Raw genomic sequence first — 71,529 nt, 5'->3', positions numbered from 1 at the left:
TGTAGTTTGCCTGTCTATTTGGCCTGTTGTTTGGGCAAACAGATTTTCGGGATCACTTTCTGGCAGATTTTCTTCAGCAACCTGTTTTTGCAATTGTGCAGCCCTATCATCAGCCCTATCATTTTGAAGTTCTCTCCCGCTTCTCAACGTGATGGCACTAACATTTTGCTTTAGATTAATCTCTGTTTGAGAAGGTGATTCCCCTTGAGATTCTAGCTTACTCACGGAAGTAGCCATTTGACTCATTTGCTCTTGAAGGTTTTGCACCATATTTGCTAAAGATTTTACGATCTCTTCAAGGGGCACACTAGATTCCACAGGTGCTGCTTGGGCTGGATTTTGATATTGATTCATCCTAGCATAACTGAAGTTCGAGTGCTCCCTCCAACCTAGATTGTAGGTGTCAGAGTAGGGATCGTATCTCTGCTGTCCATTAAATCCTCCATTGGCGTTGACTTGCTATTCTTGATGAATTTGTTGAGTCTGACCTATAACTAAACTATGGATAACAGAAGTTAAATCAGAAATTTGTGAGGCTAAGGAAGATGTACCTACCCCATTAACTCTCCTTGGCATTTCTCTTTGATCTCTATATTGTTTTAAGGTTGCTGCCATGGTGGAGATTATGTCTCTTATGGCCTGAGGTGTCTCGTTCTCAATTGATCCTCCACACACTACATCAATTAATCTCTTTTCTGAAGGTAACAAGCCTTCATAGAAATATTCAACAAGGGATTTATCAGAAATGTCATGTTGAGGGCAGTTTGTGCACAATCGGTTGAATCTTTCTCAATATTCATATAGCTCTTCATAATCTTTTTGCTTGATGCAACTGATCTCTCTTCTGATGCCAATAATTTTTTAGGTTGGAAAGTATTCGCTCAAGAATGCTTTCACCATCCCAGCCCAAGAAGTGATGGATCTGGGTGGTAAATAGAACAACCATTCTTTGGCAAAATCATCAAGGGAAAAGGGAAAAGCTCTTAATTTAATATGCTCTTCGAAAAAACCTTGAGGCCTCATTGTTGAGCACACAATGTGAAATTCTTTAAGATGCTTGTGTGGATCTTCATTCTTCAAACCTTTGAATTTTAAAAGTAGGTGAATTAATCCGGTTTTAAGCTCAAAAGGTGCTGTCAAAAGTGGGTAAGTGATGCACCATAGTGCTTGATCATCCCCAGGTGTTGCTAGTTCGCAAAGAGTCCTTTCTTGTACCATTGGAACTCTTACCTCAACATTTTCAGCTTCAAATTTAGAAAGGACAGCAGTTGGTTCAAGAGCAGTAGCTGCTGCATTTTTTGTGGATGAATCTGTCACCTCTGCAGCAGATTCTGCAGTAAATTCAACATTTGGTTTAGCAGATTCTGCAGTTAGTTCTATTTCTTGGGACAGTAGGTTTGACATCAAATTCAACCTTGATTTCAATAGCAGGTGCACAAGATTATTCTGTTTCTTAGACAGCAGTCTTGACAGTAGGTGCAGAAGGTGATTGTTTAGTAGCATTGGTCTAAATGTGTTGTGCAGCAAATTGAATTATAGCTTCCAAGTTGGTGGCTGCTATTTTATGAAGACTGTTTTGAGGCTTGGTTCCTCGGATTGGCTTGTCTTGATGTGCGCTCAATTCTGGATCGTAGAGTAGATTTTCTTTACATCCAGCTCTGGTCATGAAAGAAAAATAAATTAGTTAAATCAGTTCCCCAGCAACGGCGCCAATTTTTGACTGTGCAGTTGTCGAAACCGGTAAAAAATAACCTTTTTGGTTATCAACTGTAACGACTCGGAAACCGGACTGCTACCGGTGCTAGGATCCAGATCGGCATAAGGCCGCCGGGACCCGTAGCAAGCCTAACATACATCCTGTATACCTATTAAATCCCATACATGATCAAACATATACATAAAAATTTTAAACTTTCTCTTTCATTCACCAAACTTAACTTGTGCATGCACGAACTCATAAACATAAAACCCTACACTGGAGCCCTCAACAAATACTCCAATGGGGTAACATATCATACTATAAGCTTGGTTTACATAAAACATCATTAAATCACTTCATTAAGAGACCATGTACCAAAAAGGGATTAACATACTCTAGGGCCAAGCACAATTCTATCCTCAATACAATTCTTTACATTACATTACATCACTATACTTTACATTACAATGTCTTTCTCATGTCCACAGCTAACTATTACATAAAACATAACTTTACTCTTGATGACTTCCTGATCTATCTTGTACCTGCAAACCTGGGGGATTAAAGGAATGGGGTGAGCTACTAGAGCTCAGTGAGCAGAATAGTAAAAACATTCAAAACATATGCTATCATGGAATGCATCACATCACAGACAAATCACATCAAGGATGGACTTGTCACCAATAGCCCTCTACACATTTCAATAGTGTCAGGGGCGTAGCATGGGCCTCACTGGTCTTTCTCTTACGTAACATAACATAACATACCAATGTGCTAGGGGCGTAGCATGGGCCTCACTAGTCTTTCTCTTACATAGCACTAGGGGTGTAGAATGGGCCTCACTGGTCATACATACCATACCATATCATATCATATCATATCATCATACGAGGGCTAATGGATCATTCAACACCCATCCACATCAACATCATATTATGCAATGCAACATATTCGTGAATTCTAATGCAAACAACCTAGTATATCTCATGGCATTCATGATGCGTGAATCATGCTAAAACTTTTATTATTTGCTTTGAAACATAAAGAGTCATTCTACTCACCTCAGGCTAGCTCTGACAAGACACTGAAGCAGCTATCTCACTGCTGGGGTCCTCGGTTCCTCGAGTCCGAACCTACACAGGTGGACTCAAATAAGGGACCAAACATACATGAACATGACTCTAAACTATTCCCCAAAAACCCCCTAAAACACCTTAAAACAATCATAGAAAACATGCAAAGGAAGGCTGAACAGGGCACTTTCGACGGCAGGTTCGGCAGCCGAAAGTCCCTCCAGAGCCGAAACTCAGCCACTTTCGGCGGTACCTTCGGCGGCCAAAAGTGGTTCCAGAGCCGAAACTCATGCATGTTCGGTGGCACCTTCGGCGGCCGAAACTCCCTTCCAGAGCCGAAAGTCCAACTTTCGGGGGCAGGGTTCGGCAGCCGAAAGCTTGCCTCCACAGGCAGGTTCGGCGGCCGAAAGTCCTTCGGCTGCCGAACCTAAGTTCTTCCAAATGGCAGAACTCAGACTCTTCATGCACATTTTTGCCTCCCAAACCATTCAAACATGCATTTAGCTATTCTACAACATGCATACACAAGCAATTAAGCATTTAGGGGTCTCAAACTATCCTAAACCCCAACACAAACACATAAGGCAACTCAACAACATACATTACCCATAAACTCAACATTTACCCTAACAACAACCAACTAACTTATACATGCATTTCTACCCCATAAACTTTCATAAAACTAGTTTAAAACATACAAGAAGGGTAGGATCTAAGCTTACCTCTTGAAGATCGAGAGGAGAAACGATCCTTAACTTGGAGGTAGGAGAAATCTAGCTCCTTGGGTCTCCAAGCTCTACAACTTGATCTTAGTTCCAAAAACTTCAAAAACCAAGTAAACACTTGTTAAAACTTGAAAGATTTGAGGAAAATCAGCAAAATCAACCATGGGAGGGCATGGACTCACCTCTGGCCGGAAATGGGGAAGAAACTCGCCCATTTTCGGCCATGGGGCTTCTTATAGGGACTAGCCAGGCCACCTTCGGAAGCCTAAAGTGCCTCCAAAACTCATGCAAGTTTGGCGGCCGAACCTGGATTTCCCTCCATGGTCTTTTTCATTCAAAACTCAATTTCTTTCTTACTTAAAACCATAAAATATATGAAAACATTTTATAAAAACATGGTTTTACCCTCCTAGAGGTTTCCGACATTCAAGATTCCACTGGACGGTAGGAATTCCGATACCGGAGTCTAGCCGGGTATTACATCAACAATTTTACAATTGTAGATAGTGGCAAAAGGATCGAATCCACAGGGAATTGATACTTACCTATTTTCCTTATCAAGACCAACTAAACAAACTGAAAGTAAAATAAAAGGGGGTTTTGAGATTGATGAATTAAACTAATATTGAAGGCAACAAAGTAAAGTAAATAATTAAAGTAAAGCAAATAATTAAAGTAAAGAGATTCAATAATGTGAAAGGCTTTAGTTGAAGAATTGGATCCACTTTAATTGTTGGGATTGATCATTGACACAAATATCCCTTTATTTGATTCAATAAATTAGTTATGGAGGTGGAAGACGCTTCTCACCACCATATCCCTCCTTAAGCATAAATCAATTAGAGAACGTCCTCTGATTAATTACTAATCAACAAGTTGCCAAGGAACGTCCTTGAGCCTTTGGCATCTAACAACTGTCAATTGCATTAAGAAATAGAGAGACCTAATTCTAGCTATCCAAACGTATGGTGATATTGCTTGATCATGCAATTTCCTTAGTTTTTACACCAAGAGTTACTTGTGTTTGAATAATTCAAGCAATTACGGACTTAAAACTATCCAAACTAACAAATTATTACTTTGCAATCAATAATCAATGGGCCCTATTGATCTAAACAACAAAGCAACAATGGAATTAAGCATGAAATTGCATAAATATTAATAAACAAAAAATAAAAAATATATGTTCAGATCTCCCAATCCATAAAACAACCAAAGTTTCACCTAATCTTCAACTAGAAAAAGAGGTTTCAGCCACTCATGACTGAAACAAAATAAAAAAATAAAAGAAAGAGAAGAGAAAGAGGAACCGGCGGCTTGAAGAAGAAGGAGGCGTGCGGCTTGCAATCTGAATGGGAGAGAAGAAGTTTCTTGATTGTTTGTGATCCTTTTATAGCTGAAAGTGTTGCCCTAGGTTTCCTTGATGAGGTGGAGCCTTCTTTTGAATTTTAAATTTTGAATGCTGAATTTTGAATTTTGAATGTTCTTTTTTGAATTTTGAATTTTGAATTCTTGGAAAACAAGTGCATCTTCTTGATATTTAGCTTCCTTAATAAGGGAAAACTTCTTGAAGATTTGAAATTTGAATTTCAAATAACTCTGTTGTCTGTACTTTCCTTATTTATCTTCACTTCATCTGCAACTTGGTTTGGGCAAACTATGATGGTTCTCCTTTATCCTCTTTTAGGCAGTTTTAAGAGCATTTTCACCAAATTATCTCTTTATACCGTTTTCTACAAAATAATATCAAAACCACAGAATTAGGCAGAAAATGTGTAAATTAACATTAATAACAATATGATAAATAGTCTAAATTTGGTCTGATCAAATTATTACTAAAAATTTATAATTTTAATTAAAATAATGTAATTTTAAATGAAATACTCTAATTATATAAAAGAAATATTTTTATAATCCATTAATTGAATTATGTAATTAATTAATTATAAATAAATACATTTTCATTAAAATTGGATAGTTTTAATCAAAACTACGTAGTTTTAATTACGTAGTTTTGTGTAACTAATAATAACCTAACTAATCATATAACTTAATAATATTAGTTTTAATCAAAACTAATATTATTATTTAATTAAACCTCCGCTGCGGCATCTCACCATTCACCTTTTGCTGTTGCCGCATGCCAGCATCGCACCATTCACCGTCGCCATCTAAGACCCATCACATCACTGGAGGACATCATTGAATCCATAGCTCCACCGCCGATCGTGCATTTCGACGACGCCCCTCCATTGCTGTGAGCCACGTCCCACCATTCTGACGATCGAGTCTAATGTATGTATAATTTATTATCTTTATTATTACAATTTGTATTTGATTTTTTTAATTTATGACCATTACTAGTAGTATCTGACTTTTTAATTTCCTACAACCTTAATATAATATATTAATCACAATAGAATAAAAATTTTTAACGAATAATCTCTATACTTTTACCCTGTTAGGATAGGAGCTCCTATAACAATAAAATAAGCAATGCTTTTAACAGATATGAAGTCAGGTTAGCCTTACTATCAGAACAGATATGAAGTTAGTCTCAAGACTCTTTTTTTTTTTTTTTACAAAAGATAACAAATCCATTAGAAAAATATTTTCTTAATACCCTATAGGAAGAGAGAGATTGAAATGCTCTATAGCAACTTTTCCTAAAATTGAAAATTTTGGGTAGGGTTTGTTTCTTTTTTTGGTCGTATTAATTATCCTGAACAAGGCTCACAGGCATGTGTTTTTTTTTTACATTATATATATTAAAGTATTTTATTTTGAAGATTCCTACTATCCTTCTATTAACTTGTTTGTATACTATTTGATAAAATTATTTCTATTAATTTGAATCATCTATATTTATTGTATGTTCATTAATTATGAATACATGATTGATATGATATATTGTTATAAAATGGACTTGTGTATTTAATAAAATTAACATGTAGTTTTTTTTAATAGAATGTCAAACGCAAATTCGAATGAATTAAGTACTCCTATTGATCAAGTGCCTTATGTTATTTTTCTTTTTACTCAAGATTCATCTACAAGCCCAGTCATGGATGATGCCACTATAAATGTTGATGAATCAAATCAAAATAAAGAAAAAGAGAATGAGGAAAATCCATTTTGTCCGAAAAAAAGGAAGCGGACTTCGAAAGTGTGGACTGAGTTTAAGAAAATTTCACTTTCTGATGGAACAGTGAAGGCAGAATGTATTCATTGCAAGCACCAACTCGGAGTGTGCAAAACTGGAGCTACAATACACTTACTTAGACATTTAAATAGTTGCCTAAGAAGGAAGGTGAATTTGAAAGGGCAATAACAAATCAACATCACAACAACCATAGTTGAGACATAAAGTGTGACTTCTGTGCAAAATTTTAAATATGACCATGCAAAAGTAAGAGAAGTCATTGCTCATATGATTCTTGTTCATGAGTTGTCATTCAGCTTTGTAGAGTATGAGGTCTTCAATTTGTTAATGAGAACTGCAACTCCATATTATCAGAAGGTTAGTCATGCAACTTCAAGAAAAGATTATTTTTCTACGTATGAAATTGAGAAAAAGAAAGTGAAAGCATTACTGAAGGACACTGACAAGGTTAGTGTGACCACGGATTTATGGAAGTCTGGATAGCACATTTCATACATGGTTATTACTGCCCATTTTGTGGACTCTGAATGGATGTTACAAAAACGTACTTTGAATTTTTTTGATGTCCCACCACCTCATACAGGTGTTGTTATATGTGATGTGCTACAAAAATGCTTAGTTGAATGGGGTATTGAAGATAAGGTATGGACTATTAGTGTTGATAATACCAGTTATAATGATGTTGTTGTTAGGATGTTGAAGGATAATCTTGCTTACAAGAATAGTCTTGCACTTAATAGTAAATTATTTCATGTGAGATGTTGTGCATATATTTTGAATTTATTGATACAAGATGGTTTGTCAGAGATTGCATGTATAATTAAAAATGTGCGTGAAAGTGTCAAATATCTTGTTGCTTATGAGTCTCACCGTTTAATTTTTAGTGAAATTGCAAAGCAATTGAAATTACCTTTCAAAAAGCTTCTTTTAGATTGTGGCACAAGGTGGAATGCAACTTATTTCATGCTATCAGCTGTTTTGGAGTTTAAAGATGTCTTCCCTCAATATTAGCAAAGAGATTCAAGTTATACAGATTTATCTAGTGAGGATGATTGACAAAAGGTTAAGGAAGTATGCTCTTTTCTTGAAGAATTTAATGAAGTTACCAATGTTATTTCAAGTACTGAATATCCAACTTCAAATTTATTTCTTTCTGAACTTTATTCAATAAAAAAATTATTAGATGAAGCACATGAAAATGAGAATAATTATATGAAAGCCATGGTTGATAAGATGAAATGTAAATTTGATAAGTATTGGGGTAATTGTAATTTGTTGATTTCTCTAGCAGCTATATTAGATCCAAGGAATAAGATGAAATTGATTAAATGGAGTTTTTCAGAAATATATTCTGAGTTTGATTCTAATGAGCATATTACAACTGTGATGGAGACATTGCGCATGCTTTATAATGAGTATGTAGATGCTCATAAAACAAAAAGTATTGGATCATAAATTAGTAGTGGTGAAACTCAAAAAGAAGGATCTAGTTGTACTATAAGTAGAAAAGGGAAAATCAGAGGAAGAGCACAATTTTATAACTATATTAGGAATGTTGATTGTGTGATTGAGCAAGCAAAGTCTGAATTAGATGTGTATTTGGAAGAAGGTATTCATATTTGTCAAGATGATTCTAACTTTGATGCCTTAGTGTAATACCCGGCTAGACTCCGGTGTTAGAATTCCAACTTTCCGACGGAATCCCCCGTTGAAATCCGGAATCTCGGATACCGGAACCTCTTAGAAGGGTAAAATATATTTTTACAAAATGTTTTTCATTATTTTTGTAACGATCCGAAATCGGACCGCTACCGGCACTAGGATCCAGATCGGCATAAGGCCGCCGGGACCCGTAACAAGCCTAACATACATCATGTATACCTGTTAAATCCCATACATGATCATACAGATACATAAAATTTTAAACTTTTTCTTTCATTTACCAAACTTAACCTGTGCATACACAAACTCATAAACATAAAACCCCACACTGGAGCCCTCATCAAATGCTCCAATGGGGTAACATATCATATATTAAGCTTGGCTTACATAAATATCAAAAAAACATTTCATTAAAAGATCATGTACCAAAAAGGGATTAACATACACTAGGGCCAAGCACAATTCTTGTAATACCCGGCTAGACTTCGGTATCGGAATTCCTACCGTCCGGTGGGATCTCGGGTGTCGGAGACCTCTAGAAGGGTAAAATCATGTTTTTATAAAATGTTTTAATGTATTTTATGGTTTTAATCAAGTAAGAAATGAGTTTTTGCATGAAAATAATCTTGGAGGAAGACCCAGGTTCGGCCGCCGAACCTCAAGTTCGGCCGCCGAACATGCATGCGCTTCGGGAGGGCTTTAGGCCCCCGAAAGCATAAGTGAGGGAAGTCCAGGTTCGGCCGCCGAACATGGCATGCAAGCGGAGGCACGTTCAGCTCCCGAATGTGGCCTGGCCAGCCACCTATAAAGGGGTCCCTTAGCCGAAAACGGGCGAGTTTTTCTCCCCATTTTCGGCCAAGGTGAACTCTCCGCCGTCCCTCACCGATCTTGAGTTTCTTCCTTCAAATCTTTCACGATTTTCACAAGTTTTCACTTTGTTTTGAAGATTTTCGAGTATAAAGCAAGTTTTGGAGCTTTGAGGTTCAAGAAACTCAATCTCTCCCATCTCCGAGCTAGGGTCGTTTTCCTCTCGATCTTCAAGAGGTAAGGGCCGATCTTGAGCTCACTTTATGTTTTAAACAAGTTTTAAGTTGATCTATGGGGTAGAAATGCATGTTTAGGTTTTGGTTGGTTTTATGGGTTATGTTAAGTTTTTGAACAATGTATGATGTTTGTGGTGGTTTGATGTGTTGTAGTTGGGGTTTTAGATAGTTTGAAGCCCCTAGGAGCTTGTATGCTTGAGTATGCATGTTGTAGATCAGGTTTATGCATGTTTGAAAGGTTTGGAAGGCGTTTGTGCATGTTGGAGTTGAGTTTCTGCCACTTTGGAGAAACTCAGGTTCGGCCGCCGAATGGACTTTTGGCCGCCGAACCCGCTTGTGGAGGTAGCCTTCGGCTGCCGAAGCCTGCCCCCGAAAGAGGACTTTCGTCTCTGGAGGGCAGTTTTGGCCGCCGAAAGTGCCGCCGAACATGCATGAGTTTCGTCTCTGTCTGGGAGTTTCGGCTGCCGAAAGTGCCGCCGAACCTGCCTGACTTTCGGCTCTGGAGGGATTTTCGGCCGCCAAACCTGCCGCCGAAAGTGCCCTGTTCAGCCTTCCTTTGCATGTCTTGTATGATTATTTTGAGGTGTTTTAGGGGGTTTTTGGGGATGTTTTAGAGTCATGTTCTAGTATGTTTGGTTCCTCATTTGAGTCCACCTGTGTAGGTTCGGACCCGAGGAACCGAGGACCCCAGCAGTGAGTCAGCTGCTTCAGTCATTGTCAGAGCTAGCTAAGGTGAGTAGAATAAACTTTTACGTTTTAAAGCGAATAAATTATAAAGTTTTGAGCATGTTCATGCATCATGAATGCCATGTGATGATTTAGGTTGTTTGCATTAGAATTCACGAATATGATGCATTGCATTTTATGATGTAGATGCGGATTGGTTATTGAATGATCCTTTAGTCCTCTTATGATATGATATGATGATGATACGGCATGATATGGTATGGAAGTCTGGTTGACCCATTCTACGTCCCGGCACTATGTAAGAGAAAGACCGGTTGACTCATTCTACGTCCCGGCACTTTGGAATGTAGAGGACTATTGGTGACAATACCATCCTTGATGTGATTAGTTGTGATGTGTTGCATTACATGAGAGCATGAGATTTTATTTGTTTTATTATTCTGCTCACTGGACTCTAGTAGCTCATCCCTTTCCCTAATCCCCCAGGGTTGCAGGTTCGGGCTAGACAGAGAAGTCAAGATGAATGAAGTCATGTGTATGTAATAGTTAGTATGTGGACATGATAAATTGTAAAATGATGTAAAAGTTATAAATAGATATGTCATATAATGTAGACTTTGAGATTGAGGTTTAGAAATTGTGCTTGACCGAGTTTGTATAGTAATCCCTTTTGTAATCATGATCTATGTTTTATGATGTTGATGTTCCACCAAGCAGGTGTATGATGAGATGCCCCATTGGAGCATTTGTTGAGAGCTCCAGTGTGGGGTTTATGTTTATGTTTATGTATATGTTTGTGGACATGCACAGGTTAAGCTTGGTAAAGGAAAAAGAAAAGTTCAAATTTTTATGTATGTTGTTGATCATGTATGAGATTAAACAGGTTTACAGGATGTATGTTAGGCTTGCTACGGGTCCCGGCGGCCTTATGCCAATCTGGATCCTAGCGCCGGTAGCGGTCCGATTTTCGGGTCGTTACAGAATGGTATCAGAGCCCTAGATTCATATGGTCGGACCTAGAGTGTCGGGCTCATAGATGTTATAGATGGTCAAGCACAATAGGAAAATCATGTCCACTAGGATAGGATAAAGAGTCCTGTCTTGAATGATGATGTGAAATGCCATGATTATATGCATGTGCATTAATGATATGTGATGTATGTGATGCAGGTTCATGTGTTTCCATATGAACCATGTGATGCTAATGTTTATGCGATGTGTGCTGTTTTTCAGAAAATAGGATGAGAGGAACTCGTCGATCTGCACGATTGACTGGAGTACCACCTGAGGATGAGGGCACGAGCACCCGTCCTCCTGCATTGCCTAGGGCAATGTCAAGTAGGTCCAGCAGAGAAAGAGCAGTAAGAGACCCTAGAAGGTCTTTGGATCTGGGTAGGAGCATATCAGTGAGGGGAACAGTTCAGGGAGGAATGTCAGTTGATATGGGGGATAAGATGGATGTGGATCAGAGGAGGGATGGCAGTCTGGGAGTTAGCATGTCGGAAGAGGGAATGGGAGAGTCCCAAGGAGGCACTCAGGCCTCGGGATTTGTTCAGCCACCTTACTGCCCACCCTTTTCTCAAAACCCCGGGTATTCGATGGGAGGCACATCGAATTACCATAGCTTTAACCCTTATCCCACACAGATGCCATACCCACCTTACTACCCACCATACCCACAGTACCCAATGTATCCACCCCCGCCCTACTATCCAAATCCAACAAACCCTATCTCAGGGGATGCTGCTCCTCCTCCTCCACCAGCAGAACCCCCAGTTCCAGAAACCCCAGTACCTAAGCCTAGCTCATCTGGTGGGAGCAAGGTCAAGAAGACCGACTACATGAAGCTAGGTGCTCCTCAGTATGAAAAAGGAGATGACCCGTTTGTGTATCTTGAAAGGGTCAAGGTGATCACAGATGAGATTGGGGCTGATGACAGCAGAGCCATTCAGATGGCTGGGTTCACGCTTAAGTGTAAGAAGGCCCGAGAGTGGTTTAAGAATTATGTGAACCCGAGGGTGGACAGCATGTCTTGGGAAGAGTTTGCAAACGAGTTTGCAAGATGGGCTTTCCCTGATAGTTCAAGGGAGCTGAAGATGATAGAGTTTGAACAGTTGAGGCAGACTGAATATATGAGTGTGAATGAGTTCACAGACAGATTCTTGAAGCTGTTGCCATTTGCAGGGCAAAATCTTGACTCAAACCAGAAGAAGTCAAGGAGGTATATCATGAAGCTTCATTCCAGGTATTCCTCCTTGATCCAGTCAGCAGATAGGGAGAGCTTCCATGCCATAGTGGATATGGCCCGGAAAATGGAGGCCAGTGCCATCATTCAGGGGACAGTTAAACAGTCAGTGGCACAGCCCTCTGGTTCTAAGACCCCAGGCTCTTCTTCTCTGAGTGCAGCAGCTTCAGGTAACAAAAGGTGGAGTAACACCACTAGGAAGCCGAAGAAGAACAAGTTCTGGAACAAGATCAAGTCCAGTCTGGGACTAGGAAGTGGCTCAAGCTCTGGTGCGGAAAATGCAGTTTGTGCAAGGTGTGGTAAGCCACACAAGGGAGTTTGCCGGGCTGGGACAACAGCCTGCTTTAGATGCGGGCAAGAGGGACACGTGGCTCGGGAGTGTCCTAGGACAGTACCTATGGCTCAGTCCCAGCAGACAGCTTCAGGCAGTGTAGCGCAGCCAGCAGCTCCAGCCACGACTCAGGCCAGTGGCAGAGGCAGAGGGAGAGGAGCAGCCTCTTCTTCAGCGGGTTTCAGAGGTGAAGGTCCATCAACTCCAGCACGGATCTTCACGATGACTCAGCAGGAGGCAGATGCATCTAACACCGTGGTGGCAGGTAACTTAGTCATTGGTTGTTCAGATGTGTATGCCTTGATGGACCCTGGTGCATCTCATTCTTTTATTGCTCCGAGAGCCGTAGAGAGGTTGGGTCTGATGATCTCTGGGTTAGAGTGTCCTCTCTGGGTCAGTGGACCCAAGTGTGATCCATCTGTGGCAGAGTCAGTCTGCCAGTGCAGTCCAGTTTTCGTTGAGGGGAGATGCCTTTCCGCCGACCTTGTGGTTCTAGACTTGACAGATTTTGACGTCATTCTAGGGATGGACTGGTTATCTACCCATGGTGCTACCTTGGACAGCAGGGACAAAGTAGTCAGGTTCAGAGGTCAGGATGGGTCAGAGGTTGTCTTCAGGGGAGACAGGAGGGGTACACCTAGAGGTCTGATATCAGCTCTTCAGGCTCGTAGGTTGCTTAGGAAGGGATGTCAGGGGTATTTGGCTCATGTGAGAGAGCTTAGCAGTCAGGTTAGAGAGCCTGCATCGGTGCCAGTGGTCAGAGAGTTCTTAGATGTTTTCCCAGATGAGCTGCCAGGTTTACCACCTGCTAGGGAGATAGAGTTCGAGATAGAATTAATGTCTGGAACCAGACCGATCTCTATCCCTCCCTACAGGATGGCTCCAGCTGAGTTGAAGGAATTGAAAGAGCAGTTGCAAGAGCTGGTAGAAAAGGGCTTCATCCGACTGAGTACCTCACCTTGGGGTGCTCCAGTGCTATTTGTGAGGAAGAAGGATGGATCCCTTAGACTTTGTATCGACTACAGACAGTTGAACAAAGTCACTACCAAGAATAGGTACCCATTGCCAAGGATCGACGATCTATTTGACCAGCTAACCGGAGCAAGTTGTTTCTCCAAAATAGATCTGAGATCGGGGTACCATCAGCTGAGGATAAGAGAGGAAGATGTGCCAAAGACAGTTTTCAGGACCAGATATGGGCATTTTGAGTTCCTTGTGATGCCGTTCGGGCTAACCAACGCCCCTGCAGCATTCATGGATCTCATGAACAGAGTGTTTAGCCAATACCTGGATCACTTTTTTATTGTCTTCATAGATGATATCTTAGTGTATTCCAAGAATGCAGAGGAGCATGCCCATCATCTGAGATTGGTTTTGCAGACCTTGAGGGAACATGGCTTGTATGCCAAGTTCTCCAAGTGCAAGTTCTGGCTGAGGAGCATTTCATTCTTGGGGCATGTTGTATCGGAAAATGGAATAGAGGTGGACCCCAAGAAGGTAGAAGTTGTGGCTAACTGGCCTAGACCCACTTCAGTAATGGAGATCAGGAGTTTCTTGGGTTTGGCAGGTTACTACAGGAGATTTGTCCAGGATTTATCCAAGATTGCAGCTCCTCTGACCAAGTTAACCAGGAAGAATCAGAAGTTTGTGTGGACTGACCAGTGCGAAGAGAGTTTTGAAGAGCTTAAGAAGAGGTTAATGTCAGCACCAGTGTTAGCTTTGCCAGCTAGCAATGAGGATTTCACAGTTTTCTGTGATGCATCCCGAGTGGAATTGGGTTGTGTGTTAATGCAGAATGAAAGGGTGATTGCTTATGCTTCTAGACAGCTGAAGAAGCATGAGTTGAATTACCCCAAACATGACCTGGAGATGGCAGCAGTAATCTTTTGTAACGCCCCGAAAATCCGGACCGCTACCGGCGCTAGGATCCGGGTCGACTTAAGGCCGCCGGGACCCGTAGCAAGCCTGACATATAACCTGTAAACCTGTATAATCCCATACATGATCAACAACATGCATAAAAATTAAAACTTTTCTTCATACATACTGTCATCAACTAACTCAACCTGTGCATACTCTGATCATATACATAACATAGTCCCTCTGTGGGATCTCATCAAGCCTTAAAGGCAAAACAACCTGTGTTGAGTTAGTTTACATAAACATCATAACATAAGATCATGTATATACAAAAGGGATTAACAATATATTATGGTCAAGCACAACTCTATCCTCAATGACTTCATTACATAACATCCTGAATATTTTTACATTTCGTCATAATACAATTGTCATGTCCACAAGCTAACTATTACATATATGACTTTTTCTTCTTGCCTTCTCTATCTATCCCGTACCTGCAAACCTGGGGGTTAGGGGAGAGGGGTGAGCTACAAAGCCCAGTGAGTAGAACTATAAAAAGAATATTTAAAACATGCTATCATGAAATGCGTCACTACACAATAAATCACACCACGGATGGACTGATTCAAAAATCCCTCAACTCCATGCCCGGCCCTATTATGGGCACCACAGGACTTCGTATTGCCCGGCCCTATCATGGGCACCACAGGACTTCGTACTCGGAGTTATTGCCCGGCCCTATTATGGGCACCACAAGTCTTCGTATTGCCCGGCCCTATTATGGGCACCACAGGTCTTCGTATATAGAAGGCTAATGAATCATCCTAATGTCCATCCACTATCATCTATCACAACAATACAATGCGGCATAGTCGTGAATTCTAATGCAAACAACCTATAATATGATCATGATGCATGAAGCATGATAAAAGCATTTCATTTCTTAATTTAAAAAGGTTAAGCTTAGTTCCACTCACCTCTGGCTGACTCTGACAAACTCTGTAGCAGCTGGCTCACTGCTGGGGTCCTTGGTTCCTCGGGTCCGAACCTACACAGGTGGACTCCAATGAGGGACCAAACATACATAAACATAACTCTAATATACTCCCCAAAAACCCCCTAAAACATCCTGAAAATATCACATAGAGATATGCATGAAGTGGCTGAACAGGGCACTTTCGGCGGCACCTTCGGCGGCCGAAAGTCCTGGACAGAGACGAAACTCGGGTAGGTTCGGCGGCACCTTCGGCGGCCGAAAGTCCCAAACAGAGACGAAAGTCTCTTTTCGGGGGCAACTTCGGCAGCCGAAAGGCCTGCCTCCCCAGCCATGTTCGGCGGCCGAAAGCACCTTCGGCTGCCGAACCTGGTTTCTGCCAAAGGGCAGAAACTTGGCTCCTTTGTGCATTCTCGCCTCCAAACTCACAAACCATGCATACCACTCAACCAAAACATGCATACAAGCTCCTAGGGGCCTCAAAACATCAAATACCCCAACTACAACACTTCAAACATACTCAAACATGCCACATTGTTCATAAATCACATAAAACCTAACATTTACTTAAAAACTCATACAACCCTATACATGCCATTCTACCCCATAAAACTTCATAAAACTTGTTTAAATCATACATTGAGCTTAAGATCGGCTCTTACCTCTTGAAAATCGAGGGTTGAGGAGATCTAAACTTGGAGATGGGAGAAATTCCAACTTTTGGTCTCCAAGCTCCAAAACTCGTTCTAAGCTCAAAGATCTTCAAAACCAAAGTTATAAACTTGTAAAGATCATGGAAAAAGGAAGGAAAAGCTCAAGATTGGGGAAGGATGGCGGAATGCTCACCTTGGCCGAAATGGGGAGAAAAAGCTCGCCCATTTTCGGCTAAGGGACCATTTTATAGGTGGCTGGCCAGGCCACGTTCGGGGGCCGAATGTGCCTCCGCATCCATGCAAATGTTCGGCGGCCGAACTTGACTTTCGGCGGCCGAAACTGGACTTCCCTAACTCATGCTTTCGGGGGCCTAACGTGCCTCCAAAACGCATGCATGTTCGGCGGCCGAACTTGACTTTCGGCGGCCGAACCTGGGTTTTCCTCCAAAGACTTTTCATGCAAAAACTCATTTAGTTTCATACTTAAAACATTAAAATTCCTGAAAACATTTTATAAAACATGTCTTTACCCTTCTAGAAGTCCCCGACATCCGATATTCCACCGGACGGTAGGAATTCCGACACCGGAGTCTAGCCGGGTATTACATCTTTGCACTCAAGATGTGGAGGCACTACCTCTATGGGGTTAAATGTGAGATCTTCACAGATCATAAGAGCCTGCAGTACATCCTGAGTCAAAGAGATTTGAACTTGAGACAGAGAAGATGGGTAGAGCTGCTGAGTGATTATGATTGCAAGATTCAGTACCATCCGGGTAAGGCGAATTTTATGGTAGACGCCCTAAGCCGGAAGTCACTAGGCAGTCTATCCCACATCACGGCTGAGAGGAGACCGGTGGTGAAGGAGTTTTACAAGCTCATTGATGAAGGTCTTCAGTTGGAGTTGTCTGGTACAGGTGCTTTAGTTGCCCAGATGAGAGTGGCACCCGTGTTTCTGGAGCAGGTGGCTCAGAAACAGCATGAGGACCCAGAGTTAGTGAAGATTGCCAGGACTGTTCAGTCAGGCAAGGATTGTGAGTTCAGATTCGACAACAAGGGGATCCTCCGCTATGGAAGCCGATTGTGTGTACCAGACGATAAAGGGCTAAAAGGAGACATTATGAGAGAGGCTCATAATGCAAGATACAGCGTTCACCCCGGAGCCACCAAGATGTATCAAGATCTGAAGAAAGTTTATTGGTGGCCAGCTATAAAGAGAGAAGTGGCACAGTTTGTGTCAGCCTGCGAAGTGTGTCAGAGGGTGAAGCTGGAACATCAGAAGCCGGCCGGAATACTTAACCCGCTACCTATTCCAGAGTGGAAATGGGAGAATATAGCTATGGACTTCGTAGTGGGGTTACCGGCGACGTCCAACAGATTGGACTCCATATGGGTGATTGTGGACAGACTCACCAAATATGCTCACTTCATCCCTGTCAGGAGTGGCTATTCTGTGGACAAGTTGGCGCAGGTGTATGTTGATGAGATCGTCAGGCTGCATGGGGTTCATGTTTCAATAGTGTCCAATAGAGGGCCCCAGTTCACCTCCAGGTTTTGGCGGAGTCTGCAGAATGCCATGGGTACCAGGTTGGATTTTAGCACTGCTTTCCATCCACAGACGGACGGACAATCAGAAAGGACCATCCAGACAATAGAGGATATGCTCAGAATGTGTGTGCTGGACTTTGGCGGTTCTTGGAGGCAGCATCTACCTTTGGTGGAGTTTGCCTACAATAACAGCCATCATGCTAGCATCGGGATGGCTCCATATGAAGCTTTGTATGGGAAGAAGTGCAGATCACCTGTTTGCTGGGAAGAGGTTGGAGAAAAGGCCTTGGCAGGGCCTGAGCTAGTAGAGATCACCAGCAGGATGGTACCCATAATCAGAGAAAGGATCAAGACTGCTGCAAGCAGAAAGAAGAGTTATGCAGACATCCGCAGAAGGCAAGTAGTGTTTCAGGAGGGGGATCTGGTATTGCTCAAGGTGTCTCCTATGAAAGGAGTGGTTCGCTTTGGGAAGAAAGGTAAACTAGCCCCACGATACATCGGACCCTTTGAAATCTTGCAAAAGATTGGGAATGTGTCGTACAAGCTGGATTTACCTGCTTCAATGGAGAGAATCCATCCGGTTTTCCATGTTTCCATGTTGAGGAGGTTTGTATCAGATCCGGGCAAGGTTCTTAGTGAGCCTGATGTGGAGATCCAAGAAGATCTCACTTATGTTGAGCAGCCAATACGAATCATAGACACCCAGATTAGGAAGCTGAGAAATAAGGAAATCCCGATGGTGAAAGTCCTGTGGAACCACCACAATATGGAAGAGTGCACCTGGGAGACACGGGAGTCCATGCTCCAGCAATATCCCCATCTTTTCTAAAGTAAGTTTTATGTGCTTTGTATGTATGTTATGTGTATGCCATGCTATGTGTTGTTTGGTGAACATTCGGGGATGAATGTTCTTAAGGGGGGGAGAATGTAATACTCGGCTAGACTTCGGTATCGGAATTCCTACCGTCTGGTGGGATCTCGGGTGTCGGAGACCTCTAGAAGGGTAAAATCATGTTTTTATAAAATGTTTTAATGTATTTTATGGTTTTAATCAAGTAAGAAATGAGTTTTTGCATGAAAATAATCTTGGAGGAAGACCCAGGTTCGGCCGCCGAACCTCAAGTTCGGCCGCCGAATATGCATGCGCTTCGGGAGGGCTTTAGGCCCCCGAAAGCATAAGTGAGGGAAGTCCAGGTTCGGCCGCCGAACCTTATGTTCGGCCGCCAAACATGGCATGCAAGCGAAGGCACGTTCGGCTCCCGAATGTGGCCTGGCCAGCCACCTATAAAGGGGTCCCTTAGCCGAAAACGGGCGAGTTTTTCTCCCCATTTTCGGCCAAGGTGAGCTCTCCGCTATCCCTCACCGATCTTGAGTTTCTTCCTTCAAATCTTTCATGATTTTCACAAGTTTTCACTTTGTTTTGAAGATTTTCGAGTATAAAGCAAGTTTTGGAGCTTTGAGGTTCAAGAAACTCAATCTCTCCCATCTCCGAGCTAGGGTCATTTTCCTCTCGATCTTCAAGAGGTAAGGGCCGATCTTGAGCTCACTTTATGTTTTAAACAAGTTTTAAGTTGATCTATGGGGTAGAAATGCATGTTTAGGTTTTGGTTGGTTTTATAAGTTATGTTAAGTTTTTGAACAATGTATGATGTTTGTGGTGGTTTGATGTGTTGTAGTTGGGGTTTTAGATAGTTTGAAGCCCCTAGGAGCTTGTATGCTTGAGTATGCATGTTGTAGATCAGGTTTATGCATGTTTGAAAGGTTTGGGAGGCGTTTGTGCATGTTGGAGTTGAGTTTCTGCCACTTTGGAGAAACTCAGGTTCGGCCACCGAATGGACTTTCGGCCGCCGAACCTGCTTGTGGAGGCAGCCTTCGGCTGCCGAAGCCTGCCCCCGAAAGAGGACTTTCGTCTCTGAAGGGCAGTTTCGGCCGCCGAACATGCATGAGTTTCGTCTCTGTCTGGGAGTTTCGGCCGCCGAAGGTGCCGTCGAACCTACCTGACTTTCGGCTCTGGAGGGATTTTCGGCAGCCAAACCTGCCGCCGAAAGTGCCCTGTTCAGCCTTCCTTTGCATGTTTTGTATGATTATTTTGAGGTGTTTTAGGGGGTTTTTGGGGGATGTTTTAGAGTCATGTTCTAGTATGTTTGGTTCCTCATTTGAGTCCACCTGTGTAGGTTCGGACCCGAGGAACCGAGGACCCCAGCAGTGAGTCAGCTGCTTCAGTCATTGTCAGAGCTAGCTGAGGTGAGTAGAATAAACTTTTACGTTTTAAAGCGAATAAATTATAAAGTTTTGAGCATGTTCATGCATCATGAATGCCATGTGATGATTTAGGTTGTTTGCATTAGAATTCACGAATATGATGCATTGCATTTTATGATGTAGATACGGATTGGTTATTGAATGATCCTTTAGTCCTCTTATGATATGATATGATGATGATACGACATGATATGGTATGGAAGTCCGGTTGACCCATTCTACGTCCCGGCACTATGTAAGAGAAAGACCGGTTGACCCATTCTACGTCCCGGCATCTTGGAATGTTATGTTATGATATGTTTAAGAGAAAGACCGGTTGACTCATTCTACGTCCCGGCACTTTGGAATGTAGAGGACTATTGGTGACAATACCATCCTTGATGTGATTAGTTGTGATGTGTTGCATTATATGAGAGCATGAGATTTTATTTGTTTTATTATTCTGCTCACTGGGCTCTAGTAGCTCACCCCTTTCCCTAATCCCCCAGGGTTGCAGGTTCGGGCTAGACAGAGAAGTCAAGATGAATGAAGTCATGTGTATGTAATAGTTAGTATGTGGACATGATAAATTGTAAAATGATGTAAAAGTTATAAATAGATATGTCATATAATGTAGACTTTGAGATTGAGGTTTAGAAATTGTGCTTGACCGAGTTTGTATAGTAATCCCTTTTGCAATCATGATCTATGTTTTATGATGTTGATGTTCCACCAAGCTGGTGTATGATGAGATGCCCCATTGGAGCATTTGTTGAGAGCTCCAGTGTGGGGTTTATGTTTATGTTTATGTATATGTTTGTGGGCATGCACAGGTTAAGCTTGGTAAAGGAAAAAGAAAAGTTCAAATTTTTATGCATGTTGTTGATCATGTATGGGATTAAACAGGTTTACAGGATGTATGTTAGGCTTGCTACGGGTCCCGGCGGCCTTATGCCGATCTGGATCCTAGCGCCGGTAGCGGTCCGATTTTCAGGTCGTTACAATTCTATTCTCAATACAATTCTTTACATTACATCACATTATAATATTTTACAATACATGTCCACATCTAACTATTACATAAAACATGACTCCTTTACTCTTGTTGACTTCCTGACCTATCCCGTACCTGCAAACCTGGGGGTTAAGGGAATGGGGTGAGCTACTAGAGCCCAGTGAGCAGAATAGTAAAAACATTATATTAAAATTCATGGTTTCATGAAATGCATCACATCACAAACAAATCACATCAAGGATGGCTTGTCACCAATAGCTCTCTACACATTCCAATAGTGCCAGGGGCGTAGCATGGGCCTCACTGGTCTTTCTCTTACCTAACATAACATAACATTTCAATATGCCAGGGGCGTAGCATGGGCCTCACTGGTCTTTCTCTTACCTCGTACCAAGGGCGTAGAATGGGCCTCACTGGTCTTACATACCATACCATATCATATCATATCATGTCATCATACGAGGGCTAATGGATCATTCAACACCCATCCACATCAACATTATATTATGCAATGCAACATATTCGTGAATTCTAGTGCAAACAACCTAATATATCACATGGCATTCGTGATGCATGAACATGCTCTAAATTTATTTGCTTTGAAATGTAAAGATCCTTTCTACTCACCTCAGGCTAGCTCTGAAAAGACACTGAAGCAGCTATCTCACTGCTGGGGTCCTCGGTTCCTCGGGTCCGAACCTACACAGGTGGACTCAAATGAGGGACCAAACATACATGAACATGACTCTAAACTATTCCCCAAAAACCCCCTAAAACACCTTAAAACAATCATAGAAAACATGCAAAGGAAGGCTGAACAGGGCACCTTCGGCGGCCGAACCCTCCTCCAGATCTGAAAGTCATGCACTTTCGGCGGCACCTTCGGCGGCCGAAAGTTCTCTCCAGATCCGAAACTCGTGCATGTTCGGCGGCACCTTCGGCGGCCGAAACTCTCCTCCAGAGTCGAAAGTCCAACTTTTGGGGGCAGGGTTCGGCAGCCAAAGGCTTGCCTCCATAGGCAGGTTTGGCGGCCGAAAGTCCTTCGGCTGCCGAACCTGAGTTCTTCCAAGGGGTAGAACTCAGCCTCCTCATGCACATTTTGCCTCCCAAACCATTCAAACATGCTTTTAGCTATTCTACAACATGCATACACAAGCAAACAAGCATATAGGGGTCTCAAACTATCCTAAACCCCAACACAAACACATATAGCAACTCAAACAACATACATTACCCATAACTCAACATTAACCCTAACATTAGGCATATACTCTAAAACATGCATCAACCCTCTTAAAACCCCTCAAAACTTTCACAAAACATACAAGAAAGGTAGGATCCGAGCTTACCTCGTGAAGATCGAGAGGGGAGGCGATCCCTAACTTGGAGATGGGAGAAATCAAGCTCCTTGGATCTCTAAGTTCCAAAACTCCGTTTTTAACTCAAAAATCTTCAAAACAAGATGAAGGCTTGTCAAAACTTAAAAGATTTAAAGAAAATCATTGAAACTAACCGTGGGAGGGCATGGACTCACCGTTGGCCGAAAATAGGGGAGAAAGCTCGCCCATTTTCGGCTATGGGGCCTTTTATAGGTGGCTGGCCAGGCCACCTTTGGAAGCCGAAGGTGACTCCAAAACTCATGCATGTTCGGCGGCCGAACATGAGGTTCGGCGGCCGAACATGAGGTTCGGCGGCCGAACCTTGATTTCCCTCTATGGTCTTTTTCATTCAAAACTCAATTTCTTTCTTACTTAAAACCATAAAATACATGAAAACATTTTATAAAAACAGGTTTTTACCCTTCTAGAGGTTTTCGACATCCGAAATTCCACCGGATGGTAGGAATTTCGATACCGGAGTCTAGCCGGGTATTACAATTTTATTGTTTGGTTTTGAGTTAAAGTTTTAAAAAAAATGAAAGAAAAATATTTTTGAGGGATAAGCCCAGGTTCGACTGCCGAACATAGCGCCGCTGTGGGAGCTCTCTCTCGGCCCCCGAAGGTGGTCTGGCCAGCCACTTATAAGGGGCCTCCAGTCTGAAAATGGGAGAGTTTTCTCTCTTCATTTTCGGGCAAAGGTGAGTTCTTGCCCTTCCTTTATTGATTTTGTGTTTTTTACTTCAAATTTTTTATGAGTTTTCGCTTGTTTTTGAAGTTTTAAAACTTGGAGACCTCCGGAGACCGCTTTTCTCCTCATCTCTAAGTTTGGGTCACATCTACCTTTGATCTTCAAGAGGTAAGTGTAGATCCTTGCTTTTGTTTATGTTTTAAGTAAGTTTTAAGAGGTTTAAGGGTTTATAATGCATGATATAGCTAGATCTAAGGTTATAGGCTTTGACTTTGGGTTTTGTTGAATGTATGCTCCCTTTTATGTTTTGTTGTTATTTGTTGGGGTTTAGGCTAGTTTTATACCCCTTATGCATGTTGGAGTGAGTTTTTGCATGTTTTGAGAAGTTGGGTATGAGTTTGGTGAGTTTTGGTGGCTGAGTGTTGAGGCAGAATTGGGTTCTGCCATTTTGGAGAATCCAGGTTCGGCCGCCGAACCTGCCTGTGGAGGCAGTCTTTGGCCGCCGAACTTGCCCCTGAAGGTTGATGACTTTCGGATCTGTGGAGACCTTCGGCTGTCGAACTTGCCCCTGAAAGTGCCTAACTTTCGGATCTGTAGGGACCTTCGGCCTCCGAACTTGCCGCCAAAATTCCCTTGCCCAGCCTTCCTTTGCTTGTTTCTTATGCATGTTTTATGACGTTTTAAGGGATTTTTGGGGAGATGTTTAGAGTCTTGTTAGAGTATGTTTGGTCCCTCATTTGAGTCCATCTGTGTAGGATCGGACCTGGGAGACCGTAGAGGCCAGCAGTGAGGTAACTGCTCCAGTGTTAGTAAAGCGTCAACCAGAGGTGAGTAGAACTAAACTAATCTACTGTTTTAAGTAATCAAACTTTTGAGCATGTTCATGCATCACGATTGCCATGTTTATAGGATGTTTGCATTAGAATTCACGAATATGATGCATTGCATAATTTACTGTTGGTATGGATGGACATTGGATAACCCACTAGCCCTCGAGCAGGTTATGATATGATACGGATACGGAAAATCAAGGCTTGTCCATTCTACGCCCCTGGCACAATGTAAGGGAAAAACCAGGGCTTGCCCATTCTACGCCCCTGGCACAGTTGGATATGTTATGTTATGTTTAAGCGAAAGTCCTGAGGAGCTCCGTCGAGGGCCGGGCACATTGGATATGTAGAGGGTTACTGATGACAAGTCTATCCTTGATGTGTATTGTTTGTGTTGTGATGCATTTCATGAGAGCATATGTTTATTAAACTGTTTTTATGTTCTGCTCACTAGGCTCTTGTAGCTTATCCCTTTCTCCTAACCCCAGGTTTGCAGGATCAGAGATAGAGCGGGAAGTCGGCATAGTAGCTGGTATATGATTATGTAATAGATTAGTAGTGGACATGTACTATGTAATGGATTAGATTTGTGCTTTGCCCTAGTTTATGATTTGTATATCCCTGTTTATCATGATATTTATGTAAAAGTTTTAATGATAAGTTATGTTGAACCAAGCTTGATGTATGTGATGTTTACCATACTAGAGCATTTGATGCGGGCTCTAGTGTGGGTTTTATGTATACACTTTATGATGCATACACAGGTCGAGCTTGGTATATGAAAAGTTTAAACTTCTATGAAATGTAAGATCATGTATGGGATTTTATCAGGTACACAGGATGTATAGTAGGCTTGCTACGGGTTCTGGCGACCTTAAGTCGATTGAAATCCTAGCGCCGGTAGCGATCTGGTTTTCAGGTTGTTATAGAGTAGTATCAGAGCCCTAGATTAGTATCATAAACTAGGACATGTACTATGTAATAGATTAGTAGTGGACATGTACTATGTAATGGATTAGATTTGTGCTTTGCCCTAGTTTATGATTTGTATATCCCTGTTTATCATGATCTTTATGTAAAAGTTTTAATGATAAGTTATGTTGAACCAAGCTTGATGTATGTGATGTTTACCATACTAGAGCGTCTGATGAGGGCTCTAGTGTGGGTTTTATGTATACAGTTTATGATGCATATGTAGGTCGAGCTTGGTATATGAAAAGTTTAAATTTCTATGAAATGTATGATCATGTATGGGATTTTATCAGGTACACAGGATGTATAGTAGGCTTGCTACAGGTTCTGGCGACCTTAAGTCGATTGGAATCCTAGCGCCGGTAGCGGTCCAATTTTCGGGTTGTTATAAAGTAGTATCAGAGCTCTAGGTTCATATGGTCGGACCTAGAGTGTCGGGCTCATAGATGTATAGAAGGGCAAGCCCATTAAGAAAAATCATGTCCACTAGGATAGGATGTAGAGTCCTGTCTTGATGATGATGTGTAATGCCATGATGATATGCATGTGGATTAATGATATGCTATGTATGATGTGGCTTCATGTGTATTCGCATGAACCGTATGATGTTAATGTTTATGTTTTGTATGTTGTTTTTCAGAAAACAGAATGTGAGGCACTCGTCGATCTGCGAGATTGGCTGGAGTTCCACCCGAGAATGAGGGCATGGATGCCCTACCCCCTGCTCTGCCAAGAGCAAGGTCTAGTAGAACCAGCAGAGGAGAATCATCAAGGGACCCTAGAAGGTCTTTTGATGTAAACAGGAGGAGAACCGATCCGGGAAGGATGTCGGCGGATGTGAGGGATACAATAGAAGATGATCAGAGGAGGGATGGCAGTTTGGGTGTGAGCATGTCAGAGGAAGGTATGGGAGAATCACAAGGAGGCGCTCAGGCCTCGGCTTTTGCTAACCCACCACAGTACCAGCCCTATCCTCAGGGACTGGGATATCCAATGGGAGGCACATCAGATTTCTCAAGTTATAACCCATATCCTTCATTCATGCCCTATCCTCCCTTCTACCCTCTATATCCACCCTACCCGATGTTTTCACCCCCACCTTTCTACCAAAATCCAGCAAACTCTAACCTAGGGAATGCTGCACCACCTCCTCCTCCCCTAGTAGAACCAGGGTTCCTGAAACCCAATCATCTAGACCCAACCCATCAAATGGGAGCAAAGTGAAAATGACAAACTATCTGAAGTTGGATACTCCCAAGTTCAAAACAGGTGATGATCCGTTTAAGTATCTCAAGACGGTGAAAATGATAACTGATGAGTTGGGGGCTAGTGATAGCAGAGCCATTTAGATGGCGGGGTTCACTCTTAAATGCAAGAAGGCAAAGGAGTGGTTTAAAAGCTATGTGGACCGGAGACTAGACAGCCTATCATGGGAGCAGTTTGCTAATAAATTCGCATGATGGGCTTTTCCAGATAGTTCAAGGGAATTGAAGGTGATAGAGTTTGAGCAGCTGCGTCAGACCGATGATATGAGTGTAGATGAGTACACAGATAAATTTTTGGACTTGCTACAGTTTGTGGGGCAGGCATATGATACTGATCAGAAGAAAGCCAGGAGGTATGCCATGAGACTTCACTCTAGGTATTCCTCCTTAATCTTAGCAGCAGAGAGGGAGAGTTTCCACACCATAGTAGATGCAGCTAGAAAGATGGAGGCTAGTGCCATTATTCAGGGGACAGTAAAACAGCAAGTGGCACAGTCCTCGGGTTCCAAAACCCCGAGAATAGGGAATATTGATCTCTCCTCTCTGGGTGCAGCCGCCGTAGAAGGTAAAAAGTGGAATAGATCCACCAAAAAGCTGAAGAAGAATAAGTTCTGGGACCGGTTGAAGTCAGGTCTAGGAATGCGTGGTGGTTCGAGCTCTGGTTCGAATAGCTCCGGATGTATGAGGTGCGGTAAGCTGCACAAAGGGGTTTATCGATTTGGGACTACAACATGTTTCAGATGCGGACAGGAGGGGCACGTGGCACATGAGTGTCCCAATGCAGCTGTGATGGCTCAGTCCCAGCGGACAGCTTCTGGCAGTGTAGCTCAGCCAGCAGCTCCAACCATGTCACAGGGCAGAGGTCAAGATAGAGGGAGAGGAACAACCTCTTCTTCAGCAGGTTCCCGCGGGGAAGGTCCATCAGCTCCAGCACGGATCTTCACCATGACTCAGCAGGAGGCTAACACATTGAACACGGTGGTGTCAGGTAATCTCACTATTGGATGTTCTGATGTGTATGCTCTTATGGACCCTGGTGCTTTTCATTCTTTTATTGCTCCGAGAGCTGTAGATAGAGTGGGTTTGATAGCCTCTAGGCTAGAGTGTCCTCTTTGGGTTAGTGGGCCCAAGTGTGATCCATCTGTGGCAGAGTCAATCTGTCGGTTCCGTCCAGTGTTTGTTGAGGGTAGGTGCCTTCCAACCGACCTTGTGGTTCTAGATTTGACTGATTTTGACGTCATTCTAGGGATGGATTGGCTTTCTACTCATGGTGCTACCTTGGATTGCAAAGACAAGGTAGTCAGGTTCAGAGATCAGGATGGATCAGAGGTAGTCTTTAGAGGAGATAGAGTAGGGATGCCTAGAGGTTTGATATCAGCCCTTCAAGCTCATAGATTGCTTAGGAAGGGTTGTCAGGGGTTTCTTGCTCATGTCAGAGAGCTTAACAGTCAGGTCAGGGAACCAGCTTCAGTGCCTGTAGTCAGAGAGTTCCTAGATGTTTTCCCAGACAAGCTGCTAGGTTTACCTCCTGCTAGGGAGATAGAGTTTGAAATTGAAGTGATGCCAGGAACCAAACCCATCTCTATCCCTCCCTACAGGATGGTGCTTGCAGAGTTAAAGAAGTTAAAGGAGCAGTTGCAAGAGTTGGTAGATAAGGATTTCATCCGACCTAGTATCTTACCTTGGAGTGCTCCGGTCCTATTTGTGAAAAAGAAGGATGGATCATTGAGACTTTGTATCGACTACAGACAGTTGAACAAGGTCACTACCAAGAACAGATATCCGCTACCCAGGATTGATGATCTATTTGACCAGCTATTAGGAGCCGGTTGTTTCTCGAAAATAGATTTGAGATCCAGGTACTACCAGTTGAGGGTTAGAGAAGAAAATGTGCCAAAGACAGCTTTCAGGACCAGATATGGGCATTTTGAGTACCTAGTGATGCCATTCGGGCTGACCAATGCCCCTCAGCATTCATGGACCTTATGAACATAGTTTTTAGTCAGTTTCTGGATCACTTCGTTATTGTCTTCATTGACGATATCTTAGTGTATTCCAGGAATGCAGAGGAGCATGCCCATCATCTAAGGACAGTGTTGCAGACCCTGAAAGAACACGGCTTGTATGCCAAGTTCTCTAAGTGTGAGTTCTGGTTGAGGAGCATTTCTTTCTTGGGGCATGTAGTGTCAGAAAAGGGAGTAGAGGTAGATCCCAAGAAAGTGGAAGCTGTAGCAAACTGGCCTAGACCCACTACAGTGATAGAGATTAAAAGCTTTTTGGGTTTGGCAGGTTACTACAGGAGATTTGTTCAGGACTTCTCCAAAATTGTCGCTCCTATGACCAAGTTGACCAAAAAGAATCAGAAGTTCGTTTGGTCAGAACAGTGTGAGAAAAGCTTTGAAGAGCTGAAAAGAAGGTTGACGTCAGCACCGGTGTTAGCTTTGCCTACGAGTAATGAAGACTTCACAGTGTTTTGTGATGCGTCCTGAGTGGGACTAGGTTGTGTGTTGATGCAGAGTGAAAGGATGATTGCTTATGCTTCTAGACAGTTGAAGAAGCATGAATTGAATTATCCTACACATGACCTAGAGATGGCAGCTATAATCTTTGCACTCAAGATGTGAAGGCATTACCTATATGGGGTAAGATGTGAGATCTTTACAGATCATAAGAGTTTGCAGTACATCTTGAGTCAGAAAGAGTTGAACCTGAGGCAGAGAAGATGGGTAGAGCTGCTTAGTGACTACGATTGCAAGATCAAGTATCATCCGGATAAGGCAAATGTGGTAGCAGATGCCCTCAGCCGGAAATCACTTGGCAGTTTATCCCATATTACAGCAAAGAGAAGACCGATGGTGAAAGAATTCTACAAACTCATTAATGAAGGTTTACAGTTAGAGTTGTCTGGTACAGGTGCACTAGTAGCTCAGATAAGAGTGACACCCATATTTCTGGAGCAAGTGGCGTAGAAACAGCATGAGGACCCCGAGTTGGTGAAAATTGCTAGGACAGTTCGGTCAGGCAAGAATGAGGAGTTTAGATTCGACAACAAAGGGATCCTCCGTTATGGGAATATATTATGTGTACCAGATGACGTGAGTTTGAAAGGAGACATTATGAGGGAAGCTCATAATGCGAGGTATAGCGTTCACCCTAGAGCCACCAAAATGTATCAGGATCTGAAGAGAGTTTATTGGTGGCCAGCTATGAAGAGGGAAGTGGCGCAGTTTGTGTCAGCTTATGAGATCTGTCAGAGGGTGAAGCTAGAGCATCAGAAGCCAGTTGGGATGCTCAACCCATTACCGATTCCAGAGTGGAAATGGGAAAATGTGGCAATGGATTTCGTAGTGGGATTACCAGCAACGTCCAACAGATTAGACTCTATATGGGTAATAGTGGACAGATTGACAAAGTCTGCTCACTTTATCCCTGTCAAGAGTGGCTACTCTGTGGATAAATTGGCACAGGTTTATGTTGAAGAGATTGTCAGGCTGCATGGGGCTCCAGTTTCAATAGTGTCAGATAGGGGACCCCAGTTTACCTCCAGGTTTTGGGGGAGTCTACAGAACGCAATGGGCACAAGGTTGGACTTTAGCACTGCTTTCCATCCACAAACTGACGAATAGTCAGAGAGGACCATCCAAACCATAAAAGACATGTTGAGAATGTGTGTGCTAGATTTTAGCAGTTCTTGGAGGCAGCATCAGCCACCGGTAGAGTTTGCCTACAATAACAGCTATCATACTAGCATAGGGATGGCTCCTTATGAAGCTCTATACGGGAGGAAGTGCAGGTCACCTGTCTGCTGGGAAGAAGTGGGAGAAAGGGCTCTAGCAGGGCCAGAGTTAGTTGAGATCACGAGCAGGGTAGTGCCTATTATTAGAGAAAGAATCAAGACTGCTGTGAGTCGGCAGAAGAGCTATGCAGATGTTTGCAGGAAACATGTTGTGTTCTAGGAGGGAGATATGGTGTTGCTCAAGGTGTCTCTTATGAAAGGTGTGATTCGTTTTGGGAAGAAAGGTAAACTAGCTCTAAGGTACATCGGACCCTTCGAAATCTTGCAAAAGGTTGGGAATGTATCTTATAAGCTAGATTTGCCTGCTTCTATGGAGAGAATCCATCCGATTTTCTATGTTTCCATGTTACGGAAGTTCATGTCAGATCCAGGCAAGATTCTTAATGAGCCTGATGTAGAGGTCCTAGGAGATCTCACCTATGTTGAGCAGCCAGTACGGATCATAGACACACAAATTAGAAAGCTGAGGAACAAGAAAATTGCGATGGTGAAAGTCCTTTGGAATCACCACAATATGGAAGAGTGCACCTGGGAGACCCGGGAGTCCATGCTCCAGCAATACCCCTATCTCTTTTAAGGTTAGTGTTTTAAGTTTTATGTGCTTTCTTGATGTTATGTTTGCTTATGTGTTGTTTGAACATTCGGGGACGAATGTTCTTAAGGGGGGAAGAATGTAATACCCGACTAGACTTCAGTGTCAGAATTCCAACTTTCTGACAGAATCCCCGTTGGAATCTGGAATCTCGGATACCGGAACCTCTTAGAAGGGTAAAATATATTTTTACAAAATGTTTTTCATGATTTTATTGTTTGGTTTTGAGTTAAAGTTTTAAACAAAATGAAAGAAAAATGTTTTTGAGGGATAAGCCCAGGTTCGGCCGCCGAACATGGTGCTGCTGCGGGAGCTCTCTTTCGGCCCTCGAAGGTGGTCTGGCCAGCCACCTATAAGAGGCCTCCAGTTCGAAAATGGAAGAGTTTTCTCTCTCCATTTTCGGGCAAAGGTGAGTTCTTGCCCTTCCTTTATTGATTTTGTGTTTTTCCTTCAAATTTTTCATAAGTTTTCGCTTGCTTTTGAAGTTTTAAAGCTTGGAGACCTCCGGAGACCGCTTTCCTCCTCATCTCCAAGTTTGGGTCACATCTACCTTCAATCTTCAAGAGGTAAGTGTAGATCCTTGCTTTTGTTTATGTTTTAAGTAAGTTTTAAGAGGTTTAAGGGTTTATAATGCATGATATGGCTATATCTAAGGTTATAGGCTTTGAGTTTGGGTTTTATTGAATGTATGCTCCCTTTTATGTTTTGTTGTTGTTTGTTGGGGTTTAGGCTAATTTTATACCCCTTATGCATGTTGGAGTGATTTTTTGCATGTTTTGAGAAGTTGGGTATGAGTTTGGTGAGTTTTGGTGGCTGAGTGTTGAGGCAGAATCGGGTTTTGCCATTCTGGAGAACCCAGGTTCGGTCGTCGAAACAAGGTTCGGCCGCCGAACCTGCCTGTGGAGGCAGTCTTTGGCCGCCGAACTTGCCCCCGAAGGTTGGTGACTTTCGGATCTGTGGAGACCTTCGGCCGCCGAACTTGCCCCTGAAAATGCCTAACTTTCGGATCTGTAGGGACCTTCGGCCGCCGAACCTGCCGCCAAAAGTCCCTTGCCCAGCCTTCCTTTGCTTGTTTCTTATGCATGTTTTATGACGTTTTAAGGGATTTTTGGAGAGATGTTTAGAGTCTTGTTAGAGTATGTTTGGTCCCTCATTTGAGTCCATCTGTATAGGATCGGACCTGGGAGACCGTAGAGGCCAGCAGTGAGGTAACTGCTCTAGTGTTAGTAAAGCGTCAGCCAGAGGTGAGTAGAACTAAACTAATCTACTGCTTTAAGTAATTAAACTTTTGAGCATGTTCATGCATCACGATTGTCATGTTTATAGGATGTTTGCATTAGAATTCACAAATATGATGCATTGCATAATTTACTGTTGGTGTGGATGGACATTGGATGACCCACTAGCCCTCGAGCAGGTTATGATATGATACGGATACGGAAAATCAGGGCTTGTCCATTCTACGCCCCTGGCACAATGTAAGGGAAAAACCAGGGCTTGCCCATTCTACGCCCCTGGCACAGTTGGATATGTTATGTTATGTTTAAGCGAAAGTCCTGAGGAGCTCCGTCGAGGGCCGAGCACGTTGGATATGTAGAGGGTTACTGATGACAAGTCCATCCTTGATGTGTATTGTTTGTGTTGTGATGCATTTGATGAGAGCATATGTTTATTAAACTGTTTTTATGTTCTGCTCACTAGGCTCTTGTAGCTTATCCCTTTCCCCTAACCCCAGGTTTGCAGGATCAGAGATAGAGCGGGAAGTCGGCGTAGTAGCTGGTATATGATTATGTAATATATTAGTAGTGGACATGTACTATGTAATGGATTAGATTTGTGCTTTGCCCTAGTTTATGATTTGTATATCCCTGTTTATCATGATCTTTATGTAAAAGTTTTAATGATAAGTTATGTTGAACCAACCTTGATGTATGTGATGTTTACCATACTAGAGCATTTAATGAGGGCTCTAGTGTGAGTTTTATGTATACAGTTTATGATGCATGCACAGGTCGAGTTTGGTATATGAAAAGTTTAAATTTCTATGAAAATGTATGATCATGTATGGAATTTTATCAGGTACATAGTGTAATACCCGACTAGACTCCGGTATCGGAATTCCTACCGTCCGGTAGAATCTCGGATGTCGGAACCCTCTAGAAGGGTAAAATCATGTTTTTATAAAATGTTTTCATATATTGTATGGTTTTTATGAAGAAAGAAATTGAGTAAAAGTTTTATAGAAAAGAAAGAAAGAGAATGAAGGAAGGGCCCAGGTTCGGCCGCCGAACTTCAGGTTCGGCCGCCGAACTTCAGGTTCGGCCGCCGAACTTCATGTTCGGCCGCTGAACATGGGATGCATGCGGAGGCACGTTAGGCCCCCGAAAGTGGCCTGGCCAGCCACCTATAAAGGGGTCTCCTATCCGAAATGGGCGAGTTTTCTCTCCCTATTTCCGGCCAAGGTGAGTCTCCATCCTCCCTTGTCGATCTTGTGTTCTTCCTTCAAGTCTCTCATGTTTTTATGAGTTATTTAACTTGGTTTTGAAGATTTTTGGAGCTAAGATCAAGATTTGAAGCTTGGAGACCTCGGAGCTTTCTTCCTCCATTTCTCCAAGTTTAGGTCGCCTCCCCTCTCGATTTTCAAGAGGTAAGGGTAGATCTTTAGCTTATCCCATGTTTTAAACAAGTTTTATGAGGGGTTATGGGGTAGAAATGCATGTTTAGGTTAGTTGATTGCTGTTAGGGTTAATGTTGAGTTTATGGATAATGTATGTTGTATGTGTATATGCTTTGTGTTGATTGTTGGGGTTTAGGGTAGTTTGAGACCTCTATATGCTTGTTTGCTTGTGTATGCATGTTATAGAATAGCTAAATGCATGTTTGAAAGTTTTGGGAGGCAAAATGTGCATGAGGAGGCTGAGTTCTGCCACTTGGGAAGAACTCAAGTTCGGCAGCCGAAGGCACTTTCGGCCGCCGAACCTGCCGCCGAACATGCATGAGTTTCGGATCTGGAAGGCACTTTCGGCCGCCGAAGGTGCATGACTTTCGGCTCTGGAGGGACTTTCAGCCGCCGAACCTGCCTCCGAAAGTGCCCTGTTCAGCCTTCCTTTGCATGTTTTCTATGATTGTTTTAAGGTATTTTAGGGGGATTTTTGGAGAGATGTTTAGAGTCAAGTTCATATATGTTTGGTCCCTCATTTGAGTCCACTTGTGTAGGTTCGGACCCGAGGAACCGAGGACCCCGGCAGTGAGATAGCTGCTTCAGAATCTTTTCAGAGCTAGCCTGAGGTGAGTAGAACGACTCTTTATGTTGCAAAGTAAATAAAGAAATTTTGAGCATGTTCATGCATCACGAATGCCATGAGATATATTAGGTTGTTTGCATTAGAATTCACAAATATGTTGCATTGCATAATATGATGTTGATGTGGATGAACATTGGATGATCCATTAAGCCCTCGTATGGAATGATATGATATGATGATGATACGGTATGGAAGTCCAGGAAGACCCATTCTACGTCCCTGGCATAATGTAAGAGAAAGTCCAGGAAGACCCATTCTACGTCCCTGGTACATTGGAATGTTATGATATGTTATGTAAGGGAAAGACCAGAGACCCATTCTACGTCCTGGCACTATTGGATATGTAGAGGGCTATTGGTGACAAGTTCATCCTTAAGGTGATTTGTTTGTGGTGTGATGCATTTCATGAAAGCATGAATTTTAATGTAATGTTTTACTATTCTGCTCACTGGGCTCTAGTAGCTCACCCTTTTCCCTTAACCCCCAGGTTTGCAGGTGCGGGCTAGACCAGAAAGTCACCAGGAATAGAAGTTTATGTATGTAATAGATTAGTTGTGGACATGAATGACAATGTAAAGTAATGTAATGTAAAGTATTGTATAATGATGTATATTGAGGTTTAGTATTGTGCTTGACCCTAGTATGTATAGTTAATCCCTTTGCACATGATCTATGAAATATTTTTATGATGTTTTACGTAAACCAAACTTAGTATATGTTATGTTATCCCATTGGAGCATTTGATGAGGGCTCCAGTGTGGGGTTTATGTTCATAAGTATGAGTATGCACAGGTTAAGCTCGGTGAATGAAAGAAAAAGTTTAAAGTTTTTATGTATATGTATGATCATGTATGGGATTTAACAGGCATATAGGATGTATGTTAGGCTTGCTACGGGTCCCGGCGACCTTAAGTCGATCTGGATCCTAGCGCCGGTAGCGGTCCGGTTTCCGGATCGTTACACACAGAATGTATAGTAGGCTTGCTACAGGTTCCGGCGACCTTAAGTCGATCTGAATCCTAACGCCGGTAGTGGTCCGGTTTCTGGGTCGTTACACTTAGAATGGTGGAAGGTGAACAACATGAAATTTAGGATATTATCAAAGATGGCTTGTGACATACTATCAATTCCTATAACAACTGTTGCTTCAGAATCTGCTTTTAGTGCTGGAGGTAGAATTATTGATCCGCGTAGAGCATCATTGGGAGCAGAAACTGTTCAAGTTTTAACTTGTGAAGCTGATTGATTGCAAGCCTTTTATAGTATCAAGAGAAAAAAGAAAGTAAGTTCAATAACACATTATTGTTTTTATTTTCAAATAATAATATGTAATTAACTTTTTTTATTCTTTTATTACTATTAAAGGATAAAGATGATATTCAAGAAGTCATACTACCTTAGTGGTTGGATCCTTAACATTCAACTTTGTTGTTATAATTATTTTTCAGGTACAAATTAATTTATTTTTTTATTTTTTTTAATTTATAGTACTAATTAGATATTGACACATTTGTTTATGTTGCTAATAGAGTTTTTTTTTTGTGTTATTTAAAGGTTATATAGACGTTGAAGTTGAAATTCAAGTTAACTAGTTGAGCAAGTATGGAGATGATTAAATTATATTAGCTTGTTTCAATTGTTGGAAGTTGGAATCAACTTTATTCGTTTGATATTAAACTTTGTGTGTAATTTTATTATGTTGTTGAGTTGGAATCAACTTTATCATTTGGAATCAACTTTATTCGTTTGATATTAAAATTTGTGTGTAATTTTATTATGTTGTTGAATTTGTATTTATTTTTGTTATTTTAATTATGAATTGTGTTATGTAATTTTTTATGTGCATTCTCTTTTTGTATATTATTTATATTAATGATGATTAAAAACTGATTAAAATATAATTATTAATTCGAGCTCGAACCTGAACTCGAAGTCGAACTTTGAATTCGAGTCCGAGCTTGAACTTGAGCTCAAACCGAATTTTTTAATTTCAAGCTCGGTTTCGAGCTTTTTTAACGAGTTTCTTAATTGAATTTTTCGAGTTCGAACTCGAGTTTTATTAACGAGCTTCTTAATCGAGCTTTTTGAGTTCGAACTCGAATTAGACTCGTTATTATACTGAATGAGTCTTTCACGAGTCGAGCTCGAATCAAGCTCTCGATTATAATATTTAATTTTTGAGCCGAATTCGAATTAAATATTAGAACTCGAGTCGAACTCGAACTTCTAAACTTTTTTAATAAATAAATCTGAATTTTACAAAACTCGACTCGACTCGATTTGATTGCATCCTTATCCGGACTTTTAAGTATTACACTTTATCATGCAATTTGGTCATTTTCAGTGCTACAATAACATGTTTTAGTTTACTAAGGATTCTCTTAATTTTTTATATTTAAAAAAATAAATTAGTTTAATCTCCTAAGTTCCATCTTTAAAAATGATTTTTTAAAAAAAAAAATAGATCTTGAATCTTATTCGATAATATTAATTATTTTAATGTTCATTAAATTAATTAATAATAATAAAAATAATAAAATAAAATATTAGTGTATTTTGATTTAAAACGATGAGTAGTTACAAACAGAACTATAGTTAAAGTATCTTTTTTTTTGAAATAACAAGAAAATTTTATTAATTCAAAGAGAACAAAGAAACAATGTGAAGATGAGAGATATCAATCCAAACTCTTTGACCTGACTCAGAATGAGCCGATGTTGCTAGAACATGAGCGACATCATTCGCAGATCTATGAACAAAAACACATTTTGCTTCCTCATAACTAGATAGAAGCAGTTTACAATCTTGAACCAAAAGGTCAAAAGACGATAAATCATCTAACAAAACACAATTAACTGACATCACAAGTACCTGAGCATCCAATTCGAAAAGAACTCGATCCCATCCACACTCTTTAATCCAGCTCAATGCTTCCCGGAATGCTATAACTTCAGCACACTTTGCATCCATCTGGCTATAAAAAGAGCCTGCTTTAGCAGCCACAAAACTCCCATCATCCTTCCGGATTATACAACCGAAACCTACCGAACCTCGTTGCAAGCTTAAAGAGGCGTCAATGTTCGCCTTGATCCAACCGCGCGGCGGAGGAGACCAGATCGGGCGAGCCGGGTCGACAATGGTGCTTACTGAGGACACGACCCGAGCTGCTTTCCATTACTGCAAAAAATTCAGAGCCATGAAGAACACACCACTCGCAGTCTGACCCTGGCCCTTCCATACAACATTGTTCCTATTTTGTCACAAAGCCCATAAGATCATTAGCATAAGGGAGGCATTTTCCACAGAAGCAGAAGAGAAGGCTAAAGAAAACCACTCATTTAAAGAAGATGCAGAAGGCGCAGGCCAACCCAACGGCGAGCTTAACCAGCAGCTGCGGGCAAAAGGGCACTGAATCAGAATATGCAAGACATTCTCAGGGGCTACATGACACAGCGGGCATGAAGGATCAACTGGGACTCTCTTGGACTGAAGTGACGAGAGGCAAGGGACAACATTAACTAGAGCCCGCCAGCAGAAATTGAGCACTTTTGGGGGAACTTTAGCTTTCCAGAACCTTTTCCATATCTCGCTCCCTTCCCTATGTCGAAAGCCATCAACCAGGAACCTATATGCACTCTTAACCGAATAGTGACCTTTGGACTCGAATTTCCAGCACCATGTATCAGAACACGATGAGAGACTAAGAGGGATGTTCAAAATACAACTTCTATCTCTTTCGTTGAACATCTGTGCAATTAAACTCTTGTTCCATCTGTGGTTAATTATGAGATCTGAAACAACAACTCTAGCACAGTTCAAAGGAGAGGTTGTGGAAACCAGAGACTCAGGCAGCTCTCTCAACCAGGGTTGCCCCCAGACTGAACTGATTGACCATTCCCAATCCTCCAGTAAGCCCCAGCTCGAATCAGACCCCGAGTTTCCCATATGCTGCGCCATAAAAAACTAGAGTTACTTCCCAAAGGAGCTTCAAAGAAAGATTGTGTCGAAAAATAGCGGGCCTTAAGGACACGAGTCACTAAGGACTGAGGCCTGTTGATAATGTGCCAGCCCTGCTTCCCAAGCATGGCCAAGTTAAACTTATGAAGAATTTTGAAACCTAGCCCGCCATCAGATTTGTGCTTTGCCATTCTGTGCCAACCCAGCCAATGAATACCCCGATTTTGATCCGCTCCCTTACTCCACCAATATCTAGTCATCATGTGTTGCAGTTCATCACAAAGAGTCCGAGGAAGTAAAAATAAGCTCATCACATAGTTTGGCAAAGCTTGGAGGACTGTTTTCAAGAGAACCTCCTTACCTGCTTGAGACAGTGCCCGATGCTTCCAAGAATTCAGCCTTTTCCACAATCTATCCTTAACAAAACTGAACACTTCCCTCTTATTATTCCCAACATGAGAAGGAAGTCCTAAATAATTTCCAAAATCTGGTTTCTCCTCAACCTGAAGTACTGAGCATACAGAGTCCCGAAGAGCCACAGGAGTGTACCTACTAAAGGAGATAGATGATTTCTGAAGGTTTATCACCTGTCCAGACGCATTTTCATACATGCGAAGGATACGCTTGAGTTCCAAAGCCTCCTGAACACTTGCTCGGAAGAAGATCAAGTTATCATCTGCGAAAAAAAGGTGAGAAATCTGCGGGCCACCCCGAGAAACCCTATACCCATGAAGGCTTCCACTGCTTATATAATTTTGCAGGAGACGGGAAAGCCCCTCAGCACAAAGAATAAACAAGTACGACGATAAGGGGTCTCCTTGCCTCAATCCCCTTGTAGGAACAATAGGGCCTAACTCCTTGCTATCATGCAGGATCCAATAACGAACAGTGGAGATACAAGAGAACAGCAAAGCAACCCATTGTTGCGCAAAACCTAGCCGAAGAAGCATATCCCGAATGAAACCCCACTCAAGTCTATCATAGGCCTTGCTGATATCCATTTTGAGGGCCCCAGAAAACTCTTTTTTCCTTTGATGTACTTTAAAACCATGCAAGGCCTCAAAAGCTAAGATTATATTATCCTGAATACTTCGACCAGCAATAAAAGCACTTTGACTCTCCGAGATGATGGTGGGCAGAAGGGACTTAAGCCGCTTAACTATCATCTTAGTGATGATCTTATAGACCACATTGCAGAGGGCTATAGGACGCAAGTCGCTCATTCGCTCAGGCACAAACTTTTTTGGAATCAAAACTAAAGCCGTCTCATTCAACTTCAGAGGAATAGACCCAGAATGCAGACACTCAATGCAAAAACTAGATACATCATCTCCTATAATATCCCAATACTGCTGGAAAAAACCAGGATTGAAACCATCTAGCCCAGGGGATTTATCAATTTTCATGGAAAAGGCTGTAGACCTTACCTCATCACAACTGTATGGCGCTAAGAGAGAAGCATTATGATCCTGTGATACCAACGTCGGGACACACTGCAAAACATATTCAGAATTACAACTGTGGGAAGTAAAAAGAGTCATAAAGTAATCAGTCATCACACCCTTCAACCCCGAATTCCTATCCCGCCATACATTTGAATCATCCAGCAGTTTGACAATCGTGTTTTTCCTTTTTCGAGCACTGGCAGACTGGTGGAAAAAACGAGTATTAGCATCACCCTCCTTAAGCCAAAATTGCTTGGCCCACTGCTTCTAGAAGATCTCACGGAGATTTAGGAGGTGAAAGAAGCGGGCTTTAGCTCGTAAAAACTCAGTTATATGTTCCTGTAGGCGAGAGCCACGTAAACGGGACATGATAGCAAGGCACTCATCCATCTCCACTTTGTGCTTAAGACGAAGATTTATACCCCAAGATTTGAGAGCAGAACGACAAGCCTCAAGCTTACCCGCAGCATCCATGTTAGAAGAAAACTGCCAAATATCAAAAATAAGATTCCGGCAACCGGTCTCACGTAGCCACGTATTCTCAAAACGAAACCGGTGAGCATGACGCTGTTCCACAAAGCATTTAACTACAAGCAGGATAGGCAGATGGTCAGATGTAGAGAAACCCATCACTTCAGCTGAAGAATTAGAGAACCTAGCACGCCATTGAGCATTAGTAAGAACACGATCCAACTTAGATTCCACCCAACTACCACTGTTTCTGCTATGCTCCCACGTGAATGGGTATCCTGTCATAGGAAATTCCATAAGACCAGAATCACAAAGAGCCTTTCGAAACCCATTGATCAAGCGTGGAGGTTGGGGTCGACCACCTCGCTTCTCAGATGGAGAAAGAATATCATTGAAGTCACCCAAACACACCCAGGGAGCTTCAAGATGAGATGCCAGCATACGCAGTCTCTGCCAAGACAAGTGGCGAGAGCCACGATCAGCTTCACCATAATACCCTGTCAAGCGCCAAGAACCAACACCATCCATGCAGATTTCTGTATCAATATGATGTTGCGATGAACTTAAGAGAGAGATAGAAGAGACTGACCTCCACAATAAAGCCAACCCTTCGCTATGACCCAAACTATCCACACTGAAAAAATCATCAAAGCCCAACAAACCTTTTATCTCATTCACCCTAGCAGAACCACATAAAGTTTCAATCAAGAAAAGAAAGTTCGGCCTCTTAACCCTGATCATCTCTTTCAGGGCTTGAATTGCTCGTGGGTTGCCAAGCCCACGACAGTTCCAACTAATACAACTCATTGTGATCGGCGGGCCTGAACCCCAGGACCCGCTGCTACTCCATTTTTTGACTGATTACTACCTGCACTGCTTGAACCGTGTACCACAGAGGACCTCTCCCCAATGACCTTCTTGTGATCGGGTCCCATGCGTCGCCGTTTAGGATCAACAATGGTTACACCAACTCCCAAACCCATAGCTTGATCCTCCCCAACATCAAGATCCTCTTAGCCCCTTTCCATATCATGATCATTATAGACCCCCGCATTTGGAGGCGGATTCAGTCCGCAATCAGTGAAATTACCAGAATTAAAACTCGACTGACCTTGGATGCTTTGCTCCCCTCCTCCTCCCTTAAGCCATCGGCTGCCAAGACTCTGAGGGCGTCGATGATTGGCACGTAATTTTGGCCCAAATTTTCGAACCACTGGCGCATTCCCAAACTTCAGAAGCTCCCTGCAAAATTTCTCTGTATGATCAAACAGTCCACAAATGAAACAGAAACTGGGTGCCCTCTCATAAGCAAAAGTTGCAGTGAACCATGCTCCATCACTCTTGCGCATTCTCAAGGATTTGTGAATGGGAGCTGAAAGGTCATGCTTGTATCGAAGCCGAACATAAGCCCTCCGAGTCAAAGTATCTGGTATTGGTATTTTTAGTTTTTTTTTATTTTTATTTTTTTTAAAATAGGTCTGTTAGTAATAATTAAAACGAGATTAATATAAAACTAAGGTACTTGAGCTGAATTTAATTATAAAAGAAATTGAATTGAACATTATCAATTGGGCCGTTAGACATGTTTGGGCTGGGCTATTTATATTTTGGCCCAAACCCGAAATATGAGGAAACTATCTTCTTCACTGTCCAGCTTCTGCTTAGCTTCTCAGCAAACGAGAGCAGAGAGGAGAGGAGAGGAGAGGGGAGGGGAGGAGAGGAGAGGAGAGGAGACCAGGCATTTTCCCTTCTGGCCACTGTCATGCCTCCAATACTGTCTTCACTTCATATCTCACACCCACGAATCAACCTCTATGTGAAACCGCTCTTCTTTTCCTTCACTCATTTCTCTCATTTTTCTCTTTCGCTTCGCAAATTCCCTCTGCCCTGGCAATCGCTCTCGATAAACCCTAGAACTCTTTCCTCTCTAGTATCCGCAGTGTCTCCAACTGAAAATGGCGTTAGCAGTGGCAAGTCCGGTGCCCTATCGGCTCCGCCGGTGGTTCTCGAAGAGGCTGTTCAAAAAATTGACGTCAATCCTCCAAAAGGAACCAGAGATTTTCCTCCTGAAGAAATGCGCCTCCGTAGCTGGCTCTTCAACAATTTTAGGGAGGTTAGAACTCTTCCCACCTCACTCTACATATGAGTACACAGAAACAACGCGATATTCATACAATTCATTAATTTTTTTTCCTTATTGATTGTTAAGGTCTCGATATTGTAAGGATTCGAAGAAGTTGATTTCCCAGTGTTGGAGTCGGAGGCATTGTTTATTAGAAAAGCCGGAGAGGAAATTAGAGACCAGGTTAACGTTTTAGCTTTAAGACTTACTTTATGGAATGAGATTGTTCAACTGGTTGCGTTGAAAGTTCAGAACTGGTTTAATATGCTTACATTTAGAATTTCTCATAATTTTTATCTTTGGAAAATAATATTCTTCTTTTTCTTTTTCATTTTTAATCTGATAAATGAGGCACTTACAATCTAGAATTACTTGTTTAACTAAATTGGGGTGATAATCCTGAATCAATTGTTTTACTAAATCATGGTGGCTCATATAGTGACCGAAGCAAAATTAGATGTAGAGGGGGGCCAAAATTAAAATACACACATAAATAATTGTTATGATTAATACAAATGAATAAATTATATTTTTAATTATCAAGCAATAATCCACATTGTTTTATAAAATAATATTTTATTAGTTATAAATGATCAACAAACAAGGTCTATGTTACACTTATTCGCAAATCTGGTCCACACATCTAATCTAGAACTTAAGATGCTAAGTGGGAAAAAAAAAATCTAGAATAAAGATATAGGCAATTCAGGATAAAAAGCAGCATGGTTTAGAGTTTTCTCCTAGAATGTGGGACTAGCATGTTGCAAATTGTTGTTGCTAAGTTATGAACGATTTTATTATGCGTAAAAATATTTTTCATTAACTAAATAATATTTTAAATAATCATTTATTATTTTAAATTTTCAATAAACAGTAACTAAAAATTTTGACTTTATATGGATAAATAAATAGAAAAAAATTTTATGCACAAAAAAAGGGGAATTCAATGCTTATTTTGTTTTTCTATAATTGATGTAAATTAATTTTAAATGTTAAATTTAATATGATTATGACTCTGAAGTTTAAAGGAAATTTTTTAGAGGCAAATTAATAAACTTAGTGATTAAAATTAAGATTTAAATAATTTAAATAAATATGGGAATTATTAAGATAGGTGTACTTTAGACTTGTAATTTAATTTTTTAGGATCTAACTATTACATGTATTCATCCTTAATTTTTAAAATTATGATTATAATATACCTTATTTTCCAAAAAAAGGGGGTGGGTTGGGCCTATAAATATTTTTTCTTGAGAGTTTTCAAATTGTAATTTTATTTTTTCTTTTCAAAATTTGTAAATTTCTTGGTGAATGCAATGAAGATTGTGGCCAGCAAATGACATTAGAAAAAAGCATTTAAAAAACATTAGAAATCTTAAATGGCATCTAGCATCAAAATGATGGTGCATAGGCCAAACGGGGAGTACGGATGAAGTTTGCTATTAGTTTGATCAATAATTTGGCAATATGAGAACACAGGATTTGTTTGTACTATTGTTCCTCTGGCCCTTCAGCATACCAATTTAGCAATCTATCACTTCTTAGAATGATAAATGAAAAGTACTTGCATGTCTGTAAAAATGCATGTGCTCAACTTGCATTTGTGCAGGCATCTGCTTTTTGTATCATGTGTGATATTCTTTCTTATTCATTTACTATTAATAGCCAAATTGGAACCTGTAGCTTGAATTATTTCTATTCAAATTCTTGATATGTTTTTGTTTCAGACACCATATCTTCTGATCTATTTCTTGGTGCAGCTATACTGTTTTGAAGATCGCTGAAATCGCCGTGTTGCATTGAGGCCTGAACTCACTCCCTCTCTAGCAAGACTAGTAATACAGAAGGGGTACTGAAAATTGTAATCTGTTAGTGATTGGCTGCTTTTAATTTGAAATAGCATGCGAGGCTTTTTTCTTATGCTTATTCTTTATATCCTTCTCCTTATCAATGCTTTTTTGATATGACAAATTTGATGCACAGAACCCTTTAAGTGTTCATGCGTTTATTTTCCTATGATTTTTTATATTCAGGTGCAGGTCCGGAATTTGATCCCTATGTTTTTTTTGGTTCAGAAATCAGTACCCCTTCTGCTGAACTGGTTTGTTATGGGTCAGTGCTGGCGATATGAGAGGATGACAAGGGGTCGTCGTCAAGAGCACTACCAATGGAATATGGATATTGTTGGTGTACCCGAAGTCACAGTAAGTGCTGCCAGCTTTATATTCTTTCTCAAGGATTATCCTGTTCTGATGGTATACTTCTTTTATCAGATTGAATGAGCATGGCCTTAATTGTTCTCATGGTGTCATTGCAGGTGACCTTTTAAGAATTTAGAATTTTTAGAATTTTTTTGCCTTCCCTCTGCCCTATGTCCACCTTTGTCTTCTTACTTTACACACCATTTCATTAAAGTACTAAAGATAGATGAAATGAACTGTAATCTTTGTTCTTGACTCTTTAACTTTAGCAATGTTATTTCCTTGTTATTTTAAATTAGTCTTTTATGTCTCATAAGTTTCTTGGTCAAGCTTATTCTTTAAGATTTCTCTTTGTATTTTGTAGGCTGAAGCGGAACTTATTTCTTCTATTGTCACATTTTTCAAGCGGAATGGGATAACTGCATCAGATGTTGGATTCAAGGTTTCTAGCAGAAAGGTATTGCATTTTTCTTGGAGGAATGTGGAATATTACTGGAGTGGGGGTTCTTTTGGTATTGCTTTTCGTAGATTACTTGATATCTTTCGGGAGAGTGACTGTCAGATTTGTTTCTCTTGTTGAGTTCTTGATTCTGCATGTGTAATTGGGTTCTTAACTTCAATAGGAATTATTAATAAAAAAGTAGTAGGAGCAAAAAAAAACTTAAGTTACCATGTGAATGGCTAGTTAGTTACCATGGATGATGGATGGTTTCCTCCAGTGGGGATTATTGTGCAGCTTGAGGACAAGATAATTTGCTGCTCTTGTTCCTGCATTTTAGTGATCTTTGGGTGAATAAATAAAATTTCATAATGCTACTGTGGTGGTTTGTATATAGGTAATGGTAATAAGAACGGTCATTATTTGTACATATATGACGGTATTAAGAACGGTCATTATTTGTACATATATGATGGTATTAAGAACGGTCATTATTTACTTTGTATGCTGAAATATGCATGCAGAATTAGTGGATCCTGCATGCTGAGCATCTGTCTATCTATCCATCCATCTATATATCTACAAAGCATGTAGGTTTTCCTACGGTGCCGCCAGGTGGCACGTTCTATGGAAAGAGTTTTTCCGTAGTCTGCCATGTGATACTATTTATAAAGAGATTGATTTGATCTATAATTAGTGTTCATATCTTATTTTAATTTTCTCTTTTATTTTTCTTAAGTATCATTATTATTCTCATTATTATAAGGAATTATTCTCTACAATTGATTGCCAAAAATCAAGGCTTTGTGATCAAATTTATCAATAAAAATTTATTATACTGTTCTTTGTTTAATTAATGTGCTTACATCTCATAGTTCGCATATATTTATCTTGGATCATTTTCTTTTCCTTTCACACAAGTTCTTAATGTGTTTTGTCAAATGTTATATATTAATTTATACCATTCATGAATAAACCTTTAACAATTTCAATTTAATCACATTTAATGAACTAATCTTTTAGCGAGATTATTATTAACTAAATAAAATTGAACTAAAATTTTTGGATTTCTTTTTTTTTTTTTGAGAGAGAAATTATAGGATTTTCTTAATTATTATACTTGTTAAAAATATTTTCTCTTAAAATATGATTGATGTATATATAAATAAAACATGATAGGATTAATGTGAATCTTGTGAGGTTATCAAAATTATAATGTGATAAATTTTTATAATTATAAAAAAGTTATTAATATAAGAAATGGTTTTACAAATCTTAAGCATATTTAATTAATGTTTATTTTAATTCTTAAGTATTTATTTCATTATGGTACATAAAAACTTAAAATTGGTTAAAGATTTAAAATTATATTTTAAAAATAAAATTATAAATGTATTGTACAATGCACTAGCATTTGGCTAGCATACTAATATTTGTTGTACTTTCTTCTTTTGCAGGTTTTGCAGGAAGTATTGAGGAGGAATTCCATATCTGAAAATTTATTTGGCAAGGTTTGCATCATCATAGACAAGGTTGGTTACTTGGTTGCTAAAGTTGGCATGTTTTGAGATGCAATCTCTCCTCATTCCTTTGTTGTTTATATCCATGGCTGATGTTGTCATAATCATATAAATGAAAATTTCATGTAGTGCTTGCACAGTCATGTCTTGCTTTAATTTGGTTATTTCTTGTTTCTCTTCCTTTGGGCACTACTGATGGTCTATCAAACAGATTGAGAAGATTCCTATAAGTGAAATTAAGAAAGATTTGAAGTCAGTTGGGATGTCAGAGAAGGCTGTTGAGGAGCTGCTGCAAGTCCTTTCCATAAAGTCATTGACAAAGTTGGAAGGTTGGATTCAACAAGTGGCATGAGAAGTTACTTTTGTTTTTTGGCCAAAGATTCTCAGGTTATTCTCCGGCATATTGCAAATGACAAGTGTTCAATGCTCAATTATAGTAAAGAATAGGGAACAAATGGTGATAGAAAAGTGAAACCTATTATCCTAAATTTAGTAAAATGGCAATATGTATCTCATGCTGCTAATACCTGAACCTTTTAGAGGTTGGACAATGGGTACTATGAGCGTTAAACCAATCACTGAATTCTATTATGGTCACAAGAGCACAGTTCATTACAATTATGTCACTAAACTTTAATGTTCCAATTGATAAATTCACTTAGCTATACAACCAAAACTAAAATTGACAATTTTTTATTGTTTTATTTAGCTGATTTTAAACCATTTAGGACGCATTAGATTAATACAATTATGTGGTGATATTCTCGTAGAGCGTTTAGCTTTTAAGACAGAGTGGCACACTATAAGTAGGGCTTATGGATCCTAAACTGTTCTATTTGAAGCCAAGAGACTCTACAAAATGCCAAGTATAAATTTCTCTTCTCCAATTGATCGTAACATGTTTAGTTATACTTAATTGAATAAAATTATTATTTTTAACTTAATTGTAATAAATTGATCTTTTGTGATCTTAGAATTATCTGCATGATGCATCATATAGTCTTTACTTTGATGCTATTTTTATGTTTACTGCTAATTAGCCCTCTCTGACCCTCCTATCTCTCTTTCTTGTTAATCTCCTGAAATATATACTCAAGGAGCTTATACCGAGTAGTTTTACCCTGTTTAGGCTATAAATTATATTAAAAACCTAATCTGCTCTTTATAAAACAACATAGAAAACTTCATACTTTTCTTTATGACTGAAATGATTGCTCAAGGGCACCTGGTCGAGATGGAAAAATTCCTAACTTCTTTGACTGCTTGTGTGACTGTAGAGGTACTTGGAGAAGCAGGGGAAGCAGTTGCCGATCTTAAACAACTTTTCTCACTTGCTGAAAAGTTTGGTTATTCTGAGTGGATTCAGTTTGATGCATCAGTTGTCCGTGGCCTTGCCTACTACACTGGTATCGTTTTTGAGATTAGATTTATGATATCTTCAACTATAGTTTAAGTTCCGTGAGGAATAATGCTAATGTTGCAGTTGTAGCATTTAATATTTAAATCTCTGCACTAGAACTACGCGATGTACCTCAAATTTGCCCTGTTTGCATCCTAAACATTAGCATGAGTGCCATCAGCATGTAAATGAATGAAACAAGTGGCATATAACAGTCTTGTTTGAAAACATGTGTAATTTTAGGTACTTCATTATATAGAAAACTGCATACAGCTCATCCTGTGCAAGAAACTCTTTCTTCCATGTCTCTGTAAAACAATATCGTGTGGACAATATGCATTTTACAGTCTGCTAGAAAGATTTTCTTGGATCTTCATTTTTCAGTGGTCAGTGCTATTCATCCTATTAGATCATGAACAGCTTGACCACAATGATTCTTCTCCTACCACCTTTTCAAGTAACCATCTAAACGGATTAAGTTTCTCCTAGGGTTTTGATAGAGAAGGAAAGTTGAGGGCCATATGTGGTGGTGGGAGATATGATCGCTTACTCTCTACTTTTGGTGGTGATGACATTCCGGCTTGTGGCTTCAGATTTGGTGATGCTGTCATAGTTGAAGTAAGTTGAAAGTTCTCTTTTTTTGATGGAGTGTTTCGATTCCTGTTTGTTTGGTAACTTCCAAAAGTTTTAGTTCATTGGCAGTGAGTAATATTACTCTTATCAAATGCTCTCTAAGTGAGATATAATTTTAGCACACATATTTCGCTATTAAAAGAAAACAAAAATTCAGGTAAAGGTAATCATGTTGGAAAAAAAACAGGTTCACATGGTAGCCAAATTCAGTAATTCTTTCTATATTGATCGGTGGTCCCCTATATATAATTCTATGATGATGTCTAATTATTTATGGAGAAACAAAAGAATGTTGTGAACGTCAGGATGGAACAACTTCTTACAGATATTTGTTGGCATAGAGCTACAGCAGGATGACAAACTTAAAGCGAAGGTCCTACCTAAAACAAAAATACTTAAGGAAGAGTTCGGAATTTCCACACTTTTATTTTGTGATAGTTAAGCTTGTACTTATTTACACCCTCGTGTATGGTATTTGACTTCTAGATTTGTAGCTAACTAGAGGATATCGACCCAATAAAGAATTAACCTACAATTGCATTTGGCTCCCAAGCAGGAAGAGTTTGGAGTATCAGTTGCTTGTTTTCTTGAATTTGATGGTGACATAAGCAGCTTTCTTCTTAAGTGACAATTTACTCAGTAGTTTTCACTGGGATTATAAACACAGGAAATTATGACTCAGGATCATATTCATTATCTTGTTTTTATCAAGAAATCATTAATTTGTTTCTGTGCTTCTATTTTATTCTATTTTTGTTTTTTGAATATCAACTATCTTTTGCTGGTGGTGATAGCTACTGAAGGAGAAGGGTATACTGCCAGAACTCAGCCTCCAAGTAGAGAACATTGTCTGTGCTCTAGACTGTTACCTGCAAGGCGCAGCTGCTACAGTTGCTACCGCACTTAGAGATAAAGGACAAAGTGTTGGTTTAGTCTTGGAAAACAAACCTCTTAAATGGTACTGAATTCCCCCAATATTCACCATGGCGTTTTGGAAATTATAACGTTATGTTAACTTATAAATCCCACTTCTTTCTCAGGGTGTTCGAACGGGCAGCATGGATAAATGCACAAAGGCTCATATTGGTGGGAAACACAGAGTGGCAAAAGAGTATGGTTGGTGTAAAAATCCTCTCTACTGGTGAACAATATGAGGTTAAACTGGACGAACTAGAATGACAAGAAATTATATATTACTGTTTTATCAACAGGTAGTATAAACTTTTGTTGTTTCATATTCTTTCACCAACTCATCTACTTCTATAAATTCTTTTGGTAGAGATGGGCGATAGTTGAATTGCTGATCATGCTGTGTTTCTTTCTATGATTATTTTTGTTTAACAATAAACATTGTAAAGTTATAGCAAATACACAGTCACAGACCTGCACATTAAGTTCTCCTTAGACGTTTCTTAATGTTTTTCATTTAGCTTTGATTTAAATATAAATATGAAATTTATAGTAAAAAAGATTAAACTAAAGGTAAGCAGCAAATGATGGGTTAAAAAACAGAAAACATAAAAATTATTAGGTGGATCCCTCATCCCTCGTTGCATATAATAATGTAGTGAAAAGCTAATGGATGAATTGTTGACTTGATATTCACATGGCAGATCTGATATGATATGAATTATGTTTTGCTCTTCCAAGTATAACTGGAATCCAAATTATCATTTTCCATGCCCCACTACTATCATGCTTATTACTTTCAAAGCCTGAATCTCTCCTCTCTTTTTGTCCTTTCTGCTTTAACCTTTTCGTGAAGCCGAAGCTTCTCACTCCACTACAGTAAATGGAATATGAGAAAGGACTTGCTTCTAATAAATAATTATGAAATTCTCACTTGAAAGATTCAGTGTTGATATGGTCAATACATCATCTACATCTTTAAGCTTTTTCTTTTTGGCACTTTCTTTTTGGCCTCTTTGGCAAAGATTAATAAAGTATCCTAATTTTCATGTTCTGGTGTTTATCAACCCAAAAAGTTATGATAAAATATTGAGTGAAGGAATTCATATTTTTATGGGGTAAGAGATTGAGTTATTAGTTGTCATTTTTTTAAGTTGTTAATATTATTCTACTTTCAGGAGTCATATTTTTAGTGGTTAATTCGAAATAATATAAGTTAGCTTTTACTTTTCTTTATATTATATTAGTGGTTTTCTGATTTTAAGAGATAATTATATTTTCAGATTCTCTTTAAAAAATAAATTTCATTGCAATTATAAATTGAAAAAAAAAATCGTCCTCAGAAAATTTCGGACCCATAACTCAGATTCATTTCCAACGACCCTAATATATCTCTAACCTCTGAGCTTTATATGTATATATAACACACTATTATCTTAATTCAATTATCTACTCCTAGTCATTACCTTTGAATTAATTAAATTAAAAGGAAAAATTTTTTATCTGAAATTATACGTTAGCTTATTATATATAGAAGAAACAAAGTTAATCTTATTGCATATCATGCATTCTTGATTTCTATTATCACTAATGATAATTTGTGTCATAATTGTAATGCAATTTTCAACAATATCGTCTTTTAAGAATTGACATTGAATTATTCTCACAAGGGCCATGAGTCTTACAGCATAAATACTGATCCATGAAGAAATGTTCATTTTATAATATGAGAAATAAGAGGATGAAATCATACCAATTTCAATTCCTTCAATAATTTATGAAGTAATTTTTTAATTAAAAATGTTACATTTTTATGCCATTTATCCTATTGATGATTAAAGAAAAAAAATTCCATGTAACAACTATTAACAATAAATGAAATAAAACAACAATCTAAAAATAATTTTACACAGGCAAATTATACTTGAATTTAAATTGAAAAATTAATAATAATTTTTATGAAGAAATAAAAAGGAGAAAGGCACATAGGGCATATAGTTAATTTTCCCACCCAAAAATATAAAGTGGGAACCGTATCAAACAGACTATTCTAAACCCTCAAATTTCCCTCTTTCCTCTTTTCCAAGTGCTCAAAAAAAAAAAAAAAAAAAAAAAGGAAAAAACAAACCACCTGCTCTCCAATCTCTTCCTCCACTTTCTCAGATCACCAATCTCTTCAATTTCAATCCATAACTTCCACTACACCACCTGCCCAAAACCCATCAATCGCCACCGCTGTTTATCCACTCTGATTAATTTTCTTCCTTTGCTTCCTCTAATGGTCACTGGTGGGTCCCGCCGAGATGATGGGGACAAAAACCACCACCCTTCAGCTGCCACCGTCTCTAGAGGCGGTACCACCAGGTCTTGGGGAACTACTACTGTCTCCGGTCAATCGGTTTCGACCAGTGGTAGCGTTGGTTCCCCTTCTAGCCGGAGCGAGCAGGCCATGGCCACACCCGCCAGTGACACCACTCTTCTTAGGTTGAACCATCTTGACATTCACACCGACGATGCTGCCACCCAAGATGCCGCTGCGTCAGTCTTCTCTTCTTCTTCTTCTTCTTCTTCTTCTTCTTCTTGTTTGTTCGGTTTTGGCTTTCTTTCTTGTACTTAATAATGCTGAGTTTAGATTTTTTTTAAAGGGTTTTAGTTATAATTTGTGTGAATTACATTATAATTGTTGGAATGTAATTGTGCAACAATAAGCTTGAATTGGGTTTACTTCCACGTTTGATGCGCAAAATATTGAAAAAGGTCAATTGTTTGATTTCCTTTTTGCTTGAATTGGTCAGTTTGATTATTCTTGCTGTTGCATAAATTGCGAATTGTAGTTCCGTAGCCTCAATTGGCTCTTGCTTATATAGTAATTTGTGTATGTTGCATTGTAAGAGGTCGTGTGTTCTATAAAACTTTCGTTGTCATTGATAGAGTAGATAATTGTAAATGCTGATACTTGTGTTTGTTTATAGTTTTAGTAATTTTTCCTGTTATGGTCCTTAGTTCAAACACCATCTTTATGCTAGTGTTTGTTAATTGATTCTGTCAAGGATGTAGCTTAAATTTCATTTGTAATTCAACTGATAATCTTATTTATAAACAGTAATAAGAAGAAAAAGAGAGGTCAGAGAGCAGCTGGAGCTGACAAGAGTGGTAGAGGACTCCGACAATTTAGTATGAAGGGTATTTGATTCATCCCTTTCCCCTCATTTCCCTGCCAGAATTTGACAAATCATATGATTGCAGTTCTTATATCCTTGCCATTCCCTAGATAGGCTAGTTTGCCGAAGATGAGTTTTTCTCTTACTCTATGCTTTAACTATTTGTCATTGTGTTCAGTGTGTGAAAAAGTGGAAAGCAAAGGAACAACTACTTACAATGAGGTAAAGTGTTTTCTGAAGTGACTCTTTAGATTTTCTTTTCTCAATTGAATGCTGAGTTTCTTTGTGTAAATACTTTTTCTAAATATAAATAATTAAATAGACTGTTTATTTTACTATACTGCTCTAGTTTGCCATTGAATTATTTTCCATATTAAAATATGCAGAACCCATCATACTTCAAGTTTGTTACAATCATTCCTGTTGCATTACAATAACTGATTGCTATATGTTTGTTCTGGGATAGCAAAGAGCCAAAAAGGTGTGGAACTTCTGTGCACTGCTTTACAAAAGTATTAGTAGGTTATTGCTATCACAAGATAAAACCTGGTCAATTTGAATTTTACTCATTAACCGATTTGATTGATCGATGAGTTGCATCGACTAAAAAAAATCATCAAGTGATCGTATTAGGTGGATTTGGATTCGAAGATTACTCATGCTTTATCCGAAATTGAAGGCACTTTTGGCATGTTGCTTTTGCAAAATGTTAATGTGCTTCCAATGCTTCTTGCTCTAGTTATGATTTAAAGGCATGGTTTTTCTCTTCAGTCTTTTTGGTAAAAATCAAATGCAACTCCTGGAGATAATGTAGGTTCTATGCTCGTTCATTCCAGATTTTAGAACCATGTTGCAGTTCTCAGATATTAAAATTTCTTGGCTTCACTTAGTGAAAATATTTTATGGCTTAAATTCTAACGAATGGAATACATATCAAAGTTTTCTAGGGTTTGCGGGGCCTATAGAATGCAATGTAGATGGAAGGAAAGGTCACAATATCAAGATTATTTATGTGATATTAGATCATTACTGGATTTGTTGGCAATGCAATATGATATCAAAAGTGACTTCTAGGGTTTGATGGTTAGGAGGTTATTGATGCAAGGAAATGTTCTTCATTGGATATTGGAAGGAGGGATGAGCAGGAAATGAGATGTGCTTCCCGTGTAGCAGACAAGAGAAAATTTCCACATTCCAGAGAGGAATAAATATTGTTTCTCTTTTTTACTTCCTAGTTTAATTTCAGACTTCAAGTCACCTAGATTTTTTTAAAATCTTTTTCATAGCTAAACAGAAAAGCACCATATAACCTTTCAGATCCTCTTTGAATTTGTGCTGCTGATGTTGTCAGAATGAGATTGTTATACCATGTTAATTTCCTTGTATCTCTATGCAATTGTTGGATGCTGGCCCTTATAACTTGTCATATATAGAAAGAATATGCTTTGTTGACTGATATTTGTTCTCATTTTCTTTGACTTAGTTGGTTGACTCATTAAATTGCTTCAACTTTGCTTATGTTTTGATACTGTATGTTGCCAAAACCAATGCTGTTCTAGACTATCAAATTTTGTGCTGCTTTGTATTTATTTTTATTATATTTATAAGGGTATGCTTACATCTGAGCGTTCAAAGGAATTTTCAGGTTGCAGATGAACTTGTAGCTGAGTTTGCTGACCCTAGCAACAGTGTTTCATCTCCAGACCAGGTTACCTATAATTGACTGATAATTGTTTCCTTTGTTATTTTAATGCATATAATATGCCCTTTGTCTTAGAGTCAAATGTGAGACTAAATGATGGTCTCCCTTTTTATTTGTTGAAGCAGCAACAATATGATGAGAAAAACATACGGCGAAGGGTATACGATGCCCTGAATGTTCTCATGGCATTAGATATCATATCTAAGGATAAAAAGGAAATACAATGGAAAGGTCTTCCTCGAACCAGCCTGAGTGATATTGAAGAATTGAAGGTATATGCATCTTATGAGCGCTTGTCTAGTTGTTTTTATCCCTTTTTTTATGTCTGGATCTATATAAGCTTATTGAACTCCTTTAATGTGACTAATCAGGCTGAGCGTCTTGGATTGAGAAATAGAATTGAGAAGAAAATTGCCTATTTGCAGGAACTGGAGGAACAAGTAAGAATAGCATCTCTGAATTCTATTGGATTTGAACGTGAAGTTGCTTATCACATGTAACTAGTCTGGAATTGGTTGTTTTAAGCATTTGTTTGATTAGAATTTGCTTATTGACTTCTTGCCTCTTTTCAAGTACGTAGGTCTTCAAAACCTGATACATCGAAATGAGCAACTATACACCTCAGGAAACGCTCCCAATGGGGGTGTGTCCTTGCCTTTTATTTTGGTTCAGGTAAAATTCCAATTTTGCTGCTTGTATTAAAGGCCATGAACTGAGTAGTGATAAAAATCTTCAGCTTGCAACAAAATGATTGGTGGTTTTAGAAATTACAACTGAGAGTGGCTACTTGTGTAAAACTGCAGAATCATAGAAGATAGAACTGTCTCAAAATTTCCCTCTTAGGACCCTATTTCAGTGGATAACAAGTAGGCAAGTGCCATGGACGTTCTAATACATTACTTCCATTCTTGGAGATAAAAGGAAATGTTAGTCATTATAATACTGGAGTTGAGTTTGTCAATTTGCAATTGTTTCTTTTGAAATTGTTAGTGTTATTTGGTTGTAATAGTTAGCTTGACCTAATGATTGCTCTTGCATGGTAAGATGTTGAAGCATTTGAGAATAAGATAACTAAATAAATACTCACTTTCATTATTTTATAAAAAAATGGAATCATTGGACATATCACTTAGGAGGCATGTGCTTGTGTGCATCCCACTTTATCTAGGAGACTTGAATTTTTTCTTTCCTTGGGTGCTTTAAAATTCTCTAATTAGCTTTTTCTTCTGCCTAGTGAATACTGCACTCGACATTGATTTATAATCTTCAATTATATAGACGAGTTTATAATTTCCTAAGCTGTTGAGCATAGTTCTTATATTCTAACAGTCCACTGTTATCTGTGTGTGAACAATTTACATTTTTTTGCATAATATTCCCAAGCTCTCGTATTGAACAATGCACCTGAGGTGTTTATATGTTAAATGAATTTGACTTACATTTATGAGTTAATATGTTGGCTGCAAATGGTTGAACTGAAGCTTTTTAAAATATAGCTATTCAGTATAATTGTGGCAAAGCTATCTAGATGAGGCATTTTAGATGCATGCATTCATTCCCAGAAAGTAGACACAGGCAAACCTACTACAATAATATGAGAAGTGTCTGGTACAGTGACCAACTAGAGAGGGATATAGTAGGATGAAAAAAGTGAAGAGAGGATAAATTTGAAATGTTAAACAGATTAGCATAAGAAATACTGTGCAGGACACCAAATAGGAGATGGAGAGGAAAACTCTAAATTATGTTTCGAAAGTTGGTGGATAGGTGAGAGAGAAGAATTTATGTGGCTAGCTGATTTTAAATATTTATTGTTTAATTGAGTCCCAAAGAAATTATAAAATGTTTTTTTATAATTGATTTTTCCCTTCATGGTTGTATTCTTAATAGTGTCTGTGCATTTGGTTGCTAGGGTTGCTGAATTGTCATGAAGAAAACCACAACTCCTACTTGAAAAGGGCTAAACCGCCCATATATTTTTAACTTTCCTTGTTATTTAATTGGACTGGTGTTTGTGTTAACTATTTCCAACCTTTTGCATTGGATTGAGGCATAAAATGTTCAATCCTGTAACTTGAACTAGTTTATTGATCAGACCTACTTATAATAATGCATATTATAATTCAAACTAAATAAACAATTTTATTACCTTGCATGGGAGAACCCCCTAGAATTTAATTATTACTTTTTTTATAATTAATTTGATTTTATTAAGAGTATGATATTGATAAAGGTATAGTACAACTACCTATATCTTATGTACACCTAATAGCCTATTATATTTTATTGGAGTTATATAAATTATCAAATAGTCTAATGTTGCCCTTTATGATCTAGCGTTATTGTGTGTGCGCGCGCGCGCGGGTACATGTGTGCGTGCGCTCATGTGTGCATGTGTGTGAGAGAGAGTAGGTTAAAAAATGAAAGCTCTTAATGCTTGAAGAAACAAGATCATAAACCAAATAAAAAGAATTGGAAGAAAGAAATGAATGTAGATGTACAAATATGTTGACATGTAGACCTAAGTTCTGAGTCTTCTGATGGGTGGGGTTGATTTTGACCATTCAGATCTGGAAAAGGCCAGTGTTTAATTATAAGGATATAGATGTACAAATATGTTGACATATAGACCTAAGTTCTGAATCTTCTTATGGGTGGGGTTGATTTTGACCTGTCAGATCTGGAAAAGGCCAGTGTTTAATTATAAGGAGTGCGGATACAAATTATAGATGCTACTGGAAAGCTGAGTGGATGCAATCAATCAAATAGTTTAAGTATTATGGTGAAGGGAAAATCCAAAAATATATTTTTCTCCTGTGCTGAAAAAAGAAAAATAGATTTGTGCAATTTCATGGTGTTTGTTAACTTTTTCATAAAATGTGCTAATCTTTTTGGTTCTGGAAATTGTGAACAAGATGTCTGGATTCACAGTAAGACTTGTATTTTATCAACATCTCATTTTCCTTGCTTGTACATCCACCAGTGCACGAATGCTCCTGAAATTTGCATCTTCATACAAATCTGCTTTCTTGTCTAGGCTTTCAGCTGTTTTAACCTTATCATAAGATTTTGCAGAAGGATTTTCTGTTAGTATTATCTTTAAATGAAATAATGAAAATAAGACCACAGTATTGTAAAATTTTCACCTTCCATGTCCTAATTATGCCTTTGAATCTTAGATATGCTTCTTATGAGTCACATTTTTTCCCTTACCATTTGGAAACTATAGACACGCCCTCATGCAACTGTTGAAGTGGAAATATCAGAAGATATGCAGCTGGTGCATTTTGACTTTAATAGGTAAGGAAACAGAATAAACTTTTTGCCTTACTAATCATTTTCTTTTGCTTGCTTGCTATGCATTAAGAGGATTATGCAGTGTGTTTAGCCATGTAACTAAAAATGACCGTTAGTAATCTAGTTCGCTTATGATCTGGTGGCTCCTTAAATCTGCTAAGAATGCATCAAATTGATGTAAGGGTTGGGAGTGGGGTTTGGATTAAAGGTTTCATGCCTGTAGAGAAGCAATAATTCATGAAACAACAGAGTAATATTTTGTAACCAATATTTTGAAATGTTAAGTGAAGTGTCATCTCAACTATTAACTAATATTTAATTTGCTACTCCATTTGCAGCACCCCTTTTGAGCTGCACGACGATAATTATGTTCTTAAGGCAATGAAATTTTGTGAGAGACCACAGAGTGATGATATGGCACCCAATCTAGCTACTGATGGAGGTGAAGGTTCTAGCATGTCCAACATGTTCCCACAACAAATCCTTACTTCCCCAGGAACAAACACACCAATTAGGCCACCCACCTCACCACCTATTCCTGGAATTATTAAAGCGCGTGTTAAGCATGAACATTGATAAGCGTGTTACCATGGGAAATAATCTCAGCTGTGTCTGTAAATTTGTGTAAAGTAGCTTGCAGGAGGTTGGAGTGCCCCTAAAATTTACCTTCACCTCCCTGATTTTACCCCATTGGGAGGAATCCAGGTATTGAAAAGTGGAGTCTCTATGCTTGGAGACTTGCATGAATTTTAATTGTCAGGTTCTCAGGTTTAGATCCATGGCTAGCCATTGTAATTGTTCAATCAATATTTTTTTTTTTTTTGCTTACTAAAGTAAAGGTAGTCTGTCAGTTTATGTTAGGCTATAGGGGATTTGTCTTAGCTGCACACAGAATCATAGAATTAAGCCAATTTGATATTTGTATTGCTCATTACATTTATGCAATCACTGTTTATAATCAGCGACATTTCGGTCTTGTTATTTGCATTTCATGGCATGGCAGGGATCTTTGAGAGGTAAGAAATTGAATAGTTGCTTATCTATACCCTATAGGCTAAAGTTTCACTATTTTGTTTTTTTGGTTATTTATTGTTGATTTCTGAACTTGAATGGTTAACAACTGCCATCATTTATAGCTGGGAATGTCTTGTTCTCTTCTTCCCTCTTCAGCTCCGTATTAGTGTCCTTATCTTTGCTTGCAATTTTTGGTTTATAGCTTGTCCTTTATCGCTTGTGGGCTTCCAAGTTGTCCCTGTATATTTTTATTTTCTGTGTGGGCATATTGTAACCTTTCCCAAATATAGACAAAGCAATTTTTTTCTGCTGTGCCCTCACATGGGATATCACTGAAGCATTGGCTGGTTCTGGAAATGGAGTTGGTTTTGTGGACCTGCTTGATTTTCTTTCACGTTTCTTGCCTATTATTATGATGATGGTGGCTTTTCCTTGGTGACCGGTGAAAAGATAGGGAGAGATTTGGCTTTTTAGATTGTTGTTGGTTGCTTATCTGCTTTGCCCACAGAAATCTGCAATGTGAAGGATTTTATTAGTTCTTGTTTACCTTCTTGATCACAGACATGTAAATATAGACCAACTTTTTGGGATCTTTTTATTTTTCCTCAATATTGTAGTTTTGATAAAGCTATGAGGTTTTGAATTTGAGTCCAGTTATATATATTTTTTTTCTTTACAACTAATGGCATTTGAATCTAAAGTTTCTGTGACAGGAATTCGAAATCATTGCTGCTAAAAATTTATAAAAAAAAAAAAAGGTGAATCATTATTAGTTAATTTTTGTTTTTTGATTATTATATTAATTGATCTTTTCAGATTTGATGTTATGATGAAAATCAGAAAGGGGAAAAAACCAAAAATAAAAGGAGCACTGCAGGGAGAGAGATAAGGGAGAAGACACAACTTAGGGGTCTAATGCCTTGAATTACAATATTATTGTTGAAATTAATGTTGAGAAAAACACTTTTTAAAATATATTTACTATAAATTTTACATATTTTAGTTGTAAAAATATTAAAATGGTAAATTTGCTTCATTTACGATAATCCAACTTTAGATTTTTTTTTGAAAATTAAAATTAATTTTTATAAAAGGTAAATGTAGTTAATAAAATATGAAAAATTAGGTAATAAATATTTAAGGGTTAAACAATAAATCACCCAATAAAATATCTTGAGATCACTTGAATAGTATTTTAATACGTAATTCATCTTCCCATTCAGTGTACATTTACATATATAAAGAGATAGTGGTGATTTGAATAATTTTTATGAAGAAAACGAAAATATTTATCAAACAAATTGGAATTTGTTTTTTGTAAAAAAAAGTGAGCCTATCCAATCATATCATCTGTTGAGGACCAGGTGATCAACTGTTGGGAAATGCTTATGCGTCTGTATTTGATTTGAATCCCCCCATCACGCGCCACTTTTAACTTCTTACGTTTATTATCTTTGCTGTTTTCCTTCAGATATGAAATACATACTATTTTCATATTTTTATCTATTAAACCCTTTAATTTTAATCATATTTAATAAATATTATTTTTAAATATTTAAATTTTATAATATAATATAAAAATATTTTTAGAGATGATATATAAATGGGGAGGAGCTATTACGTATTGTTAAGGCAACCAAGATGAGTTTCATTTATCTGCATTTGCACCTGCACCTTCTCTCTGAAAAACCTTAACAGAAGCAACAGAGGAAGGTGGAGGTGCAATGTGCAGACAAATGCCTTGTTGGTTTTCTCTCTTCTCTCTTACTTGCTACTCCCATCACTCATGTTTAATTCATAAGGTGAGATTGTATATATATCATGTATGTTCTCTTGCTTAATCTCATTTATACATACTTCAGGAGAGGATATCTACATGCATGCTTATCATATATATATTTTTTAATTAGAGCGTATTTGATAATTTTGTAATTGATATTTAAATATCATGTATGTTCTGTTCTGTTCTTGTAGTTGCTGTGTTGCTTCTACTTTTTTTCTTTGCTTCTTGTGCAAGTTGAAGACTGTCTAGATATATGCTCACTGTGTTTTTTCCTGGCAAGAGAAAGAGGCGGTGGCTCTTCTCGGAAGGCGCGAAAGGGACGCCGAAGGGTGCAACTTTACCAACTCTTTGCTGGCGACTTTGAATCTAGAACGATTTTCATTGTCTCATGCTTCTTCCCACCAGATCCAATTTTGCATGCAAGGATGCTTCTTCTTGGTGTTCTTCTCTCTTTTCTGGAGGTTCTTTGTTTTTTGTCAATTTGTATTCTATGGCTAAAGTCTTAGCTATTATTGTGGGAATATTACCTCTATTGCCGTGGGAGCCATCGTTTCCAGTGGCAGAATTTTCTAGAGATCAAGCGGTGCTTCTGTTATCTTGTAATCGGTTTGGGATCATGGGTCATGACTTGCCCGTGTCTCTAGGGTTTGGTCTTGGATGGGCTTTTATTTGTGTGGCCTTAGAGAGTTAGTGGATGTAGAACCTACCTTGGGTTAGGTCTTATTCTAGTTTTATTTGTTAAGCTTTGTAATATTTCTGTTGGTTTAATATAAAATCTCTTATCTTTGATAAAAATAAGAGTTGATAGCACAGAACAAGTCAAAAATATTTTCCAGTAGATTTACAAAATTAAAAAAATTAATTAATGAATTTTTTTAAATTATTAAAATTAAATGGTAAAATATATTTTAATATATTATTTGAATTTTTTAAATTAAATTCCCATTAACTATAACCTTGTCATTTGGGCCCTTTAAGAAATCAAATATGGTTTATGAATGAAACGACGACGCTACAATCCAAACACCTTCAACGACGTCGGTTTATCCATTTTATAAGACGCGAACTTGCACGATTTTTCTTCCTCTTCGGTCCCTGGATCAATTACCTAGGGTTTTAACACCCCCTTCCCTCAAAACCCTAATTTTCAAAAAAATGGGAGGCAAGTGTCCGAGCAGGAAAGTGAAGAAGAGAAGATACTCTCACAAGACGGCTCGACGCTCCAAATTCCTCGTCAAAGATATCCTTTCTATCATTATTTTTTAAAATTTAGTTCCTTTTTCATTTTCGTGATTAATCCAATTTTCTCTCAATTTTCTGCTTTTCTTTTTCTCGAATCTTGCCCACGGAAAAATCTTTTGCTTTTACATCTTTGTGGTTCCTTGATTGATATTTTTTCGTTTACGCGACGATGCGGTCTATGAGGAGCTGCAAAAGCCCGATGTGGAGAAGAAGGCCTTGCCCCTTGACGAGGACTTGCCTGGCATGGGCCAGTATTACTGTTTGCACTGCGAGTAAGTTGATTTGAATGATTGCTAAACTATTTACTTAAAAAATCATTAGAGAAGGATTGGTCTTATTGAGCTTTTGAATGTGTTGATGTATTTCAAGTGAAATTGAGGTTTGGAATTTGGCTTAGTCCTTTTTTTTTTTTTTGAATTGTTGATATATTGTTAATTTACTGCTTTCTTATTTTCAGTCGATACTTCGCTAATATCAGTATAAGGGATGAGCATTTCAAGACGAAACGCCACAAGAAGCGGTAAGCTGTTTGCTATTCATCTAGTTTATGTTCTTTGTTAGCTTTGTTACTGATCATCGTGGATTTCTTTTATGGTCCACCTGAGTAGAGTTGTTTTCTCATTTTCATATAATCTATGTGCTATTCATTATGCCTTAATGCGGTAGCATGGTGAAATCGGGGTTAAAAGGAACCGAGTAGCTTAATCTGTTGTATGAAGTTCTATTTTGAGCTGCAGATGCATCAGCCATCTTGGTCTGTGCAAATATTAAATTGATCTTAATTTTTAAACTAGGAATTTTAGCCAAGTTGTGCAGGTTGAATGGTAGAGCAGATTCTCTAATATTTTAATTCCTTTGGGGAAGGAGGTTCCTAGTAATCTACTATTGCTACTTTTTTATATTAGGTAACTGGGCTTCTAAAGGTGAAAATTTTGATATTTTCACAGACAAGGTTCTAGGGGAGTGGTTATTAAGGTCACAGAAATGTGCCAAGGACTAGGACTTTCTTCCGACTTCACCTATTAACTGAAAGTCTTTAATTAAATTCTAATGCTTGCTGTGTACATATGATCTGATGCTACCATTACCAAGTGCAGTATGAAGCAAATGATGGGACCTGCACCACACACGCAATTAGATGCTGAATTAGCTGCTGGGATGGGTATGCCAGATAACGGTCCTAAACTTATGTCTATGTGAGCTGCTTTTTTTTTTAAAAAAAAAAAAAGTAATATATATGCTTTGATGACAACTGATAAGAGAGTTGAGACTGGCCTTGTTGGAGGATACTCGGTGCTGTAAGAGTGGTCTTTGTAGCGGTTGATACTTGTGTGGATGCAGAAGTAATAGCAATTAATTTTCTTTTTCTTTTTGGCCTACTGTAATATGTTTTCCTTAATGTTTGGTGCATTTACTTATGCTGGTATTGGTCTTGGTTTTGTGATTTTGAATATTTACTTGTCTGCCGTGTATTGTGAATATTCCTTGAGATATACAATATGTAATCCATTGCCTAACATCGATTTTGGAATGGAATGCTCTACCACTAGACATTGTGGTACTGCATGATAATTATAAGCCAGATTTTTATGTTGCTAACCACAAAAATTATATTTTATGGCAACTAGGTTTAGCAGTTTATTAAAGCTTCAGTTTTGAACTTATGGTATCTCTTCTTAGTTCTCATCTCTCAATTCCTTCAAAGTCCCCTAATTCCCCGAGTATTATTTAATCCCTAGTTTATTGGGCTGTACTCAAGGTTGTTAAGCTGCAAAATATAATAATTTCAATACTAAAATCTAAAGAGCTGAGGGATAGCAGATGTGTGGATTGGATGTGGGGCAGGTCGGTCTTTGTGGTTATAACTGGAGCTTCCCTTTTTCCTTTTCTTCCCCCCCCCCCCCCCCCCCCCTCTCAAGTATACAAATAGCTTCTTTACGTGAAACTTAGTAAACATCAAATTAAAGTATGTTGGCAGGCCACAGGGATGGAGGATGTAGAAATTTCTCAATGCACTTAATGCATTTGCTTTTGGATCGTAACGGTTGTATAATCATAACAGTAATGCTGTTATTACCAGATCTGCAAAATTGTTGTTCAGTACACCCGTCGCATTTCCTAAGATCAAAGCTAATGTTGATGATCAGTTGTATTTATGAATGAGAGAATGTTCAAGTGTCGAGCATACCTAGGTGGCTTTAAAGCTCACATGCCTCTGCAAGATTCCATAATTGGGCCTGCAAACTAAATTGGGAAGAATTGAAAATGTACAAAATTTTATCTTTTCCGAAGAGGTAATGTTAGAGGTCACTGGGGTCTCAAGGGAAACAGTGAGTGGAATTTCCTGGAGTCGTGCCTGAGTATATACTTTTGGTTTTATCTCTATATACTTAGTTCCACCGGAGGTATGTTAGTTTAACTATCCTCAAATGCGGGGGCGGGGGGGTTGTTAAATCTTTAAGGTAATAGACCTCCAATTTTATCATTATTTTTAAGCTGCTTCTCTGCTCTGTTTCATGAGTCTAGCTTCAATTTAAGTAATTTACCATTTAGTCGAGTTTTAGTTTGACAACAGTAAAGGATAAAAAAGAAGAAACTGAAGTCGTCTGATAGTTGAAGAAACCAAAACCAACTAAAGTGACCTAAATTCAAAACTTTCACCTGTTGTATCGGCAGCAAATAATTGCAGAACCAAGAAGAAGGCCATCATATGTTTCAGGCATTTCTGTCTCTGCCATTGTTTTTCAGTATTTGCTGCTTCCCATCCAGACAAGGGCAATAGTTATAGTCAGTGTATTAACAGTGTGCTACTGCTCAATATATCACTCCAAAAGCACCTTAATAAAAAAAAAAAAAAAAGGAAAAGAAAGAAAGAAGAAGCTTTGAGCACTTGGAAACAAAACAAGGCCAAGACACAATCAAACCTCTGTCTGTGGCCACTAACATCCTTACATTTCTTTAACAAAGAGATTAGGTATGGCCCACATACTCATAGACACATAACATCCCATGAGGCCATTATCAATATTAGACACCATCATCTCTTCCCGTCATTTTGCAAGTGCTAAACAACCCATGTCCTAAACTTTTCTTTCACGCTTGTCCTTCACCACCTATTGCCTCAAAATACATAGATCTTATTGATTTCCTTTGTGTCCCTTCTCCTTCCTATTTTCCTCCTTTTTTAAAATTTAATACATAATGAAGATTTTTATACATATTTGTTTATAGTACATATCTAATTCAAATCAAAGTTTGTGGTCTGGTCTGTCTTTGAGTGTTGCCACCTTTCTTTCTCAATTATTTTCTGTCATTGAATATCTTTCTTCCCATTCCAGTCTTCCATCAAAATGGAAGAGACAAAACTGATACAAGAGGGATGCCTCTAGGAACCAACTCCCTTCTTTTGGTAAAAACAGTCGCTGTATTTCACTCGTGGAAGTATTTGTCATAATCGTTTCCTTAGAAAGATTCATAAGATTAGATAATATATGGTAAAAAAAAATTAGATGATACACAACACTATACTATACCATGGCATTAGAACTTGAAACAAAAATACTCAAAAATCACAAAGGGTATGTGGAAATATACTCCTCTTACTGCTGGTGCTTTCTGTTGATCTCATCAAGCTTCCCTCTCGCCGTTGTCTTTCGATCTAGAACTTGAACCTGAAGTCATTCCAATGACTTGGTTATGTGTGAACCTTTGCAGCTGTATCATCCGAGCGTAACACCCATCCGGATAATTTTTCAGCAGATGAGAGTGAGATCCTTGCTCTGCTACTTTTCCATCATCGATCACAGCAATGACATGTGCATTTCTTATAGTTGATAGTCTGTGTGCAACTACAATGGTGGTCTTTCCTGAACAAGCACGATCAAGAGCCTCCTGGACTGATCTCTCAGACTCAGCATCCAATGCACTTGTTGCCTCATCAAGTAGCATGAGTTCTGCCTTTCTTACTAGAGCTCGAGCTATGGCAATTCTTTGTTTTTGTCCTCCAGATAACTGGACTCCCCTCTCCCCTACAAATGTTTTATACCCATCTGGCAATCCTGATATAAATTTATGGGCATTGGCTAAAGTAGCAGCTTCAATGATTTCAGCCTCGGTTGCTGATTCGTGCCCATATGCAATGTTTTCATAAATGGTAGCAGCAAAGAGGCATGGTTCCTGAGGAACCATAGCAATGTGCTTTCTCAGGGACTTGAGGTTGTATTTTCTTATGTCCTTCCCATCAATTATAACCCTTCCAGATGACGGCTCGTAGAATCTCTGTACCAGTGCAATGACTGAGCTCTTGCCACATCCACTTGGACCTACAAGGGCTAGAGTTTTTCCAGCTCTTGCACGAAGATTCAGATCGCGGAAAATTGGGACGTCAGGGCGAGTCGGATAAGAAAAGTCTATGTGTTTTAGTTCAACTTCTCCACGAAGACGATCAGGAGCTGCAGTGGCATCTGGTTCATCAGGTTCGATTTCTGTTTTGCGGTCAAGTAGTTCAAAAACTGAGCGCATGGCTCGACCACCCTTGATAAAGTCAGGAGCTAAGGTTAATGTTTCTGCTGCTCCATTGGCAGAAACCATAAGGACCATGAAAACTCTGATTGTCTTTGAGAAATCGGAGATTCCATGCTTCACCAGCCAAGAAGCATACCAAAGACCAAGAGCGTAGGAAGCATAGAGCAAAAACTGGGCTACTCCAAATCCACTTCCAGCTATCTGCCCCTTCCAAAAGCAGCGTCGGAGAGGAATCTGAAGGTTGGTGGTGAAAAGTCCGACTATCTGTGATTCTGAATTGAAAGCAGCAACTGTCCTTACATTGGCTATGGCCTCTCCTGCTAGTTGTGTGGCTTTGGCATGTGCAGCTTCTAGATCTCCAGAGAAACCAGTCATGAACATTTTCTGTGGAAACCCAATAAAAAGTAATCAACATTATTCAACTTTGCTGACATTAGGAAAATAAAAACCATTGCTTATAATTATCATCTCCGTTCAATATTAGCAAAAACTTTTTCCCCTTAATATGCACATTATGATTATCAGTTCAACATTAGAAGTAGAGAAGTGATGAAGCTGCTGATGAACACAATAGAGAAACAAACCTGTAGGACAGTGGCCGCAACGACCAAGGGGAAGACGGCTATAAGGACAAGGGCGAGGCGCCACTGCAAAACAAACCCGGCAGTGCAAGCGACTAGCATCAGTGCTGTATTCTGTACAATCACTGAAATCCTATCTCCAATGGCTGATCGGACATTATTTGCATCGAGAGCTAATCTCGCTGCAATCCTAGCACTCTCATTTTCCTCCTGATCGAACCACGCCGTTTCATTTTTTAGCACTGCTGCCAGCATTTTCTCCCTCACTCGTTTTGTAAGATTCTCTCCTACAATGTCCCAGAAGAAATGCTGCAATGTGTTGAAAATTAGTGCAGCTGATGAAAGTCCAATTAACAAATAGCAATACTTTCCAATTTCTCTGCTCATATAAGCATGGTTTGGATTATAGTAAACACTGAGAACAGCACTGAGGACATAGGCAAAGAAGGCACTCAGTGAGCCACAAACAACGGAGCCTATAGAACCAACTAGCGCATAAACCCATTCAGGAGAGTTCATCTTCGCAAGTCGCCAGAATGAACTAGCTTGCTCTTTAAAAGGAAGCTTTTCAAGTCGGTAATTAGGGTATGCAGCATCAAGGGAGAGACTAAAATCTGAGGTAGAGAAGTCTGATAGCCTGCGCGAGTACGGTGATCGTCCATAAGATGAATTACGTGCAATAATTGGTGAGCTCACAGAGTTTCTGGCACTTGAAGGCCTGCAGAAGTAGATCCCTTTTAGCGAACAAACTAATCACATATTTTTATTGCATGATATTTTTTAACACTTAAAAAACCACTAGAACAATTGTTTTAAAGTGGAAATAGAATTAGTAAGTTAAAGAAGTTGATAGAAAAACCTTGCACTGCTCTTCCTTGCATTGTTCATAGCTGTTTCATGAGCTGCTTCCTGCATTCTGATAAGCTTGGCATAAACACCATTCTCTCCTTTGGCAATGAGCTCGTCATGTGTTCCAATTTCGGTGACACTACCCTGCTGGAGTACTGCTACAAGATCCGCCTTTCGGATAGTTGAGAGCCTGTGGGCAATTACAAGTGTTGTCCTCCCAATCATGAATCTGTCAAGAGCTTCCTGCACCAGTTTTTCCGACTCAGAGTCCAGTGCACTTGTTGCCTCATCTAAAAGCAGAATAGCAGGATTTTTCAGCATTGCTCTTGCTATAGCTATTCTCTGCTTTTGCCCTCCAGACAACTGCAGTCCTCTCTCACCTACCTGCCATTTTCAATATTATTTTCTACTCATGCTCACTGATGTTCAACATAAATTTTTTAAAAATTATTATGATATTATATAGTATTTTACTTGCTTAAGGTATAGTTTTAAAATAAGTACTAAATGAAAGTACATGATAATTTATTTATTTATTTATAATTTTGATTTTTTTAAATGTTTTTCAAACTTGTAAGACATATTAAAAAATACTTTATTTATGATTTTCTACTTTTTCAATATTTAATACCCAATATATTGAAGGTTTAAAAAAAAAAAATCTAACCAACCATGAACCCACTGGTGGTCAAGATCCATTATTTCATTTCGCTTTCTAGAGCAACCAACTCTACCCCACTTCCATCTCCCTCATCTCACATAAAGACAAGCTGCTGAACTTGCATAGGATATCACTTATTTTAGCAATTATTATGGTTGGATGTCAATGGGAGTAGTTCTTCATTTAATTCAATAATGAGAGATTTTGGATTTCAAATTCATTTCAGAGATTTTCAGCTGATTAAGTTTGGTTAAACTATAAAAAAGTACTGTGTGATCTCATAGATTTTTTATGAGTTTTGTAGTTTATTTCAAGATTTATAGTTTAATATGTGTATCTCGTAATATAAACACTAGATCTAGGTCTAGGTCTAGTAATTACAACTGTCCGCTAATAGAATGATACCACGAATCACTATTTTGACACAAAATTAAACTATATAAACTGAAATAAATAACAAACTTCCAAGTGAAAAACCCATAACAACATAAAATACTTTCTTTTTTATATTTTTCCCTAAGTTAAGCATATGATTATCACACAATTGATTCCTTAGCTCATATTTACAGACTTATAATGCCTTTAAAAACCAACACACCTGAGTGTCAAATCCTTCAGGGAGCTTGACAATAAATGAATGAGCATTGGCAACTCTGGCAGCTTCTTCAATCTCAATTTGATCTGCATCAGGTCTACCCAACAGTATATTTTCTTTAATGGAGGTGGCAAACAGGGCAGGCTCTTGGCTCACAAGCCCTATTTGTTGTCTCAGCCATCTCAGCTTTAATGTCTTTATATCATGCCCATCTACCAGAACTTGCCCTAAATGCAGAAAAAAGTATTGATTTTAATAATAAAATTTCTTCAAACATTAAATACCCACTTGGACCATGAACTCAAAGATTCAAAAATCAAAGACTACATTTACTACAGCAGAAATTACCTGAGTTGGGATCATAGAATCTCTCAATGAGGGAGACCACAGTGCTTTTACCAGATCCACTGCTGCCAACCAAAGCTATGGTCTTGCCGGCCGGAACATTCAGGGTAAAATTGTTGAGGATTCTCACTTCTGGCCTAGATGGGTAGGAGAAATCTACATTTTTGAGCTCAACGAGCCCTGTAACTGCGTCTAATTCTAACCCAGATTCACTGTTTCTATCAACAGCTGGCTTATGATCAATCATTCGAAAAATTTTCGTAGCAGCAACTTTTGCTTTAGCAAATGCACCCATGCTAGGGGCAGATTGGCCTAAAGCCCTGCCAACATTTAGCAAAAAAAAAATGAAAAACAGAGAAGATTGTATAAGGGAAATGGTGAAATTTGAGAAAGAGCAACTTACAATCCTCCAAGCATGACAGCGAACATGGTGGATATTGCGAGTCCTCCATTGGTGTAGTGATGTCTAACAAGATAACCTCCATACCAGAGAAGCAGAGCATAGCAGCAAAAAACAACAAAATAAGTTGCACCTAATCCCATTCCCTTGGCAAATCCACTCTTGTAACCGATTCTTTGAGCCACTTTCAATGCTGACGAATAGCCTTGTAATGCTCTTGACTCCCCAACAAATGCCAAAACAACCCGAATTTGAACTATCGTCTGCAATTTTGCTTCAATTTAGCTCATACCCAGATGAAATTTGTAGCATAAAAGTTACTCTAAATCATATTCTCCACAACCCAACAAAGAAAACAGACGCTATCAATTTGAAACTGGCACAGTTGCACTCATTTTCTTTACCTGTTCTACAATGTTTCCTGCTTGTGATAAAGCTTCTTGGCTTTTCCCAGATAGCTTAGCTAGTGTGTTTGTGTGGATTGCTGCAATCACAGCAATAAGAGGAACAACTGCTAGAGTGACTAGAGCTAATTGCCACACAGCAGTGAAGCCCACCACAAATCCAGACACAAAAGTTGCCATATAGTGAAGGAAATTGCCCAACTGCAAAAATTAGAAACAGAACAAAACAAGAAAGGTTACATTTTATCAACAATGACCCAAATCTGGAACAGGGGAATTTGGTTCTGTTCTGTTTTACCTTCTCACTAATGGCATCTTGCACCATCACTGCATCAGTGTTAATGGCGAAAACCACGTCGGAGGTGCGAACTTCTGTGTCAAAATATTGAATGTCCTGGTTCAGAGCTGCTTCTAAGTACTTGATCCTCATCCTGGTTGATTGCCTCTCTCCAGTCCACATCCAACATGATATCTCTGTATTCAATCCAATTCAAAATCTCTGTTTCAAATTCACATTAACATATATGCAAATAAAGAAAAACCAGAAACAGAACACAAGAAATTAAAAAAGAGTGAAGCAACAACCTGCCCAGGAAGACGCCCAGATTGCAGCACCAACAATGAGAAAATAAAATGCATACTGAAAATCTCAAACAAATCCAAAACTAGTTAATTATACTTAAATATAATGCGAACTCAGAATTGGATTCTTGTGAATTTGTTAATGTTTTTCTTTTTTTCTTTACCTTGAGAACTTCTTGCATCATCTTATCCATGTCATTGGCATTAGACCCAAAAGAGTTAACAAGATCAGCGAAGAAGCGAAGAAAGAGAGGCAATGAAGAGCCATGAACTAATGCACCAACAGACCCAATAGCCATCAACACATAATCCAACCCATCAGCGAATCTGAACAGCTCCACGAACCCAACAGTAGCAACGTCCCCTGGCTTCTCTCCACCACCACCGCCACCACTATTACTAACACTACCACCACCATCTTTCTTTGGAGTAGTGTTAATGTTATCCATTTGTAATTGTTGTGAGTCAATTGTTAGAGTTGAAGTTGAAGGAGGGGAGGAAGAAGAGTTGGTTTTAAAGGGGTCAGAACAAGGAGGAGGAGCAGGAGACACGAGTTCAAGGCCTTGCATTTCGGACCATTTCCACTGCTCAATCGTCTTTATCTCTTCAGACTCTTGTGACATTTGCAAAATTCTCTAACTTTAGCTTAAGCTTAATTTTTTATCTTTTTATCGAAACAACAAATCCACCACCACCACCCTTCTTCTCTCTTCTTTATTATCTCACTTCTCCCTGTCTATCTGGCTTTTGAGCTCATTTTCTTTGCTTTTCCTCCGATTTTCTCTCTTTTTAACCCCTTCTTTTGTTTTTCTTTTCCTTTTTCACCTTTTTCTTCCCAAGTTTTTACTCTATAAACAAGCAGAATCTAGTCAAAATAATTACTTTTCCTTGTTCTACTGTTAATTGACTACAAAACACCGACTGGGTTTTTGCTTATATGGTAAAAAACATAGACAACGACAGGAGCATGTTAAGAGAGAGAGAGAGTTTCCCCCCGACAAAAACACTGTGTGAAACTGGAAGATGGGTTTTTGACTGGAACAGCTTCAAAGTCGAAGGGAAAAAATATTGGAAAAAATAAAGAAAGAAAGAAAGAAAGAAATCCCAATAGGAGTCTACTGTTATTCATTGAATGTCGAGAACCGTCGGGTTGATTTTCAATTTAGCAAGTTAAGAGGGAAAAAAAAAACTACTGGGAAGTTAAAAACTAGAAAGAAAGCTTAGGGAAAAAAAATCTCCATGTTCATACTTAACCTTACCGCCCTCGCTTCACTATCTTGTGTGAAGTGTCAATACAAAGACTAAAAAGTGTCTATATAAACTCTTAGCTATATTTGTCAAAAAGGCAGCTGCAGCTGGACATGGATGCTCTTGCTAACTTCTTTTGTCCTTGAGCAGTTTAGGCCAGTGCCATAAATATCTCCTGTAAAATAAAATCTAAACAGCTATCATCCTTACAATATTAAACTATTAATACATAATGTGAATTCTTAAAACTTGAGGCAGTGGGATTCCAAGAATTTGT

General features: G+C 39.1%; 4 protein-coding genes and 1 pseudogene across 5 annotated transcripts; 3 read left to right on the top strand and 2 right to left on the bottom strand.

Annotated features, from left to right (window-relative positions):
• Positions 1-37,026: 37,026 nt before the first annotated feature.
• LOC122724609 lies at positions 37,027-37,515 on the bottom strand. Its single transcript, XM_043960136.1, has one exon. The coding sequence runs from the start codon at positions 37,513-37,515 to the stop codon at positions 37,027-37,029; it is 489 nt and encodes a 162-aa protein (XP_043816071.1).
• A 3,779-nt stretch (positions 37,516-41,294) lies between these two features.
• Positions 41,295-49,354, top strand: LOC110622206 (annotated as a pseudogene).
• A 1,549-nt stretch (positions 49,355-50,903) lies between these two features.
• On the top strand, positions 50,904-58,715 carry LOC110623207 (transcription factor-like protein DPB). Of its 2 annotated transcripts, none has more exons than XM_043960103.1 (9): positions 50,904-51,402; positions 51,968-52,047; positions 52,204-52,247; positions 53,671-53,733; positions 53,850-53,999; positions 54,099-54,167; positions 54,301-54,399; positions 56,957-57,027; positions 57,363-58,715. In XM_043960103.1, the coding sequence occupies exons 1-9, from the start codon at positions 51,143-51,145 to the stop codon at positions 57,598-57,600; spliced, it is 1,074 nt and encodes a 357-aa protein (XP_043816038.1). In that variant the 5' UTR covers positions 50,904-51,142; the 3' UTR covers positions 57,601-58,715. The 2 variants fall into 2 exon arrangements, with proteins under 2 accessions (XP_043816038.1, XP_043816039.1); XM_043960104.1 differs by having other exon boundaries at positions 50,905-51,402; positions 53,853-53,999.
• A 2,173-nt stretch (positions 58,716-60,888) lies between these two features.
• Positions 60,889-62,442, top strand: LOC110622072 (zinc finger protein 593). The gene is made up of 4 exons (XM_021766443.2): positions 60,889-61,061; positions 61,227-61,335; positions 61,521-61,583; positions 62,161-62,442. The coding sequence occupies exons 1-4, from the start codon at positions 60,977-60,979 to the stop codon at positions 62,261-62,263; spliced, it is 360 nt and encodes a 119-aa protein (XP_021622135.1). The 5' UTR covers positions 60,889-60,976; the 3' UTR covers positions 62,264-62,442.
• Positions 62,443-63,923: 1,481 nt separating this feature from the next.
• On the bottom strand, positions 63,924-70,898 carry LOC110623128 (ABC transporter B family member 1). The gene is made up of 11 exons (XM_021768029.2): positions 70,169-70,898; positions 70,008-70,062; positions 69,721-69,896; positions 69,423-69,623; positions 69,022-69,281; positions 68,622-68,938; positions 68,277-68,500; positions 67,028-67,401; positions 66,172-66,886; positions 64,658-65,971; positions 63,924-64,524 (listed from the first exon to the last, which is right to left on the bottom strand). The coding sequence occupies exons 1-10, from the start codon at positions 70,625-70,627 to the stop codon at positions 64,691-64,693; spliced, it is 4,062 nt and encodes a 1,353-aa protein (XP_021623721.2). The 5' UTR covers positions 70,628-70,898; the 3' UTR covers positions 63,924-64,524; positions 64,658-64,690.
• Positions 70,899-71,529: the final 631 nt, after the last annotated feature.

This window comes from Manihot esculenta, chromosome 9 (assembly GCF_001659605.2).
Source record: "Manihot esculenta cultivar AM560-2 chromosome 9, M.esculenta_v8, whole genome shotgun sequence".
Taxonomy (NCBI): domain Eukaryota; kingdom Viridiplantae; phylum Streptophyta; class Magnoliopsida; order Malpighiales; family Euphorbiaceae; genus Manihot; species Manihot esculenta.
Note: the sequence above shows the minus strand (reverse complement) of the source record. Positions and strands in the feature narration are given on the sequence as shown.

What these genes read in the sequence shown, in the direction of transcription:
- LOC122724609 (XM_043960136.1), bottom strand. Translation starts at nt 37,515, where the DNA reads ATGTTCAACGAAAGAGATAGAAGTTGTATTTTGAACATCCCTCTTAGT.
- LOC110623207 (XM_043960103.1), top strand. Translation starts at nt 51,143, where the DNA reads ATGGTCACTGGTGGGTCCCGCCGAGATGATGGGGACAAAAACCACCAC. An exon ending in GTGTTTCATCTCCAGACCAG is followed by an intron (nt 53,734 to 53,849) that starts GTTACCTATAAT and finishes TATTTGTTGAAG; the next exon opens with CAGCAACAATATGATGAGAA. An exon ending in TGCCTTTTATTTTGGTTCAG is followed by an intron (nt 54,400 to 56,956) that starts GTAAAATTCCAA and finishes TGGAAACTATAG; the next exon opens with ACACGCCCTCATGCAACTGT.
- LOC110622072 (XM_021766443.2), top strand. Translation starts at nt 60,977, where the DNA reads ATGGGAGGCAAGTGTCCGAGCAGGAAAGTGAAGAAGAGAAGATACTCT. An exon ending in TATTACTGTTTGCACTGCGA is followed by an intron (nt 61,336 to 61,520) that starts GTAAGTTGATTT and finishes TCTTATTTTCAG; the next exon opens with TCGATACTTCGCTAATATCA. An exon ending in ACGAAACGCCACAAGAAGCG is followed by an intron (nt 61,584 to 62,160) that starts GTAAGCTGTTTG and finishes TACCAAGTGCAG; the next exon opens with TATGAAGCAAATGATGGGAC.
- LOC110623128 (XM_021768029.2), bottom strand. Translation starts at nt 70,627, where the DNA reads ATGTCACAAGAGTCTGAAGAGATAAAGACGATTGAGCAGTGGAAATGG. An exon ending in GCTGTCATGCTTGGAGGATT is followed by an intron (nt 68,939 to 69,021) that starts GTAAGTTGCTCT and finishes AAATGTTGGCAG; the next exon opens with GGCTTTAGGCCAATCTGCCC. An exon ending in TTGCGGCCACTGTCCTACAG is followed by an intron (nt 65,972 to 66,171) that starts GTTTGTTTCTCT and finishes GGGTTTCCACAG; the next exon opens with AAAATGTTCATGACTGGTTT.